Source organism: Acomys russatus, chromosome 30 (genome assembly GCF_903995435.1).
Source record: "Acomys russatus chromosome 30, mAcoRus1.1, whole genome shotgun sequence".
Taxonomy (NCBI): Eukaryota; Metazoa; Chordata; class Mammalia; order Rodentia; family Muridae; genus Acomys; species Acomys russatus.
In genome coordinates, this window is record NC_067166.1 from 8250901 (window position 1) to 8322989 (window position 72089).

Here is a 72089-nt window from a genome sequence, read left to right on the forward strand (position 1 = left end):
GTAGCAGAATGGCAGTCAGAAGGGGTCACAATTCAAATCTTTCCCACATTTTAAGGGTAAATACGTGTCTCTCTGTCTCTGCCCCCATCTTCACCTGTATGTGTATGTGTGTCTTCCTCAATCTCTCTCTCTGTCTCCCTCCCTTCCTCTCTTCTCTGTCTCTCTGTCTCTGTCTCTCCCCCTTTCTCTCTCTCTGTCTCTTTGTCTCTCTGTCTCTGTCTCTGTCTCTCTCTCTCTCAACTCCTGTCTTCTTCTTGACCCAACTTTCTGGGTATTACTTAATATTGGCTTAGTCTAACAGCCCTCCATTAATTTAGTTCATTTAATCTTTGCAATACCACTCTTGAAGGGGTGAATCTAAATTTTCTCTTTTTTTTTTCTCAAATATTGACATTGAAGCAGATAGACACAAGAAAGTTGTAAAACACTGTACAGTGGTAGGTAGTAATGCTGCACCCAGGCAGGCAGATCCCAGAAACCACACTTAACCAGACTCCAGAGGATCTGGGAAACACAAACCGTTGTCCAGGTATGTGGCTTACAAATGCAGTTACCTAACATATAGACTGGAGGTTTTTTTTTTTTAATTCCTCCTATTAAAATCTTTCAAATACTACCTCCCCCCTATTTTTATGAAACTCTGCTTAGAAATGTCTGATTTTTATGGAATGTGTCGTCAGTGTCATTTCTACGATTTTTATTTGATGCATCACCAGTTTTAGTTGCATACTCAGGGCTGCGATCCATATTGAGTTGATTGTCTATACGGAAAGAAGTTTTCACTTTGTTGCACATGGACATCAGTTGCCTAAATATCGATCATTGAACAGGCTAATCATTCTCTACCAAATCGCCTTCCGTGTACACGACTATACCCATCTCCATATGGAGTACCCCAGCTCCCTCCACAAATTATGCGAGGTGTCATGTTTTTATTTTTACATTCTGTTTATCAGGTTGAGGAAGTTAGTGTCCATTTCAGCTAAAACATTGAACCCCCGATATAAAATCATTTTTTTTTAAACATTTTCCTATTATATTTCTGAGGAATCCTTTTAATATAATTTAATTTTAATGGTATTTGTGTGTGCCTGTGTGGATGTATGTGGACCGTGTGCCTTCAGGACCCTAGGGTGCTGAGAAGAAAGAGTCAGATCTCCTAGAACTGGAGTTCTAGGCAGCAGTGAGCTGCCGTGTGGGTGTTGGTGACTCTGAGTTCTTTGCAAAAACAGTAAACACTCTTTCCCTTTGGACCATCTCGCCAGCCCCACTGTACCGATTCTTAGTGAGTCTGCCTTTCTTATTTCTCACATTGGAAGCCTGTATTTTCTTTTCATTTGTAGTTATTCTGGCAAGGGATTTATACAATTCATTAGTATTCATAAAGGGCTAGACATTTTTCTACTTTACTGATTTATTCCTAAGTCTCTTTATTTTTTAATAATTGCTTTAGGGGTTTTTCCCAGTTGTTTAAAGGTAAAAACTGCAATTTTTGATTTGAGACTTATTTTTTTGAATATAGATCCTTATCTCTATAAGATTTGCCTGCATGTACTTGTCTAGCAATGTCCAGCAATACTGATACATTCTGCTTACATTTTTATTCAACTGACAGTATTTTTTCAAAATTTTGATTTATTCTCTGGCAAAAGGGCTATTTAGAACCTCTATTTAGTGCCTGCATATTTGGGGATTATATGGAAGTCTTTGTTTATTGATTTCTAAGTGAATTCTCTTATAGTCAGACATCAGGTTTTATACGGCTGGAGATGTTTGTATTCATTGTCTCTTCGTTGGTAAATGTTCCATGTGCACTGAGGATGTGTTCCAACCTAGTCTGGGTTTCAGCGCCACAAAATAAGTTAGATCGAGTTGATTATTAGTGCTGTTCGCTGTTCAGGTTTTCTAGATATTTATCACTTTACCACTTGTTCTGTCAGTTAGCAAAAGGTGAATATTGCCATCTCCAACTGTAGTTGTGGACTTATACAATTATTTTTCCTGGCTTCATTTATTTTGGAGTTCTGTTATTAGGTCCATACATGGTCAGTGCGCTTGTGTCCTCTCGATGGCTTGTCCTCATGTTGTGAAGGAATTGTTATTCATAATAAAAGTTGTTGCTCTCAAATCTCCTTTGTCTGTTAGTGACATCCCAGTGGCTATGGTTTTTGTACTGTCATGAATACACACACACACACACACACACACACACACACACACACACACACATATATAATGTATGTGTACATATTTCCACTCTAGCATTCTAGTATAATTAACTTGAGTTTTTACATTTATATTATATTTTATTATTGATTGATTTATTGACTTTTCTGGTATGGGGATTGAACCCAGGGTAAATGCATGCGATGTAAGTGTTCTACCATTGAGATACACCCCTAGCCCTTAATATATATACATTATATACACACATACATATATATATATACACATATATGCAATCAGACAGGGTGTTGCTGCATATCCCAGTTGGTCTTGAATTTGTGATCTTCCTGCTTAAGCCCCTTGAATAGCTGAGATTAGAGTCTGGATTTGTTTTACATGCTTAAAGTTGGATTCCGCTATTCAGCTTAGAATTGATAGTCTGTAATATATTTGCAAGGAACTGCCATGATTAATGCTGAATTAATGTGTTAGCCTACCTTGGTTTCACTATGTTCTCTGGTATGACACGTCTCTTTTCATCTCTTTCTGTAACTTCTGATATGACAGTGCACTCAACATTCCATTACCTTTACCACTCTCTTCTCTAAAAGGGTCTAATTTGTCTATGGGCTCCTCAGCTGTGGCTTCTAGAACCAAATGCCGTGGCCCAGAAGGCACCTGAGCATCTGTACTTTCCGATTACATAAGCTTTTCCCGATGCCAAGTCAGACCTTTGGCTTCAGCTGGAACGTTCTCTAACTGGGCTTCCGTGAATCCGCACTCAGACAATAGAGTTCCTGTAGCATGGACGCAGGAAATTTCCATCCGCGTCTGCTACACCTCGCCAATGGCATCGCTGTAACAATCAGGAGTGTGCTACCATTTACAAGCAGTTTCAGAGACACTGTCTCATTGAACTCTCCCAGCATGCTGGGTTTTGGCCCACAGCTGCCGCCGCCTTGTAAAATCACTCCCAGTTGCCAGCCTTTCCTACACTCACCGTCAACTGCGGAGTCCTCAGTATATCTTAATACCCGAAACAAAGCGGATCACATTTCCATTTTTCAGCATTAGGAAACAAACTATGCAGAGCAATGTACCAGGCATAGTGCTGTATAACAGGGTCAGTGTGTGGACTGAAACTATTGTTCAGCCAATAGAACACAGAAGAGGAGTCGCTGGGAGATGATGCAATGCATCGCTCAGCCACCTATCCCAACAGAACGCCATTTTCTCCCAAACAAACACGCACGTTCTTGGCGGCTTGTGCACACGCTCTAGTTGTCAGGTGTAAGGACGAGCCTTTCCTCAGGGTGGCGTCAGCTACTGGGCCAAGCATAACAGCTGCATTGGATGAAACTCTTACTTTCCTTACCTGTGCACTAGTCTTTTCAAGTCCCATCTTTACACGTTGGTGCTCTCACCATGGAAATATGAACACCTTGTGGTCCAAGGTGTTGTCATCTAATCGCTGGGCTGCGTGAGTAGGCAGAGAGTCATGCAGTCACCGCACTGTTCCCTGTTCTAGCCGTCTCCACCTCATTCCATTGCTTCTATTCCCTATATAAGGAGAGCACCCCATCTTGTCTGCTTCCTTAACATATTTCCACCGTCTTACGTCATAGTTGACACGGCAGATGTTAAGCTTCCTTTTAACAATACTCTAAATACTGCCCAGCTGTGGAATATAGAGATATTGTTACTTTATATTTTAATTTTTACTGTGATTTTATTAAAATGAGTTGCCAAGTATCCAGTTTCAAACAGCACATCCTCATGCCAAATGTTCCCATATCTAAAGACATATTCGCCAATTTTCAGCATAGTGAGTTATGGGATATCTATAATAAATCTGTTTATATAAGCAGCATAATCTAACATAAAATACAAGCAAAAGCATGGCTTGTCTTCAAAATCACTATAAGTAAATAAATGATTAGAATGTGATCTATAAATTTTATATAAAGCTGGTGATATTATAGAAATCTCTTAAATGCCTCTGTAACACCTAATAATTTAAGTGAGATTAGGCAGTCAGTGGTGTGTGTGTGTGTGTGTGTGTGTGTGTGTGTGTGTGTGTGTGTAGACAGATCCATGCTCCTGTGAACTTTAGCCCTTCTCTTTGGTGTCAGTTCAACACTGATAAATATACATAAATTAAGAGAACATATATAATTTTTTATTGATCATTAAGAAACCTACCTGGATGAAGATAAAAGCCTATAATAAAAAATTTCCTTCATCTGAAACTCTCAACACTACAGTTGCTAGGGTGTATAACTTGTAACACTTGTCACAGACTTTATGAGTATAAAACAATTGTGTGTGTTTTTTAAACCTGAAAACTAATTGCAAATAAGTTTTCTAAAGTGACTGACTTTAATCATGATGTCTGCTAAGGAACAGATGTAGAGATTCAGCTCAGCCACTGCACATCGACTTGCTTTCTTAATCATCAACATTCCTTTCTGCATAAGTAGGCTTCTATTCTGCATGCCAATCAGCAAGCGTAACATATTTCTTTTATCTCCCATCACCACTTGTGGTAGGTATTTTTTTTTTTTTTAACCGCCATTGACAGATGTAGAAGGGACTTTTGAGTTACTTCAGTTAAGCAATTTGCTGCAGGCCACTCAGAAAAGAAGTGGTAGAACTTGGGTCTAGATCCATTCGACTGCCTGAGCCGTGTGCTTTCCACTCCCACACTCCTCCCCTAGTCCCCAGTAGATTGTCTCCTTACTCTCTGTTTATTCTCTAACTCATGAACCTAATGAACTGAGCTAGCTGTCACTTTCCGATTGCTACCTTAACGTTATGGACTGTTTCATGGATAAGATTTCCAGTAAGATAAATCACTGGTGAACTTGGAATTCCAGCCCTTTCTTCTGAGCTCAGAGGAAACTGAGTGAAGCCTGTCTCCACTTTGGAGGACTCTCTCTCACTCTCTCGACAAACAACTTAGGCAATTGCTTCATTTTTATATCAAGTTTATAATTTCCATGCCAGTCTGGAGTCTGATGTTGCTTCAGTAATTTTATTATATCTTCATATGGTCAAGTAGAGGGAAGACCATGCCCTGGGTCAGAATTAAGAGAGAAAACACCAAACCACAGGCTTCTGCCTGTGAAGGATTGAGAAGTGGTGGCCCTGTTTGGGTCAGCATAGACGCAGTTACTCAAGGCTTCTATCTAAAAAGGATCCAACATCAGGCATGGTTCATTTACACTACTCATGTACTGTAATTCCTAAGGCAGAAAATTTTAATTTGGCACCATTATTCTGTGTTGTTGATTAAAAAGAACCATAAGCAACATTTAGCACCCTGCACAGCAGACAGTTCACTGTGGTTTTTTTTTTTTTTTTTTTCTTAGACAAAATTAGGGGCTGTTGAACACCCATCTGAGCTCATTTCACCACTTACAAGTATTTACATCACCTAAGAGAGCAAGTGTGGTGGTTTGGTGAGAAGTGTCCCCTCCAGGCTCATGTATCTGGACACTTTGATGAGGCTGTGGAGACTTTATGAGGCTGAGCCTTTTGGAAGCACGTCCCTGGGTATGGGCTTTGAGAGTTCATAGTCTCACCTCATTTCTAGTGTGTGCGTTCTCCACTTCATATCTGACATTCGAGATGTTTCCTGGTGCAGCTATGTGCCATCGTGCCCCTCCTGCCATGATGAACTCTCCCTCTGGAACCACACACCCAAATGAACACTTTATTCCAGTAGCTGCCTTGGTCATGTACTTCATCACAGCAGCAAAGGGCACCTAATGCCGAATGGTTCTCACTTGGTTCAATCAGCAACTCTCCAGATCTATCTCTGCACCGCGAGGTAAGTCTAAAAGCACAAATTTTTCCACTGCCCAACCCAATAACTTGATGTGTTCAATCAAAAAGAAAAGTCAGGATATTTAAAATAAAAAGACCTCCATTCTTTGAAAATATTTATCAAGCAGTGTTACTATGACACCTGCTAAAAGTTTTTAATCTTTTTAGATGCTCTTATAAGTTTGCTTCTGTTTTTTCTTTGAGTCAAACAATCCTTAAGAAATACTAATGAAACTGTCTGTAAGGAACGATGCTGGCAGGCTACAAAGAATTCTGTATCAATAGGAACCAATAGAATTCCAGTCTTTTTTTCTCATTAATTTATTTATTTGACCACTTTACAGCTTAATCGCAGCTCCTATCCCTCTTCCTCTCCTAGTCCAAGCCTAACACTACCTCCCTCCAGTCCCCTTCTCCTCAGAGAAGCGGAGGTCCCACATGGGTACCAATCAACCCTGGCACATCAAGTTGCAGCAGGGCTAAGCGCATCTTCTCCTATTGAAGTCAAACATCCAGTCTTTATCTGGTTGCTTTGTAGACGAAAGACAGATTTTTAAAAGAAATCTCATGGCAGGCTTTTTTATTTCTTTTTTCTTTTCTTTTGCCTTTACTTCAATTTATACTGGATAATTCCATCTTTGTCTTATTTAATGAAAGCCTTTAAATATTTTTGTAATTAAAACCTTGTAAGAGGACAATAGGATCAAAGAATTGTATCTTTCTGTAAACATCTGTGATACTACTGGAATTTATTAAAAATGTATATAAACCAGATGGGTTATATTAGTTATAAGAAAATACGTGTGAAAAAAAGAGACAAAGCAATGATATTTCTCTTAAAATATGGATAATTACTTAAAGACTTGTATATGAAAAAACAGCCAAACCCCCGAATTTTCTGCAAGTCAGGCCATTTGAAAGAAACCATGACACATCTCTGGAATATGAGATAAAATAAGTACCCAATGCCATTAGAAGAGTGGAAATATTGTATTAGAATGGACATTTTTCACTTATTTTCTGGTTCATTTAGTTACTAAGCACACAGAAACCACACTACCGCATATGCCACGACTACAGTGAGCAAAAAAATGCAATTTAAATGAGTAGTTTAGAAAATACTGGAGAATAGATTTTTATCGTTATGTACAGTGTCTATTGTCTTTATTGCTCTTAGCTGAAATGACGTGTGTCAGCAAGTCCAACTTCGTCAGTGATTTATCTTAGATTTTGTTTTGGTTCGGGTCAGTTCTCTGAGCCACCCAGAAAGCAATCGAAAGCAATCAAAGATAGGGTCTTGCTGAGCACAAGGGCTTCCTGAAGCAAACCCAAAGTCTGTGGAAGTATCGTATGAGTCCGAGATGTCCTTTTAATAAATGTTTCTCTTCCTCCACCCAGACTTATGGCAAAAACCCTCCTGTTCGCCATCCTTAAAAAGGTGTGGCAAAGAGATTGCACAGACTCAGACATATCTTCCAAGAAATCATCCCAGGGCATCGAAGCTGTGAGAAACCTTGCTTTAAAGTCCTCTACCCAAAGAATCTCAGCCCCTCAGCCTGATTTTATGTTCTAACCACACGCATACTGTGCAGATGACATCCGGAAGAGCTTGTTTTCAGTCTCTGCTGGCATCTTTGTCATTTTGTAACTTATAAGAGGAAAAACTGGATATTAGCGACACACTTATGCCTTGCCATTTACAACACTTAACAGTAGACTTTATCTTATGAAATTAGCACATATCTTAAAATATCAGAAAATGTTTATGCTGTTGGAGAAAATTTTTTAATTACTACTAATCACTATTAAAACAAAGGGTAACAACTTATTTTGTGGCTTTATCTGTTTTCTGGCTTTTAATATTAGGCTAAAGTTTTACTTATGCTTGTAAATCCTCATCTGTTAATCATTGTTTTCCCCAAGAGGCCAGTTAATTAATATACCAAATATGAAAAACCGGGTTCGCTAGGAGCCCATCTCTGATTGCTATTCGGGTCACCCAGAGCGGAAATCAATCAGTTTCAAGCTGAATTGGCTAACCTTTACTTGACCAGTAGGCAAAGTCAACTTTGCCCAATGGAAATAGAAGCAAACAGCTTTCTTACTTAGTTTTCTTCAGATGTTTGCAGGCCGAAGGGTTTACTGAATAAAGGTCAGATTAAGCAACTCAAAACCTGTGAAGAAGCTGTGTCAGTGGTGACCTGAATTCTGACACGGACAGTTGCGCAGACCTGAATTCTGACACGGACAGTTGCGCAGTCTATAAATGTTACATTGCTCAGTGGGAGGAATCATTAATTAGGGCAGTAGAAAGAGGGCCTGGGAAGGTGGCAAAGAGGAGGAACAAAACTTTTCTGGTGTAGTTAGAGGCGCGGAGACATCTTGCTGGATGCAGAAAACCAGGAACCGGAAATGAAAGGTCGCTTTGGTCCCCACAGTGCTTGGAAGGTTAGAACTGTGCTTTCAAGGAGATATTATATACCCAAAGAATTCATGAAAGAGAAAAAATAATGAGGGTTGGGAACGCTGAAAAGGCTTCAGAGAAGAGAGGCAAAGGGAGGAACGTGTTTGTTAGGAAAAGGCACTGATCCTGGAAAGCTAGTATTTAGCTCTCTGTTTCTCCTTGGATACTTCAGTTCCCCCCAGGATTGAGTTGATATGCCTACTCATTGTATATTTCTGTGTTGTTGTCCCATTTGAGGCTCCTGGTCTAACCACAGAGGCTGCGTCTTAAGGTCTTCTAGTGCCCGTCTTTCTCTTTAGACATGAAGGAAGCTCAGAAGCTCTATCTCCAACACGCAGAGGAGCAGCTAAGCACTGTATGCTGTGCATCTCGAAGGCGGTATATCCCAGGCTCTGGGGTTCAGCACAAAGGGATTCGATGAACGAGATCCATAAACGGGAGTCCAGAACAGAGCTGGGGAGAGGAACCCAGCTGCAGACTCAGTCTTTTTTTTTTTGAAAAAAAAAATCATTGTTTTATCTTTATTTAGCTTATTAATTTCTGGTTTGTCAGCTCCTGCTCCCAGAGTAATTTTTATTTTATTTTATTTTTTATTTAATTAATTTATTCAGATTACAACTAAATTGTTATCCCATCACTTGTATCCTCTCATTCCTCCCTCCTTCCTGCTTTTACCCTGTTCCCCTCCCCTAGGTCTCATCTTGGTATCTTGCTTATTCTTTCTCTGAGTGCCATCAGGCCTCCCCACCAAGGGGAAGTGGTCAAATATGGGGCACCAGAGTTCATGTCAGAGTCAGTTCCTGCTCTGCTTCTATCTCCAGGATCTCAATAAATATTTTTAACTCAACTTAAGCTTTTATTAATTCCATAGCTAAATTCCTGTGTGTGCAGTTCAGATGTGTTGTCTCAGGCAAGTGCAACTTGTGAGGGAGGGGCATCGTTACAGGTTTCCTGGGATGTAGAAAGCACCACTCAGAGATTTATTTATTTATTTACTTACTGTGAGCATGATCAGAATATGGCCTGGATTATTTAGCTTTGTTCTGTTTTAGTTTAGTGTTAAATTAGTAATTTAAAAGGCTCCCCGAAATTTTGATGGGATGGGTTTCCGTTTGGGCATTAAAAGGGCTCTGTTTTATTGAAGAATGGTGATCCATTGTTGTGGGTTTGAAATATGTTTTCTCATCTTTAACGTCATGCTTGCCAGAAATAATTTTTTATTTTTTCTTTTCTTTTTTTGTTAATCTCTGAACTTTGGGAATCTGGAAACTACAGTTGTTACAAAGACTTGCAAATGATTCCCCCAAGATCTGAAGTCAGAGCTGTGTTAAGCTATCACGATCACACGTCATCTTGAGAGTTGCTGTCTGGGGACTTGAGGCTAAGGAAGCCTCTCTCTTCTATCTTGCATGCATGACTAACTACCTAGATGAATAAAACCCAGTGGAAAATGCTGACGTATCCTTCTGGTAGGAGTTAGAACCCATCCAGTGGATAGCTTTATCAGAAGAGATGCTGAGGCAGGTGTCCACCCTTTTTGGAGGGATCAATGTACTAAGCTCTCTAGGGACTGGTCAACATCAGTAGCTCTGCCAGTAAACACATCATCTTTCACTGTCTGACGCTGAGGCAGAGGTGAAGTGTCCAGCAGGTTGATGCCTGCACCATAGGGGCAGTCACTGCTCTAGCCTTGTCTGAACTGACATGGCGGGGTCCTGGGTACTTACTGTCATTAAATCAGAGACAGAGGGTGTGTTTTGTGTCTATGTTGGTAACACAAATTTTTTAAAGACTGGTTAGAAATAATCTGCAATCTTGACAGGAATTAGAAGATAAAGTTACATTCGTAGGATTTGAAGCACAAGTCAAGGTTAGCTCTGTCATTATTGCTAAAATGGAAAGAATTAGATGGCTATCACTAAGGATTATACTGGTGTTCCTCCAAATAAAGAGGATAATGAAACTAGATACTAGCAGAGCTATGGAGATGAGCTGAGCGTTAACTGCTGGCTGGGAGATGGGGAAATGAATAAAAATGGGCCCCTTTGATTACTATCTGTATGCAGCACATCCTCTGGTTTTTACATTTCTCTCAATATTATTTTATCATACCGTCAACAATTGATGGCTTAATTCATCTATATACTTTCTGTAGAATCCTGCACATGTGCCACTCTGTCAAGCTACGCCACAGAGAAGCCTTGCTATATTTCTGCAATGGGCCTGTGTCTCTTCCTGCTGCTCTTTGCAACCCACCATTTATTTTGCTCTCCCAAACTACCCAAGCCCTTGTGCGTGCTCAGCCATAGATGCATTCTTGTTCTTGCCAACTAGTTTTATGGACTAAAACGTGATTAGCTTCTGGCTTAATCCATTACTTTTCAAAGACCCTCTTTCCTGAAGAGATACAAAGCCAGCCCATGGGATACTCCATAGGTTCACAGATATTTAGGCACCACCAACTAATTCGTTAGCAGTGACCTCACTCTCTGTAGTAAACATTGTCTTTACTTAGCGTTAGCTGTGGACTCTACCGAGCACTGAGGCTGTCGTTAAGTGTGCTCACGAGCTGGCAAGTGGTACACACTTAAAACGTGATATACCCTTAATGCAGTATGCTCAGGAAGACATCAGCCACACAGGATAAAGGCAGTATACCAGACACAGCGGACTTGAATAGGAATCACTTCATTGTGAGCTTGGCCAATTGCTTCTCTCCTAGTCCTAATTTCTTTTTTCTTCACACTAGAGATGATACTCCCTGTTCTAGAGAGTTGCGGTGGTAATCTGAGAGCATTCATGCAGTTTTCTCACAGGGTAAGACCTGGAAATTTCTATTGCTATTACAGGGGAGACCAGGAGATGCAGTATAGGAGAAGTTCACTGAATGGAGGAAGAAAGGAAAATAATAGAATTGGGACAAGAAAGCTTTTGAGTGAAGAGCTATATTTTCCCCTATTTGACTACTAACCAGGTCTAACCCTGTGCAGCTTCTGAAGTCAGAAGGGATTGTGTGCATCCAAGATGCTGTGACCATGGGCATGGAGGACTGTGCTGCCATGACAGAAGAGGTGGGGTGGCACAGTGAACACATTATGTGCAGGATTGGAGAGAGAGAGAGAGAGAGAGAGAGAGAGAGAGAGAGAGAGAGAGAGAGAGAGAGAGAGAGTAAAATATTGCTGCACACTAAGTATGAGTTAGACCAGAGTGATATATATATATATATATATATATATATATATATACTTAATTGATTTTCAACACACATAAATAACAATGGAATTAACAGCATCATTCTCTCTGGGTGAAATTGAAGAACTTTACACATTTCCTAAGACCACACAGAACAGGAACAATGTGAACCATCTCTTCAGGCCAGGTGGTGAGATGGAGGTGGGATGGAGGTGTACATGCAGGCAGAGCACTGTATACCTAATAATAAATAAAGAAGTCTGGAGAGATGGCTCAGTGGTTAAGAGCACTGCCTGCTCTTCCAGAGGTCCTGAGTTCAATTCCCAGCAGCCACATAGTGGCTCACAACCATCTATACTGTGATCTGGTGTCATCTTCTGGCCTGCAGATGTACACACAGACAGGCAGAACACTGTATACATAATAATGAATAAATTAATCTTAAAAATAAAAGAAAACTGAGACTTAAAGACACTCATGGCAGAAGACGCTACACATCTGCCTGCAGCATTGGGATGCGAGATTTCACTCACACATTCTCACTGACCCCTCTGAGAGCTTGTGGGTAGCATACTGTCATCAGTGTTGCCCAGACACCACGTGGAGAACCTCGGATCATATCGGTGAACAGCTTTGGTGCTGAAACTTACATTGAAATGATTAAAATGCAGGATTCAACAGACACAGAGGAAACAGGTACCAGTAAAATGTGCTGAGAAACTGTGCTGAGAAACTGCAAATGATCAGGACAAATTATGATAAATTGTGTTCCCTGTTTCCTAGCCACAAAATGCTGGTCTTTCATTTTCTTTTGGGTGTTTTAAAAAAAGTATTATTGTATATAGAAAAATATATTACAAAGGGGTTTTTCAAGTACTTACCATTTTATCTCAAAAATCAAAATGTTTGGTCAAGATCACTGGTGCATTTATATAGGAGTTGGCATTCCTTTGAGGGCACAGATAGACTGCCAACCTGTACCCGGGAATGAACTATGGTCTGTAAAGATTCCAACATCTGGGAAGAGAAGAAGGATCCACTCAGCTTTCCATTGTTGGCAGGCTCAGGGCACAACGGCTGTGTGTGTGTGTGTGTGTGTGTGTGTGTTTGTGTGTGTTTGTGTGTGTGTGTGTGTGAGACCCGTGTGCTTGCTTTCTCTGCAAATATCTTAAAGAAAATGTCTTTTATGATCCCCATGTGGGGAGATGCTATGCATGTTGTTGAGTTGTCTATGATTTGCTTTGAAATATTTCAGCACTAGCTGTGTAGATGTGTCTGTGTAGTGCATACACACTGCACGTCAGGATTGGTTTAGGTCTATCTTATGTAGTGGTTGGCACCTTAGCTGGAATACAAATTTCATGCCACTTTAGTTTCCCAGGCGAGCTGTAAACAAATTATTGCAGGCTACGTGAATGAAAGCAACAAGAAGGTTATTCTCTCATGGTTCTGCAGGCTGTAAATAAAAAAATGAGTCCAGGGTGGACTCATTCTGAGGTATCTCGGGGAATATGTGCTTCCGACCTCTGTCTGGCTCTGGTAGATGCTAGCAGCCCTCGATTCATGGCGGCCTCCTCAGTCTGTAGCCTCCTAACATGTTCTCCTCTTTGTCTGTTCTGCAGCTGAGGCTTGAAATGCTCTCGAAGTCTGTTAACATTTAGTTGTTGGCCCATGGATCTGTTGGGAAATGGTAGAGTCCTTCAGGGCTTGGGCTCAGTGGAAAGCATTTAAACTCTTAGGGGTATGCTTGAAGGGAGGGTTGGTAACCACAGACTCTTCCTACCTGCTTGTCTCCCTACTGTCGTGAGGCCATCTCTGCCATACGCCTTCCCTATGAAGCACCGTGGTCCTGCTATCATATGTCCCAAGCAACTATGACTGAAACTCTATAATTCCTCCTTGAGGCTGATTTAGGGTGGGGCTTTAAACGCAATATCTATCTTCATCCAGTCTTTTGAAAGATCCTATTTCTAAGGTAAGGTCACCTTCCTGTGTTCTTGGTGAGTGACTTTTTCAGAAAGTCAACTCATAACCCGGTCATAAATAATATCTAACTAAAGGTTCTATCAAAGAACTAACCATTGAATGAAAATTATATGACACATGAGGTTCAGAGCTGTGGAGTGTTAGAAACAGATTGTGTCATCAGCTGGTGTTGTGCAAAGCTCTAATATTGGCCCACAGGAGGCTGAGGCAGGAGGATCATGGGTCCCAGGCCCTATATAAATATATATATATTGCATTTGCTAATTAATACATTAGAATGATTTGAAATATTAAATACATAATTTGTATCCCTACAGAAATGAGGCATCCAAGGAGGAGAAGGTCTTTAGCCTGTATTCTTCAGTAAGCTTCTGAGACCTGTCTCGAGTCAATTGATTTATCTGCCTGAATTTACCTACATGTTGCCTCTAAAATACTTTTGCTGGCCATTGAGGGAAGTTTCCATAGATGTTGACTAAGCAGCCCTCATCTTCAGATAATTGGAATCATTAACGTATAAAGTCTACAGTGTTATATTTTTGGTTACTGCTTAATAATAAATGTATATGTATTCCAATTACTTCCAAACGTGGTAGGACACTGTTCTGGGACCTATCAACTACAAAGAACATAAGAGGTTTTTGTTTTTTGTTTTTTGTTTTTTTTTCAAAGCCAACTTGGCTGAAGCTAATTCATAGCACATGTCAGCTGACACCTTTTCAACATTACCGATCACTGGGCCAGTGAGATGGCAGGTAAAGATGTCGGCTCTCTCGAGCCAAACGACCTGAATTCGGTCCCCCAGGACTCGCACAATGTAAAGGGAGAACTGACTTCATCCAACTGCGCTGCTCTTCTGTGGGGCAGCCGCTACTTTTATCCTCTTTTGATCCCCTTAACTATTACGAGATAACACAACGCAGCATTTAGACAGCTATTCTATGCTGAACAACCTTGCATCAGTGAAGGCCTTAAAAAAATGTATTTGGCTTCATTTAAACTCTTTACCTGGGGCTTTCCATATGAGTCTCGCCCCATACTCGGCAGTGCAGAGACGGCTCCGTGGCTGACTTGGCGTGTCTGGAATCTCCTCCCTCGTGCATTCCACAGGAGCCTCCGTTTGCTGGCATTTAGTTCCTGGTGCCAGGCATCTGTCGCTTTGGCTTGCGTTTCATATGAACCTTTATTATTTGGCTGGGATTTGCGCTTCAGAGAGGGTTACTCATTGCAAGTCACCAGTTTCGCTGCACAGCGTGTGTGAATGTTGCAGGGCGAGTACGCCGTTCATAGTTATTACCGAAGATGAAATTTTAAAAGAATTCTTCAAAGGGACACGCTATCTGGGTCGTTCAAAAGCACTTCTTTCATGGAAAAAAAAAAAAAAAAAAAAAAAGAGGTTTACTCTTTGGTCCACTTATGCTGTTTCCCCGCCCCCATACATTTCAACAAATAGGAAATACATAGGCCCATGGTGCTGGTCATCTGTTTAATGTTTTGTTTGTGCATCCCTGAAAAAACTGTGGTGATGGCAAGTGGGGGTCATTGGAACATCAGAGTGGATGTGAAGAGAAAGAATCTGTGTAGGTCTCTTTCTACCTTAATCTAATTAGCCTCATTTGTCTCGATGAAAGCATGGTGAAGGGGAGAGATGCAGGATAGAAAACCCAGGAAGAAGAACCCAGAAGACAGAATAATAACAAAACTGAAAGGAGGTAACTTCTCTCCAGGGAGATAGTTCTGCTGTGGCACTCTGAGTGTGCATGTGGTCAGGTGTGTCACACTTCCCAAGACAAAACATGCACGGGTCACACTGCTTAAACAATAGTACAGTGAGTCAGCAATATGGCTGTGGAGCAGACAAGGGAGTGTAAAGACATGTGAGCCTGTGGGATAGTGACAGCAAAGACTATTTTAGGAGTTGATTCTATCCATCCCATTTGCCTGTCACGTATAGGTAGCTAATAGTATTTTAAGGGAGATTTTCAAGTTGAAACATAATTTCATAAGCTTTAACATTGGAGCAGGTACCCGACTTCCTATTGATAGCAGCTTGGCTCAGCATCACTGTCGCCATATAAAATGCCAAACGTGGGCCATGAATTCTTAAAAAGTGCTGCTAATGGATAATGGGCCATCCCTTCCAATCCTTGTTAAAGTCTAAGGCAACAAATTGATCCTTCTTTTTTTCCCCCCCCTTCTGAAGATTATGTTGGTGACTCAGTGTGTGAACTTCATGACTCATTCTTTTGTCATTTAGGAAACATTTAACGAGAACTTCGAGGCCAGTACTGTGAAATCAGTAAATAAGTGGAAAAACAAAATTAAACTAAATGAACAGAGCGCTAAGGGAACTGCTTGTACTTAATGACTGTAGCCTAGCACTCCTTGTAAAAAATAGGGTTTTGGTGATTGAAAATGTGCATGCAAATACACTGTAAAACAGCATTTCCCACTTCTCAAAGACCCCTTCAATTCTCTTACCACAGGAAACCACTTTTAATTCTTCAAGCCACTTGTGTACACGTTATTTCCTTCCAGTTTTTGCATAATATCCTATTTGCCTATTTATTAATTTGTCGACTTTACATATTTTCTATGGCCATCCTAAAATGGAAGACAACAACTATTTTTGTTTGCCTACTTGCAGTATTTCTGCTTTGCTTTTTGTTTTGAGACAATGTTTCACTAGGTAGCCCTGGGTGGCCTGGAACTCACTACATCACTGTGTAGAACAGGCTGCCCTCAAACTCGAGATCTTCCTAACTCTGTCTTCCGATTAAAGATGTGCAGTACCACATCTGGCCATTTTTCTTGTTTTTTTTTTTCTTTTTTAATACAATGAAACTTATATTGTGTAGGCTAACCCCATGTCAGTCAACACATTGCTATGCATGAGTCAGCACTGTCCACAGGTTAGTGAGCAGACACCTGCTCCTGTGGGGAGAGGGATGGATTCAAACTGATCCTTATATGGCCTTTCAATCTCCTTCCTGGTATCCCCTTCAGCACCCTCACTTTCAAGGTGCTTTCTCTCAACCCACTCCAAGACTTCTTCATGACCTCACTCCCTTGGTTCCTTTGCAGAATTTCATGGTTGCCAGGTCACTACGGGTCTGCCCATTGCTTTCCAGTTAGGCAGGCAACATATGTCTGTGCATTTCTATCTGGTCACCCAGACTTTGCTCTTTGAGCCATTTCGGGCTTGAGAATTTTTTACTTAGTCGCTGAAATTTTAATGTGCTTCTGGAGTGAAGCCCATACATTTCTATACTCTATGTTGAATCAAAACCAAAGTCCTTAAAGAATTCTAGCTGACAAAGCCATGCTCAGTTATTATTCTCTTTCAAAAGGGAAACTCGGCCATGGAAAAGGTTACACACGTTGCCCAAGAGTCTACAGTGAATACATATTTTCATACTAACATACCCTGCCTGCTGCTTTTTGGTGCATGCCCTTTAGCTGCAAGACCAGCTCTGGCTCTAAAGACTTAGAACCCATGCTTACAGGCAAAAGGATAGACTTCACTAATTGCAAAGAACAAGAAAATTGGTCTACTGTGCACTGGGAATTCAGAACAGGGGCCAAGCCTTTTCTGCCCATGTGTGTCTGAAAGGCCATCTGGAATTCAGGTCCATGTCTTCCAGTGCTATTGGAACATCGCTTCTCACATAAATCACATTTTCTGGGGCATTAACCTTTATATTCTTCTCCCACTGGAGATTTGATGGAATTCCATGAAGGCTTTGAAATGGCCTAGGCAGCTAGTTTGTATTTTCACAGGGTACCTGTCCTTAGGTGACACTCTAGATAAATGAGAGGAATTTTAATCCAATACATATTTATGATCGCACCCACATCAAAGACATTTAAACGGGGCGGGCGGGGGTGGGAGGAGGGCAGCAGCTTTACTTACTTTGCTTTTGCTAGTGATGGTACAATCTTCTACTGTGTTAAGTCTGAAGTGGCTGTTTATAAGCAGGGATTTATTAATACCAACAGCAGTTTATTAATTTATCCACATTTGTCTAGACTTGCTCTTTGATTCATTGATTTGACCAGTGAGGATGTTATAACTGTGGCAGTCATGCAGTGTGGCCCAAAAGGCTGCAGCATCACAGGTGGCAGGTAGTCACAGTGGGTCAAGGCCTATCCAGAGCTGCCTACTTCATTCCCACCTCTGCTGCTTTCTGTAACCGAGCCATCGCCACACCCCTCTCCTAGTCCGGTTCATGCTTTTAGCAATAACAACACCAGCAAAAGCTTGAAGATAAGTAACTTAGAAAGAAAAGAGATTTACCAACTCGCAGTCTTGGAGACGGTGTGTGTGTGTGTGTGTGTGTGTGTGTGTGTGTGTGTGTGTGTGTGTGTGTGTGTGTGTAAGTCCAAGGTTCACGCAAGGAACTCACCAGAGTGGTACGATATGACAGCTCACAAGAGAGTGGTCAGCAGATGTAAGTAAAAAGGCATTTAAGTGCAAGAGGTCATTTGAACAGAGGAAGCCAATTTTGCTTTACAAAAAAACCTGCTGTCCTAGTAGCAGATTCAATCCCAGGACGACCAATTGCTCCTGCAGGAAAGGAGTCCATCCCATCAACCCATTCTGAGGTCCCCACCTGAACTAACTGCCTCTCCCTGAGCCTTACTTTTTAAATATGGGTTTTACCGGGGACCAAATCTCCAGATAGTGCACTTTGGTGAGATCGATCATGTCCAGAGCATACAAAGCTTTCTGTGTCTCAGATTCCAATCTGTAAAGTGGAGAAATGGCAGACTAACAGACTAACTCCCTGTGCTGTTGTGAGCGTCCCTTTAGTTAGTTAGTAGCTGCGACATATGATTTAGCTATGAGACTAGCGCCCGGCCCAAAGAAATCAGTACCCTGTGACCAGTGCCTCTTCTAGAAGCCTCACACAGACGCAGCACCCAAAGATCATGACATACCTCAGATGCTGTTTTTTTTTTTTTTTCTTGTCTTTATCTCTTGCCACAGGGAAAAAAAATAATTCAATATGTGTTCGTTATTTTATTTTGCATCCACTTACTGAGGGCCTAGCCTGTGCCAACCATGCTGCTTGGTGCTCGTGATGCAACAGAGAGCAGAATCAGACTTATCACTGCCTCCTTAGAATCCTCATCATATAGGCCATCGTCAATCGAGTAGTTATACACATCAATGCGAAACTGCAGCGGCGGAAGGAAGTAGAAAGAGAGAGGCGTTGTGACTCTGCGCTGCATGCCAATACATGGGATTTTGGTGCCAAGCAGAGCAAGACTTTGTGCTTCCTAAAGAATGCAAAAAGGTGCTCCTCATGCCACAGGAGGGAGGGGCTGCCCTGTGCAGAAACCAGGAACATCCTGAGAAGTTAATTAAAACCTTCCCTCCTGATTACACCCTGGAGGATGGGACTCGCTTCCTCTCTCTGCCCTTCTTTGACACAACTTGCTCAGGAGGAATGTGAAGGATGGGTGGGGTCTTCCCCCTGCAGAGTGAAAGGAAGGGACACACCACAGGGCTGACTGCCCAGCCTGGGGTGCAGCTGCTGGCTCCACCTCGCCCTCCCTCCTCCCCCCCCCCCCCCCCCGCGCCCCAGTGGGGATAACTGCTGCGCAATATTTCAAAAGCTAAGGCGGCTTACAGGAAAGGAGAGAAAAAAAAAGTGTGTTTAACAACTTCCTTGACTGGAGGACTGGATAAGAGGTGGGGTTCATTTAAGTTGCTTTTATGGCAGAAATATTGGTGGCTTTACAGACATCTGCGCCTAGAATTCACCGAGCCCAAGAGAGAACATTTACACAGAGCACACTCGGTCTCTCAAGGCATTTGGCAAGAAACGAGAACACCGGTGCCATTTGAATATAATATTTGCCTATGTCCTGTGCATCACTAATGCCAGTTTACGAGAAAGGCGTAGTTGGGAATTGTATATAAATCTCCCTCTGTGGTTGTTTCCTACCAGAGCCTGACAGGGCAACGTCTTTTTATTTAAATTTTCTTGGTTACTAGCTTCAGAAAAATACGTTTTTTTCCCCCCAGCACGATGAAGCACGTGAGTGGGAATTGGATTTGCTGATGTACACGCTTTTAAAAGTGACATTCTGTTACTAGTTAACCCTGGGCTGCCTTAGAATTTGTGATCCTCCTGCCTCAGCTCCCACCTGGGAGGATAGGCATAGGCCACCACACTCAGTGTGACAGCGAACAGGGATGGAGTGTCACAGGACAAGGGCTAGGAAACAACAGTAAGTAAAGTGGAATGCACCTAGGAGCCCTGTCACGTGACACAGTAACAGTAGTTCATGCCAATGGGCTGCACTTTTGAATATTGCTGAGTAGATTTTCTACGTCCTCACCTCTAAAGAGGTATGAAGTATGTAAGTCAGCGGACATGTTAAGTAGCTTAGTCACAGCATGCCTCAACCTGTTACACTTTGTATACACAAGAATGTACGATCTTTATTTATTTAGTTTTTTTAAAGAAATGTTATCTCATCTGCATGTCTTTTTTAAAGATTTATTTATTTGTTATTATATATACAGTGTTCTGCCTGCATATACACCTGCAGGCCGGAAGAGGGCATCAGATCACATTACAGATGGTTGTGAACCACCATGTGGTTGCTGGGAATTGAACTCAGGACCTTTGGAAGAGCAGGCAGCACTCTTAACCACTGAGCCATCTCTCCAGCCCATAGAATGTACAATTTTTAAATTGTCAAGTAAATGTAATACAATATTTTGTTTCTGTTTGACTTTTAAATCCACTCTTTTCTCCACTTTTTTCACTCTATCTGATGTTCATCTAGATCCCATTTACTATCTTTTCTTTCAGGATTTTACATTTAGTGCGTGTGTGCATGCGTGTGTGCATGCGTGTGTGTACGAGTGTGTACGCGTGTGTACGCGTGTGTCTGTGTATGTGTGTTTTAAAGACTTTGTGTCTGGTACACAAAACAACTAAGGTCTTATTTCCTGAGGAGCTGCTATGAATAGGAATAGCCTTGAACTCATGAGGACTGTGGTCTAGAAGTGAAGACAGATACGGAACATAGAATTAAAACTCTGATGTGTGTCCAAGAGAGAAAACCCTTAGGATATTCTAGAACCTGGTAGCAGTGCTGATGGCAACTGATGAGCACAGTTCCAGATGATTTACATGTGTTCTTTAGTAGTAGTTCTTTTAGACAGTATTAGAAACAATAGGCTTCATCGCTGCCTTTCCCTGCATGCTCTTCTTGATGCCCAACTCTCACTTGGCCTCTCGTTTCCTTCTTTCTTTTTGCTTTCCAGACAGGGTTTCTCTGAGTAGCCTTGGCTGTCCAGGACTTGCTTTGTAGACCAGGATGGCCTTGAACTCACAATGATCTGCCTGCCTCTGCCTCCCGAGTGCTGAGATACTTTGCTTAATATAATAATTTCCAGTTTCATCCATTTTCCTGCAAATATCACGGTCTTATTTTTCTTTGTGGCTGAATGAAATTCCGTTGTGCAGCACTTAACTGCATTTTAAAATTTTGTTTTCTTTTTTGTAAAATTATTTCTTTTATTTTGAGATTATAATTATATCATTTCCTCATTCCCTCCTCCCCATCTTCAGGCGCTCCCATGCATCCCTCCCTGCTTTTTTTCAAATTCAAAATCCATTTATTTACAGATAGACATCTGGATCCATCCCTTTTCTTAACTATTGTGAATAGTGAAACACTAATACGTGATGTGGGTTCTTGGGTTCTTGGGTTTATATGCCCAGGAGTGGCATAGCTGGGTCATACAGCTCTCCTGTATTTAGATTGTGTTTGTTTGGTTTTGTTTTAATCACTGTGGTAGTTTGCACAGTGGTTGTACTGGTTTACATTCCTACCAGTCACGAATAAAGGTTCACCTATTCTCATATCAACACAAATGACCAATAAACACGTTAAAAGGCATTTAGCATCTTTAGCAAATAGAAAATGCAAAGCAAAACCATTTTGAGACTTATTTGTAATTTGTCACCTTTCATTTCAGAGATGAGATAGCTAAAGCCCAGAGGAATTAGACATCAAGTATTTTTTCCAAGCTGCACAGATAAAAATCACAGGCTTTGGTTGCAATCCTGTGACTTTTAATCCTTGGTTCCTTTGTCACGCTCTGTTGTTTCCTGAGGAATACCACTGAGGTCTGGGATACTAGTCATCATTCTGGAAGAGTTATTTGGGTGCTCCTTTGATAAGGTAAATGAGAACAGAAATTATTCTTTACCAATTAGTATAGATTGTATTAAATGTGTGCCACAAAACATATATAAGATTTATTGTGGAAGTGTGGAGAGAGAAGGAAGGGGGAGGAGAGGGAGAGAGAGAGAGAGAGAGAGAGAGAGAGGTTGGCCTCTTTATAGTCTGGTACACCCCTGGCAGTGGCATTCCATGACATCATAGGTTGCTAAGCAACCTCGAGGCAGCTGCCTATATGCTAAAGGATTACAAATAAAAATAAAGCATTTCTATATGTTAAGGTGATGATGGTTAGATCAGGATTGACGTAGGTGACATGGAACGAAAAAAAAATGGGACACCAAGTACCACAGAAACAGACTTGTCCTTTAATCTGAACAGTTGAAGGGCAGAGGTCTGTCTGAGAGTGTGGAGACTGCATGCACTAGCACAATGGGCCTGGGGATTTTACAGTGCAGGGGAGAGAACTTTGCTGGTGGAAGATTCCATTGGAGGTCAGTTTCCCTGCAGTTTTCAAGTGGTAAACACCGAAGGAGGCTGGTGTGTTATTTTCTTATCAGAAGCTTCCTGCATCTTAGCCACCACAGGTGTTACTGTCAGTCAAGTTTCCAGTCCTGACTTTCTCAGCCTACCTGAGGCTCTTTAACCCTTCAGTGGTATCCTAGGAGTGAAAACATCAAGTGATACCAGTGAGTTTCCTATGGAGCAGGGAGTTTATTTAACAGTAAAGTATTGACATTTTGATTTGTTTAGCTGTGGTAAGATGTTAACCAGAAGTAGAGTGAAGGAGGGAACTAAAGATATCTTCTATCTATACCAGTGGCTTCCAACCTCCCTAATGCTGAGACCCTTTAAATATAGTTCTCATGTTGTGGTGACTCCATTTTGTTGTTACTTAGTAACTGTGATTTTTCTACTGTTATGAATGTAATATAAATGTCTAATATCTAGGATATCTGACTTGCAGCTCGCAGGATGAGAAGAGCTGCAGTCCATACCATCTTTGCAGCTTTTCTGCCAATCTAAAACTGTGTGGAAGTCAAGTTTATGAATGATAATACAGTGACAGCGTAAGATCACAAAAACACCCGTGAACAGAGTGAACAGCTTAAACGCCATTGTGTTTCTACTCTCCAGAGAGAAGCAGCTAATTTTCTGCGAGCTCTCTCTGCTCTGGAGCCCCAACAACGCAGCCACACCTTCAGCATCCCACAGGGCATCCTTCCAGTTTGCTTCTAAGCCTCTGAAGCCACGGGGCTCACTGCGCATGCGTGCTGCTTTCTGTTCTTGCGCGGTGCTGGTTTCTTGTTGCCCAGGTAGTCATGAGCTCAACATTTATCTCCTTTCACTGTCACTCAAAACTGGCCTTCCTTTGTCTTGATTCTATAAGACCAAAATAAGTGTTTTAAAGCTTCGTTCTGTTAGGTTACCAGGCGTGATGATCCTAATCCAGTCCCAATGTCTGAGACACTTGGATCTGGCCTTGTGTGACAGGTTCTTGTTCCGGAAGTCTGAGGCCCGGGACGTCCAGATCATGAATGGCTTCTTATGGCATGCAATCCTGCAGAGACTTGTCTGACTCTTACACCCGCATCCTATTGCTTTCGATCTTTTATTTCTAGTACTGCAACCAGCTTCCCATGCAAGATGGTAATGAGGGTACAGCCAAGAGACTGAGGACTCAACACAGCCATACATCTGTTAAGAGCCAAGGGAGACCAACTTGAAGCTAAGCAGTAAGGGTTATATTCATAAAGTTCCCAAAGTTCTGATTCCTAAAGTATTTCTGAAATGTGTCCCTTCTTGTACCACTCAGGGGCCATCCAATAAACAAAGACCTTTTTAATCTCTCGTAAGAAAGAAATGATTGTTCCTCAGAGGATTGTTTGTTCGGATGATGGAAAAGGTGAGATGCCAAACAGAAGAGGAGGCCACGTTAGCTACAGCAGGAAGCTATAATCAGCGCTGGGCTGCAGGGACAAAGAGAGGAAGTAGTGTTTCCATAGCCAGGGGTGGGATCCCTGGGCAGAAGCCAGGACTGGGCCATATGCGCAGCGAGGCAGCTGAAGCCAGGAAGTACAACTGCTGCTGTGAGTGTCATCTGAGGCCCAGAGACTGCAGTTTTCTTTCTGTTTTTCAGTTTCTTGACAGTAAATATTACTGGCCAAAGCTAAGCAGAAACCAGCTAACACAGAAGCTCTTTAAACACAGCCCAGGGTAGCGGGTTCTCTTTCCAGGTACACGGGACCACTGCTCCAGCTGAGCCCCCACTTCTCCTTCTTCTACTATTACAGGGTCCTTCTGGACACAATGCTGACAGTCGCGTCCCTTTTCTTCTTTTATACGTTAGCTAGAATGATAGTGCTAAAACACATATACGTTTGGCTCTTGTTTGAACCAAAAATGACTCCCTGTCACTATGTGTCAGGTCCCAGAATTTCACTACAGAAGATAAGTTCTTTTTCTGGTTCCTCACTTCTTTAGCTTTTTCTGCTATAATTCATGCAAAGTGCCTGCTTGCTTAGAAGGTACAAGGCCTTAGCTTGATCCTCAGGACTGAAAATATATGAAAATAATGTTTTTTTTCCTACACCTGTTGTATGGTTCATCTTGAGTACAATGAAAGCAGTATAAAACACAGAGCCAGCTAAGACTTTGTTGCTTTGTGAGAAAGGAAAGCGGGTTCACAGCCTAGGTGTCAGAATGTTGGGATATATTCCAAAGAGAGATAACAGTCAAATATCCATCCTCAGGTAACTTTTCAATACTCTGGAAGAACAAGATTGGAAGGACTTCACTTACTCCTGCGAGATAAACAGGAAGAGAAATGCAGGGGCATTGAAACAATGCCGACCAATGGGAGCACAAGTCAGTGAGACTTGAGTGGTTCTTAGTAAAATCCATCAGGTTGGTTAAGTCTGAATATCTAGTGTGACATTTAATTGAGAATAGAATTTAGTGGTTCTTACTACTGCTCCTAACATTAACCCACCGCTTAGCAGATCTGTGGCAGAAGGAAGGAGTGTGGAAAGCTAACTCTTCTTAGGAGCTAGACACCAATTGTCATCACTCTACCTTGTCTTACCTGCCTTCCCAACCCACAACCTTTCCTCATAGACAGAACGTCCCCATCCCACTTGCATGGCTTATTGCTTTGGTTTTGGTTGGCTTTGGCTCATGGTTCACTGGATTTAACCAGGATTGCTTTCGTGGCAATCAGTCTGACATTACCTACTGGAATGTGAATACCTCATTAAGTGGCTACTTTAGTGAAGACAAGAACTTCCTCTGCCCTAGCAACCTACAACTGCCCTTAGTCTGCAACTAAGGTATGTGCCGTCTTCTTCACACATATAAATATACACACATATGGACACACCTATGCATACACACACCTGCACAGAACATAATACACACACATACACACACATACATATATACACACACATACATACACATACATACATACACACACATACATATATACACATACAAACACATATACATACATATGTGCATACAAACACAGATATGCATCTATGTAAACAAATGAACACACTTACATGTATGCACACAAATATACACACAGACACATATATACAGGCACACACACAGCACACACACAGCACACACATACACACACGCACACACACACACATACACACACATACACACACGCACACATACACACACGCACACACACACACACACACACACATACACACACACACACACATACACACACACACACATACACACACACACACATACACAGAAGAGAGTTGATATATTTCTAAGTTGAATCATCATCCCACTCTCCTTATATCTAAGTTTCTGAAAATATAGAGTTCACCTTGAAAGCTAATTTTCTATTGAATCATAAAAATAATTTACCTTATGTCTCTCAGACTCTAGATATAGGCAAGACACCCTTATCTGTACTTTTAAAAAATCTGATTTTGAGCCTTCAGCAGGGAACACTAGCTAATGTGGTTGGTTATACAGAAGGAGCTGCCCACAGGAAGGAGATTCTGAAAAGGAAATAGACGTGTAAATTAAGGAATATTCTAAGAAGTGATCTACGTAGAAGAATTGCTATAGCTGGGAAGATAAGATGTTGAGCTAGGCTGTGAAATCAAGAGACTAGCCAGAGTAGCCACTGGGGAGTGCAGTGTAGATAGCCTTTCTGATTTGCACTGAGTTAGAGAAGGGTCATTTGTTTATATAGAGAAATCAGTAAGTGCCAGGGCCGTTATAGATGAGGAATATTTATCCAGAGAAATGAGTTCTAAGCAGGAGTGCCAGTGAGGACCATTTCTCATAGCCTTCTCAGAGCAGGGACAATAATCCCTCTGTTCTTACTTTGTGGGGATGTGGGTGGTGAACATATGCACTGCCTCAAGTGTGCTTCCTATGAACTTCAGCATATGTAACAGACAAAGGCACTGAATGAACATCAAGACAGCCATGTAAACAGTTATTCACATAACTGTAAACTACATAGTTATTATGTAGACAGATGGCAAAAGCACAAACTGCCTGGCTCAGGATGAAAGCTGGGCTTGAATAAAAGTAAAGTTAAAAAGTTATCCAACACACTGCATCACACATTGATATACTCTGTACCTGTCTCTGATTCATGAAGTCAAAGCCTGGGTCTTCAAGGGACTTGCAGGCCTCATGCTCCAGTAGAGCAAATCCCTTCCCATGGTGCCCACACTCAGATCTGGCATGCCACTCTTGTCCTTGTACTGTGCACACAGGGTAATGTTTTGTTTTTAATCTGTTTTCTGGGTTCAAAAACAAGCACTAAGTAAAAATTTTAAAAAAAATTATAAAACCGCTTTGTGGTAGAACTGCATGTCCTAAAACCAAACCAAACCAAACCAAACCAAACCAACCCCCCCCACACACACACACAAGCAAACAAACAAACAAACAAAAACACCAAAAAACAGAAAAACTAGCTAACCAACCAACTAAACAAGAAACATGTCTCTCCTCAGATATTATACTGTCCTTCTTACATGCTTGGTCACTCTCTTTCAGTTTTTGGCATTCTTCTGAAGTAAAGGTTATACCTCGGCGGACCAAAAAGCAAGATATCTCACTAAATTTCCCCAATCAATAGTCACTCCTATTTCCTGGACTTACTGCAGATGCTATGACATTCCTTTCCTCTGTCCCCTGTCTCTGACCTCTAACTCAGCAGGGGAAATGAAAAGTGCTCAGGACCCCTGAGCCTCCATGAGGCACAGTCCCTAGAGCCTGGTGCCCAAAAGGCAGGTGTAATGTGCACACAATGACTGAAGGTGGAAGTGGCCTCAGTTGCTTCAGGTGGAGCTGAGGTGCATGCCTGGAGTGAGGTGAGCTGTGCAAGGAATTAAGAACTGAGGTTTCCCGAGGCCACCTGGCGATACTCTGACTTTGCATGGTGAAAATCACCATGATCGCTCACATTTTTTCTTCCCTTACTGCTTTCCTGTTCTTCTGGAAAAAGAGTTAGATCTCAGCTGGATATCATTCATAAGGGAAATTCATAAAGAAGAAGATGAACTAAATATGCTTCCTTCCTTTTTGAAAAAAAAAATTTATTTTATTTCGTCAGCTAGTCATGTGCTCATTCTGTTGTTAAAGAGCGACTGTGCTTTGTTTTGGTTTCTGCAGCCAGATAGTGTGGGCACTTGATCTAAAACTGACAGACAACTTCTGCTATGTTTATTGAGTGTTGTTTAAAAACTTAGACCCGGGGCTGAAGGGCCAGCTCAGTGGTGGAAGGTGAGGTTAACCTGTGTAAGGCCCTCAGTGCGAGGCTTGAAAAACAGCAACAAAAGTGAGTAAGAACCTAAATATTTAAGAGGACAGAACTGCAGTTAGTTTGATACTATTGGAACAAAACAGCAGATAATAGTGTTCAGCCTGCATGCATGCATATGTATCTCATGTATTTCCGGTGCCCTCAGAGGCCGGAAGGGGCCACTGAATGCCTTGGAACTGCAGTTTCAGATGGTTGAAGTCACCACATTTATTCCAGGAAAGGAACTCTGGGTCCTCTGCAAGATCAGTCAGCATTCTTAGATGCTGATCTATTTCTCTAGGTCCCTGAAGTAGTATTTTAAAATAATTTCACTTTAATTCAGGATTTTGAATCTTGTTTTTTGTTATTTTATGCAAAACCATCCTTGGTGAGACGATATTAATATATTTTCTCTCAAAGTGTTACAGAGTTTGTTAAGGATCGTATCATTCATGCTTAATTTTCTTATTTAATATTGTGGTTTTATTTTCTTTTTCCTGTTTATATCATCGCTACATAGCAGAATTTTAGCACCCAGAATTCTGCTGGGGTTAATATCTTCTACAATATGTTTTCAGAGTGTCAATAGATGTAATGCTTTGCTGACTTGTAGTCAAGCCAAACTTGGCGGACCTCAACTTCAACACTTGCAAAATGAGGTAATATAGTCACCTCCTACGGACTGTGGGTGTGGTAAGAGGTAAAAAGATAATGGCTGCAAAGGGCTTTGTGAAAACACAAAGTCTTTCATCTGAGGAAGGTGCAGGAGACGCTATCATTTGTGTTGTTGTCGATGGCTGTGATCCCACATGGCTTTCTCTCTGTGCCCTTGACTGGAGTAGAATAGAGCTGAATAATACAAATGAAATATGCTAAGGTTATTTCTTTGAGCAGGTCTTCTGGTTCAGATTCATTGCAGAATTCTTCAATAGTGACAAGCTCTCTACTTCTTTCTGTTCTTAACCATAAAAATCATCAAACCTGCTAAGGTCCATTTCTCCCTGCTCCACAGAAGTGCTCTTCCACACAATTCTGATGGTGGCTTTTAATGTGAGCAGTTTAAAAAAAAAATTTATTTACTTATTCACTTTACATACCAGTTGTCTTTCCCTCCCTCCTATCCTTCCAGTCCCCACGCTCCCTTTCCCATCTCTATCCCCTATTCCTCAGAAAATGGGAGCCCTCTACCCACCCACCCCAGCTCATCAAGTTGCAACAGGACTGAGTGCGTCCTCTTCCCCTGTGGCCTAACAAGGAAGTGGCATCAGGGGGATGTGATCTAAAAACAAGCAACAGAGTCCATGTCAGAGACAGCCCCCCACCCAGATCCCCTTACCAGATCCCCTTACTATTGGACCAACAAGAAGCCTGAGCTGCCCATCAGCTACATCTATGTAGAGGACATAGGTCCAGTCCATGCATGGTCTTTGGTTGGTGCTTCAGACTCCACAGCCTCCCACCCCCACCTGGAGCCCTGGTTTGTTGGCTCTGTTGGTCTTCTTGTTGAGGTTTTGTTATCTCCAGGTCCTTTTATTCTTTCTCCATTTTTATCCTTCTCCCCGCTTTTCTACTAGAATCCCTGTGTTTGGCTGGGTCTCAGCATCTGCTGGACGGAGCCTCTCAGAGGACAATTTAAGTTGACAGTAACAAAGAAACCCGAGATATCTTGTACAAGAGGACAAATTTTAATCATTTCCTGAGCTTTCCCGTGGTGTCCTCTGATGCACGTAAAATTATCTAATCCTGTGTAGCATTGTTTACTTAATGTAAAGGTATTTTTTTTGTTTCCCTTTTTGTTTCTTTACAAATTGACACATAAAGTTGCCCATATTTCTTGGTTTTGCTTTCCATCAACTTCTGAAATCCCCAAATCCAAGGATTTTGAACAATAATTAGACTTTAAAAAAAAAAAAAAAAAAAAAAAAAAAGAATGGATGGGGAAGATCATACAAAACACCAAATGGTCAATACTAAAATCCTGTGCATACAAGTAACATATGGACTGAACAGGTTGTGTTTATATAATCATGTATGTACACACACAAACACATACAAACACACACACACACACACACACGTGCACACAGCAACAATTTAAAAAGAGGCCATGGATTTGGAAGAGAAGACAGAAGGAAGCATGGAGCAGTTTGAAAGAGGAATAGGAAAAGAGAAATGCTGAGGTTATATTATAATCTCAAAAAAAAAAAAAAAAAAAAAAAAAACCACTTCAAAAATGAAGAGAAGCTCATGACTCGTAAGAGAGAATTCTATTCTGATCAAAGTCAGTCAAAGCATTAAACCAAATGACTAAAATCTCCATCTAAACAATGAAGTTCAAGGCCAACAAGATGGTTCAGTGGGTCAAGATACCTTGGCCAAACATGACCTGCGTTCAACTCCTGTGGCCCACTTTCTGAGTTGTTTCTGTACTGACACTTGCCTGCCATTACATGTGCCTTTCCTCAAACACAATGATAAATAAAAAAGATCCAAAAGGGCCTCTTCCTTAGGAGGAATATGAAAATAAAAGAGAACGGAACTTCGCTGAAATTGTTCAAATTACTTTCCACTGAAATTGGATCACAAAGCTATTGGCATTAAAAGGTCCTCAACCTACTGGACACATTGTTTTAAAAATTCCTTTTTGCTTCTGGCTTAGTGGATGAGTAAAGAGAAAGGTGGTGGCAGTGAGCTCCGGAGTCAGTGGGACGGAGCTATGTGACACTGAACAATTATTTCTTTGATGTGTGGTATGGTTAACATGCTTGGGGTACTTAAGAGCCAAGACTGGGCCCTCCCTTCCTTCCTTCCTTCCTTCCTCCCTTCCTTCCTTCCTTCCTTCCTTCCTTCCTTCCTTCCTTCCTTTCTTCCTTCTCTCCTTCCTTCCTTCCTTCCTTCAGCTTCTGCCACTTACTTTAAGCACTTAATTCAGGAAATGCCCAACCTAGGCATATACCAATTATAATCTATAATCTATAATCTAAAGTCTATAATCACTTTACCTATTCAGATGTTTTGTTCCAGATAGATGAGGAACAAATGTGCAAGCAAAAATATAAAAGTACAATAATATTTCCACTTTGAAGGGGGAATATATATATATATATGTGTGTGTGTGTCTGTGTGATTGTGTGTGTGTGCCCTTGGGCCTCTAACACTAATCTATCAGTGTTTAATGGATTTAATTCCATGCCTACCAAACATTCTGTGCTATTAGTTTTATTTTCATGAGAGAGGTTCATGTCAGGCCAAGGCCTAGGGGTTGCCAAGGAAGAAGGCAGAATCTGGAGTTGAAAGTCATTAATTTTGCTCCTCTCTATAATTGCCAATTTATTCCAGCAAACTTCCAGGCAATGGAAAATTATTACCTCTTTATAGAGCTTAGCAGTTTAAAGTGGGAATTTTGTTTGAGCCCATGAGGGTTTATGCCTGTGCACACTTCCTGTTCTTAGCTGCCTTTTTCCAGGCTTTGCAGTCTCCAAGGCCCACGAGAAGAGTAGGAAGCTGGGCTAGGAGAAGTCAGAGGGCCCTTGTGTTCTGAATCTCATTTGCAGCCCTGGCAGCCAATTAGTAAGAGGAGACAGGAAGTGCAGTTAGAGGAAGTGGCAAAGAGCAGCTCATAGGTGAACATACATACAAAAGATGGATGAGACCTCTGGAAAATGTCAGTTATATAGGTTTGGTTTTTTTTTTTTTTTTTCTTTTTTTTAATACAGCGTGTTTCTTATGCAAAAGCGTCTTTGGTTACATTGCGATTTTGTTAAGTACTTACTCATGAGCAGTAAGTACTTTACCATTTGGCAATGTAAATATTAATTTAAAAACATACAGTGTATTTTGCTCATTTCCACCCCTCACTCCCTCCTTTAAACCCCCTCCCACAGCTCCCTTCCAACTTTATGAACTCTGTGTTCTTTTAAATACTCCACTGAGTCCAATTAGCACACCTCATATTTTCAGAAAAATGGCCAATAGCATTTATATATCTCCATATTCTTCTTAGTGACCTCTGCATGGCATCTCCTTGTCCTTTACTGGAACTTGGCAAGGGCTGGAGGCAGTTGATGAGTGCGAAGGGAGAATTTTTTTCCACTTCCGTGTTGAGGTTGAATTCAGCTGGTGGACCAGTGAACAGTAGCAGCCTTTGTCTCCTGCAGGTAGATCTCATGCCTGTGACTTCACTTACATCTATCGCCCAGTCTTCGCTCCACCTCTCCCTCCTCTCTCACAGCTTTGTTTGTCTTCTTTTTTTTTTTTTTCCCACAACCTGGATGCTTTCACCTACAACTCAGCTTCCTCGGAATTTTTCTTGGCTCTCCTTAAGCGTTTTCATGTCCGCGATTGTGGCATTTCATAACCAGACTGCTTTCCTGCTTCCCTGCTGTCCCTAGGATGCTCTTTCCTTATTAGTGTACACCCACACAGCTGTGCAAGACTTCTCTGCTAATCACCTGGCTTATCTGCTTTACACTTTCCCAACGAAGTGTACAGCTCGTCCCCATTTGATTTATGGCCTAGGCAGCAACAACCTCATACCTTTGTGTTTTCTTCTGTGAGTGGGGATAACCTTCAAGAAACACTGGTTTGTTTTGGTCTTGTTTGACTTTAGGTTACTAAGAATCAGAAAAAGACATGAGAAGATTTTTTTTTTTTAAAGAGGACCTTAGAATGCCTCGTAAGCATCACTTCCTTCGTCTTTCATGTTACCCTTATTTTAAAAACACATGTAGAAAATAACAAAAAGAGTAATTACTTACACCCAGTAGATAGGAATTCTGAAGCCTAGCTCAAGTCTTACCTTGAAAAGTAGTACTTTTTCTTTTTCTTTTGTCTTTTGGAAGAACTATTCTTTTCGAGACAAGGTTTCCCTGTCTTGGCTATCTGGACTCACTTTGTAGACCAGGTTGGCCTTGAACACACAAAGATCCACCTGCCTCTGCCTCCTCAAGTGGCAGGATTACAGGTATGTGCCACCATGCCTGGTGAAAGGACTATTCTTATAGCTTATTGTTTTGATTTATTTTAATAATACACAACATTTAATATATGCAAAATGCTCTACTTGTGTGCGATAGAGAAGACATGGCCCTTGCCTTTGAGAATGCAAAAGTACAGTTATGCAAGGCAGCACATGGTAAGTGTTACAGTGGAATTGAAAAGAAGGGTCGCTGACTTAGGTGTGTGAGGACTTCAGTCTGCATTGATATGGGGCGGGAGCGCATCACCACGGAAGCAGCAGAGGCTCAGAATGCAAATACACACACCTGGGGTCACTGCTCCAGAGAAACTAGCCTGGGCTTTTCCCCCCAGTCCTTTCCTATCATTTTAAACTCTATTTTCATCTCTACTCTAGTTGCTACCCAGTGAGTCAGTCTAGATTCTGCCTTTCCTAGACGATGAGCATCTCCCTATTTTATAGTTTACGAAGAAGAAATGCGATTTCAGCCCTTGAAGAAGTGAGCTTAAGGGAAACTCACAAGTTAATAGAAATTCTTCTGCCTAGAAGTTGGGATGGAAATAATAAATGAAAATAAAAATAATTTAGGAAGTTATTTTGTGGGATTTCAAGGGGTGTGTGTGTGTGTGTGTGTGTGTGTGTGTGTGTGTGTGTGAAACTGAGATGTGTATCACAAAAATGCTGCCCAATCTTGCTTCCCAATCTTGTGCTTATCCTTCTGAGACTGTCACAAGGATCCAACTTCCTCTAAATCAGGGCTTGGAAGGATGCTCAGGCAGACCACCCTGAGGTGATGATTGCTTTCCTTAGGAGATGGCCACATGCTCCAAGTCCTGCGGGAGGAAATGAATGAATTGCCTATTGTGCTCTGAGACTCAAACAAGGTTTAAAGGTGAATTTCCAACGCCTAGGGGGTAATCATCCCAGGGTGGTAGCCAGGCCCCGGTGGTCCCGCCCTTCCTAGAATCAGTAACGTCTTCCCCTCTTGAAATTATATAAACATTTGAAGCTTGTCTTCTGTCCTCAGAAGAAGTCTGCCTGCCAAGATTATGGTTATTTGGGATGAAGACTTGGCTACTTGGAACTGCTATTAAGGAATTGCTGGCCATAACTTTTCTTCTGTTGCCTCATTTGTAATCTTGTAACTTGCTGTCCTCTTTTAGGACCTCCTGATGTCAAACACTGCCTCCAGTAGCTGTCTGTTTACTGTACTAAATAGTTATCCTAACTGTGAACATTTCACGGGGTCACCTTCCTTGTCACTTTTCCAGGGTAAGTCAAAGGCTCTGATAAAAATCTGAGCTGAGCAGAAGCCCCCTCTTCTCAAGGACAGCAGATGGATGTGGACAGTATGCGTGGCCGGACTGAAAAGCAACTTTTTTCCTTCCTATTGATCAAGGACCTTCCTCATCCTCTGCCTCTTAGACAGAATTTCTAGTAAAGAGGGACACAAACCTGGAGCAGTGTCACTTTCGGGAAATGACTTGACCTTCGGCCCCCGAAGCCACGCTACCATATTGCTTCTGGAAATCAAAAGCGTCATTTTTCTCTAATACATAAGTGGCTTCGAGTTCGTCGTTTTTCTCTGGAGACACTCTTGCCGGTTGCAGATTGAGCGACACCAAGAAGCTCTGAGGAGTTGAGGTTAAGACGCTGCTTCTTGCATGGCACTCTCAGGATCAACAAAACCTCTGAGGGGGTAGACAAGGAAAATCAATCAGGCAGAAGGGGTTGATGGAGACCAAGGTAGAGAATCTTTTCTGGCCACATTTGACAGAGACTTCTGGAAGTGAAGTGGGCCCTCAGAGTTGTCGTGAGTAGGACCAAGATGGTTTGGCCTTTATAGGCCTGCAACTGCCAGTCATAGGCCTTGGGCATCCACAGAGTGCACACGACCTTGGCTACAGGGCTCTTCTTAGTTTGAATACTCTTAGAAGGGACTGCCAGATGGTGAGTTCTGACAGCATTTAAGGAGCAGAAACAACCTTTCCCTGAGGAGCAAGCTGAATGCAGTATTGTAAGACCTAGCACAGTGGACTGCTGAGCCACTTGGATTTGCCCGTTTTAGATTTGACGTAGCTCCTGAACACTCTTCTGGACTTCTTTTCATCAGGTGCACTGAGAATCGGAGGTCAGTGGAGTGAGCTCTGAATTCCTCTCTCAAAAATCACCGCGTACTTGAGTAATCATCGTCTCCGATTTCTGTGTCTTTATCGAAAGAGGGCTCCTGCACTCTTTACCTTCGTGCTTCGTAAATGGTCACAGGAACACCTGGAAGCGGGCTAGCTGGTGCCACACGTACTCTGCCATGCCTTATTATATAACAATGGCCTTCTTGTCCGCGCTCATTGGTATTGCCTTGCCAAACAATAACTCCGCCTCTTGCCTTCTGGTTCTTTGTCACAAAGTGATATTATGTACATATATATAGATACATACATACATACGTTACACACACACACACACACACACACACACACACACACACACTCAGAGGTGCTCCCTCTTTTGGAGCCAGGATCATAAAACATGTGGATGGTATCTGTATTTGTGCAGAAAGGATGTACAAATTATTCTAGCAGGTTACTAGGAGGGATGAAAAGTAGGAACACATTTGCTTCCACCCCTTAATCACCCGATACATTAATTTTTGGAGGAAGGGAGGCACGGCACCATATCCAACTACTCACGGGTCCTGGAAGATGGCATTCCACCCTGGCTGGGATTTCCATTGTGCTGCCACAGAGCGATTTCAATGAACCACTAGAGCACTGGTTTCTGTTTAGTAACTCTTTCTGTGTTGGGTGCTATCTGGTGGGCTCATCTTGTGATATAAATACTTTTATGATTTGAACCTACTCATGTGTTTGTCTACAGTCCTTGATCCAGGCAGCCCTGATCTTCCTGCTTTTCTTCCTTTAGGTTGTCAATCAGACAGCAAACACAACCTGCAGCCACTGATGATGGGTCTAAACAAGAGTGGTGGTCACGTGCAGACAAGCTGCATTTGTGTGATCTCCTGGGGTCTTTGGCAGTCAGTATTCTAGGTCCTGCATATCGAGTAAGTGCTTTCAATATTACGCAGTCTAATATCAAGCCCCATGTCACATGTGGTTTCCTTCATCAAACATTGTTAACATCCAATCTCATGCACATCTCTCACGTCCTACTGGTGCGTGGTTGCCAGGGTTTGCAGCTCCTTTGAGACGTAGTGTCTTCCTTCCTTTCTTAGAGACTCTAGTATGTCCTTGACTTAATTACGCTGGAAGCTAGCCTTAGCTATCTGCCAAGCAGCCACAAAGGGAAATCGGAACACATCCTGAGGAAGACACGCATTTCTCGCAGGGGGAAGGAGGGGAGGCCCTGCTTCTCTTCCTGTGAGAGTGGGAGGGTTGTGAGCTCTCGGTGGGGGTAGGGCTGTTCTGTGGTTTTACAGGAGTTTAGGGACTCCTGGACGTCAAGACTTCTGTGAGCTTACGCCTAGATACTTAACAAATATGCCAAGGTCCTATTATTTTTCAGCAAGGGCCCTAATCTTGCCTTAGACATTCTTTCTTGATTAGAAATTTAGCCTTCTCTTCAGTTTGGATACTTTGATAAATAAATTTTAGTTCTGTTGGTCAGAGTTTTATGCCCTCCTACTAGAGAAAATGGAACATTTTTTGTGTGTGCCTGTTATCTTAAATGTTCTATACTTTCACTGATCTACTTGCCATAAGTGCTTGGAAATTTTCTGCCAGATTTCCAGTCTTTTTTCTAGAGAAAAAAAAAGTTTCTTCGAGAAACTTAAGAAAAAAAAATGATCCCAACATCTTATTGTTTTGCAGCATCATGTCCACTTTAGTTTTTAAAATGTCTCTATACAGAACTGACTAGTGCATTCCATCGACCTGTGCACCATCTCACCTCACCAGTGAGAAGTGAAGCTTTCAGTTTGTGCCTGAGCTATCAGGGAAGCCGCAACTCACCCCATCCAAACCCGTTTACTTTGTACCTTCTCTGTTGGGGGATGGTCTGATGTACTTCGATGCTAATGAACAAGAAGCCATCCCACCTGGGCAGGGCAGATGAGATAGGTGTGGCTAAGGGTCCCGAGAAGGAGAGAGAGAGGAATTCTGGGAAGAGGAATACAAAGAAAAAGAGATCAGATGAGAGGGTCCCGAGAGGAGAAAGAAAAAGACCACCAGGAGGAGGAAAGAAAAAGACTCCAGGAGGAGAGGAAGGCCGCCATTGGTTAGATGGAGGAGACGCACATGGCCGGCATGGATGGAGATTCGGCCCAGATGAAGAACATTAGCAAGTATTTAGGATTATGGATGGGAGGTAGCTTGATAGAAGTCATTAGAAACAGATGGCATGGGATTGAGGCAGGGATTCCATACCTGCCCGCCACCTATGGGAAGTAGTTTAGAGGATTAATGTCTGCCCTGCACCAGGTTAATTAAGGCTATTTTAAAATTTAACAAGTGTCTGTGTCTTGATTGATTGATAGCCGGACGTACTGATAGTACAGATAATTTAAAAACAACACTCCTCAGGGAACTATGTCTCCCTGGGTTTACAGGAATCAGATGCTGAGGATTAGTTTGCTCTGTACTTACTAAAACAGGCTTCGTGGACCTTTACTTGTGGAAGGGAGAGGGTGAACACAGAATTGGGGATGAAGGAAAAGTTGACTTGAAACAGGTTTGGTCAAGACTACAGAGACTCCTGAAAGCTCAAGTTTTTCTGAAGTTTTCTGGAAGTGATCAGGAACAGCCAGCTCCTGTGTTGGCTGGTCTTTGGGCTTGGCTCTCTCTGTAGAGCCCTCTCAGGTTAAGAAGGCCCTGGGAGGGGATGATAGTTACCGGGTGCTGTCATCTCTCCAAACTGGTGGGACAACAGGACTTTCATTGAAGAGTAATCGGGGCACCAGAGCCAATCCTGTCCGGGCCCAAGGTGTGCTAAGAGCTTTGAAAGCACACTTCCGAAGGACTGTGCCATCTTTCTGCATAACTCTGTCCCTTTGCACATTCTGCCATTTTTACTCCAGTGACCCTTTCTCTCATCTTAACTCTTTTACTAACTGGCGTGTGTGCTACGGGCACTGCCTTCCAGCTTCCTTTCCCCACCCCTACTGTCCAATAAACCCTGGCTAGGTAAATGCTACCATCAGTCCCTGTGTTTTCAGTAAGTCTTGTCTTAACGCTTGTCACGGTGGCTTTAGTTTTCATTGCCCTCTGACTTGAGAGTGACAACTTTCTCATTTACTCGTATGTGTCTAACAATTAGCTGGCTTGATGCATTTCATGTGTCACATGTATCAAGTACATTAACTGATCAAAACTGTTATCACCGATCACATCGTATAAGACACGGAGCTAGGGTCAAGCACTCCAATTTGAGACCTTTCTGGGAGAAGGAGACCAACATGAGGCATCACAAAAGGACCATAACGGAGGGAAGGTGTGACGCTGCACAGGTGTGGGCGATGGCGGGAGAAAAGTGGTAACGACCAGGATTCAATGAGAAGATGAAGCTTTCGAAGGCTGGAGAAAAGGAGGTCGTGTTATGCAGCAGCCTGAAGAATGCCGCCCAGGATGAGTGGAGACAAAATGGAATGAAGCAAGGACCCCAAGCAGCCTTGTGTAGCCCAGATGGTGGAAACAGGGAAAGGGGCACAGGAAAGAAGGCAGCTACATGACTCCCTCGCCTTACCACCATGTGGTATGTTAGATATGCTATCTGGGACTCTAATCCCATCCTAGACCCTGCATACACCTCCTCATTTGGGAAGCTACTAACCTGCACTCCCGGCACACTCAGGTAATCAAGTTTATTCCGTCTCAAGTCTCTGATGGAGTTGAAGACCAGGTAGCTTAGTTTTACAATGAAGCTTAGTTGTTTAGGGTTTAAGATGTTTTTAGGTCTAGATAGATGTTTTAAGTTGATAATGACAAGATGTGATGGAGATTGATTTACATTCAGAATTTTAGACGCACCAAGATAGGAAAGACGTTTTCTTCAAGGCTGTCAAACACAAATAGCCAAAACACTAAGAATGTAACATTCATATAATTCCTGATTGTGTCACGGTTATTCTTGCTATAAGCAGTTTATCGTATGATGTGTAATAATATAAATATGTGTAAAATATAAAAAATGTTTTAAAAAAGAGTTCTTGCTGTCAGGGGCTGGAGAGATAGCTAAGAGGTTAAACGTGCTTGTTCTTCTGACAGAAGATCAAGGTTCTGTCCCCCAGGACCCACATAACAACTCACAGCCATCTGTAACCCCACTTGCAGGGGATCCAACAGTTTGCTCCTATGCTCAGGCAGACAAAATACTCACACACATGAAATAAAAATAGAAAAATGTTGTCTATTAAAAATATTTTCTGCTGTCCATTTGCTGAGCTATTAGAGCTCTGTAGGATTTACTAACTCAGCACCAGTCTTGTCTGTTCTAGCCTGGACATTGGACCTTCAGAGACAAGACACAGCTCCATTAAGTCTTAGAGTGATGCCTGGTCACAGTAAATACAAATTGAATGGTGAATAGAAAGGTTTATTACCAAAAATTTTAAGTACCCGATCACATAATCGATTCATCAGGAACTCAAGAGAGTGAGTAAGCCTTAGAGATTTTTTAAAATTTATGTAAAGAACTTTTATATGGTATGTTCTTATATTCTTTCCTCTCCTCTAGCTTCTCCCAGATCCTCTCCACCTCCCTCCCCACCTCCCTCCCCACCTGCCTCCCCACCTCCCTCCCCACCTTCCTCCCCACCTCTCTCCCCACCTGCCTCCCCACCTCCCTCCCCACCTGCCTCCCCACCTCCCTCCCCACCTCCCTCCCCACCTGCCTCCCCACCTCCCTCCCCACCTTACTGCATTTTCGCTCTCAAAAGAAGAAAGAAAAACAACAACACAACAAGAACAAAAATCAAAGCAGACAAATCAAGACAGGAACTACTAAAACAAAAAGCGCGCATGTGCACACACACACACACACACACACACACACACACACACACCGCACACACACACACACACACACACACACACCATGGAGTCATTTTGTGTTGGCTAGCTACTTCAGGCCTGCCCTGGAGTATGGCTGATATACCCTGATACTCTATGGGAGAGAGTTGATTTCTTCTTTCCCAGAAAGTATTAATTGCAACCAGCTCTTTGATTAGGAGTGGGACCTGTGTCCATTTCTACTCCTCAGTGCTGAAATTTTGTCTGCTTTGAACCTGTGCTGGTCTTGAGCATACTATCCCAGGCTCTGAGTTCATGGGCACATAAGTCCTATTGTGTCTGGAAGATTCTGTTTCCTTGGTGTCATCCATGGCCCTCTGGGTCTTAGAATCTTTCGGCCCGCATTTCTGCATAGATCCCTGAGGCTTGAGGGGAGAGATTTGATGAAAACATTCCATTTAGGATGGAATGCTTGCTTCACGTCTCTCACTTTCAGCATTTTGTCCAGTTGTCAACCTCTTTGTTAATTACTTGCTTAGATCTTAAAGGTTGAAATCTAGGATGAGAAAATGAACAGAATTAGAATTAAGTGTTCTGTGTGACGTGGTCCTGCAATGAGCCTTTCTGGCCTCCAGGAAATTGCGTATACTTGCCCCTCAGTGCTGCAAGAAGCAACTTTTATTAACGAAGGGCACTGTTTTCTGTTGTTTTTCTCTAGAGCGATCTCTCATAGTTATGGTTCAGGTTTAAATGTATTCTTCACGAAACATGTCGAAACTTCTTGAATGGATTAGTACAGACTATAACAGATATCCGGGTCATCAATCCAATCTCTGGCTCTCTTGCCCTTTCCACCATGGTGCCATAGACAGCACAGAGGTCCTGGCCAGAGGCTAGCCCTTTGCTTTTTCACTTACTATCTCTTGCAACTATAAACTAATCAGTTTCTCTTTGTGAAACTTACTAAGTCTCAGATACCTGTGGTAATGCCACAAAACAGACCAACAGCTGCACAGAGGCGATGCTTTGGTTGTCATGGTAAGGAGCATGAAGTCCATGGGCCCTGCTGGGAAAGTGTAGAGAGCTTGTAGGGTGATGAACAAGCTGTGGGTACCAACCAATCCCATCAGCATCTGAGTCCCACTTCTGCCGCTTACTGGGCATATGACTTTATACATGGTATTTAATCTCTCTCTGCCAGCATTTCTCACCAGAAGAATCAAGATCTTTACGTGTAATCACTGTTTTGACATCAGGGATTGCAAAGGAGAACAAAATACACAGACTCACTGATTTTATATAATGGTCTAATGATAAAATTAGTACCTATGGTGTGTAGTTATGAGGACAAAATGTGTACAATAGTGCATATAAGAAGCATATAAGTACATTTAAATATTCATTATCACATAAAACATATATAGCATATTCATATCTATCTCTCAAGAGACATAAAGAAATGAAAGCTGTATCAGGGTACTCAATTATCATTCAACATGGCATGTTTAAAGTACTAGCTCTAAAATATTCATGCTTCACAGGGGTTAGAGTTTAGGCAACTAAAATGGTTTCTCCTTACTCTCCTTGGTGCCCAACCTTGGTCCTACCATCTCTGTCTTATGAAGTGACAATTTAACCCTCTTTGGGATGGTTCTGGGCTCCTTCTACCTGCCCACTTGACACTCTATTCACTACGAGTTGTATCAGCTTCTCTGTGCAACTCCCGTATGATTCTGACCACCCAGTCCTTAATTACTTGCCACACAGAGACATTGCCCCGCGTTTTTGTGCAATGTGACATTTTGGACAAAGACTTAATCCAAAAATACATTGGTGCTCTTAGCCTACAGAATTCCTCATGCTTCATGACTTAGAGTCTGAATGTTAAACATTATTTACTCATCCAAGCCACTTATCTTCAGCCTGCTGACCCACCTCAACGTTTGCACTTCTGCAAGAGGCATGGGACTTGGGGTACCAAGTTTTCTACTGGGAAAATGTCTATGGGTGTTATGAGTACAAAGAGGTGTCTTCCCAGGCTCCCCTAAACTGAGAATGTCACCATCTGTGTGAACAAATGTCCTTCTCGTCGACACTGGGTGTAAACCACTTGAGATGTTGGAGGAGGGCCAACATTTCATCACCTTGGCCCATGTCTTCACACACAGTGTCAGGTCTCCCGTGCTGGTCCTAGGTAATGAAATGCCAAAGGCCTTGTCCAAAATGTCACGATGATGATACATCTCTTTACCGGGAGCACGGCTTCTGTGGTCCATACAGCTACTTTCCCAGCTGAAAAATGCTGGCAAACCAGCATGACAGGGCCATCATGAGTACCTGCTTACGGTTACTGGCAAACAGCAAGCATCATTAAATTTCAGCATTGAGTCACTTGTCAACTGATCAAACTGACTTTAGCTCCTGCCACTGAGTTTTAGGCTGCGTAGGATGGTGCCGTGTTGAGCTCAGCTGGCACTAATTGATGTGCGCTGTTAAATTCTGGAGAAGCCACATTCTTTTAGTAGAGGACATATGCCTGTGTTTTAGAACATGTGTGATGCTCACCTTTTTAGTTCCTTAGATTCCAGAGAGATGGGGTACAGGCATTGACCCGATGTGAACAGACAAAATGTCTTGCCTTTTTTTTTTTTTTTTTTTTGCTTGTTAAAGAACCTACACAAATACCAAAATGAGTCTCCTCCACGCATGAGTCTTTTCTGTCCCTTCTGTAGGAGTTTTATGTGGGAATAAAGAAGAGGAAAAAAAAATGTCACGCAGAGTGTGTCTGATCATGATTTAATATCTAAGCCAAGAAATCTTGAAGTACATGCAATTCCCCCACCCACATACCACTAAATCACTGACTCATGCAGGCAACAGGCCTCCAAAAAAACCTTTGCAGAACTCAGGGTGGAGCAAGCTAGAACTGAGTTAATTGGATAACTCCAAAATGACCTTCACAGGAAATCCTCTGATTATGATATCTAATTGAAGTATAAATGATAGAATGATCAGTGTTTAATTTCAATCTCCCATCGTAGGAGGGTCATAAAAGTTACAGCCAGAGTGGAGAGAGAGAGAGAGAGAGAGAGAGAGAGAGAGAGAGAGAGAGAGAGAGAGAGAGAGAGAACGAGAACTTAAAAATATTTCCATAGGTAAAACAGAAGTAAACAGGAGCAGGAGGAAAATGGGAAGATAAATGGGGCAGATTATGAGAATCAAACATTTTCTTGCAGCTTTCTGTAGATTAACATACATTTGTTGACAATTAGAGTCTATATAACTTAAGTCACTATAAAAGCAGATATATACAACAAACAATCACATTACATTTTATTAAAATAAATAATGACGCTTATGGGATCAGTCCGCAGCATTTAAAAGCAGTCCTAGCCCTGTGTTTCTCATGGGAGTAATTACATGACTCAGTCACTGGACACCAACTAAGCTAGAGCATAATTATTAGAAGTGAGAAGGGAATATCCTAGGATCCCTTCTGGCTAGCTTTTAAGTCGGTGCACTCGTACAGAACTGAATGTGATCTCTAGGCTGCAGCGTTAAGCAGTAGGGTGCATCCCTAAAGGGAGAAGTACACTGTGGTTACTACCCTGCTTATGTCCAGCAACTAAAGAGAACCACTTAGAATGTACTTTACATCTCTTCAACCGTTCTGCAATCTTGTCTTTGTTTCATTAACTAAACATATTCCGATTCTATCTCTGGTGCTACACACCCAGCAGCATGCTACATTTTCATTACTTCCAAGGAGAGGAATCTTTACTGTCTTTTTCATAGCTCTAAAAGCAGCCCGTGCTGTGTTCTGTAGGTAGAGCAGACGTTTAGAACCTTGGATGGAGACCTCTACAATTACGTTAGAGCATCTCCATCCCGTACCCAGACTAAGTACAAATAACCTTTCTAAACCAGTAAATGCAACAGAGCATTGTATTTCAGGCAGGGCTTTTAATAATACCTTAATTACGGAATTATTTTATACTCATGCTGATTATATCTAGAATGATACTTTCAGGTTTGTTGTGATCATGATGGGCACTCAATTCTGGCCTTTATAGGTTGCTCTGAACTAGCACACTTGCCAACTCAATTAAACTTGCCAAGTAAATCGTGTCTCTCCACCGATGTTATTTCCTTCTTTGCATATACAAGCAGGGTTATTTCTACCACCCCACCTGCAGAATTGCGAACGAAGAGGAAGTCTTGCTAGTATAGATGCTATTGAAGCCAATATATATCAATGAGAACATTCTGCTTTCTTTTTCTTTTTTCTTTTTTCTTTTTTTTACTTTACTATAATTGAAGTTGATGGCCAAGAAACTGTGCCTACAGAAATAAAATTTAAAAGCCTATTATGTAATACCAGTTCTGGACATGGAGAAAATCCACTTCTGATGCTTTTGTCTCATCTGCAGAGACGTCAAGCTACTGGCATCATAACCTGGGCTTTATCCTCCTTCATCTTTTTGAGGATCTGTCTGGGCATTTGAAGACCAACCACTGCAGACTAGTGTGGGCGTTGGTAATACGGAAGGTAGCGCTATTTGAAAAGTAGTTTTTACAAGTTTTTGGCCCCAGGAATTGATAGAAGTCCCAAAGTGCATATCATGTGATAAATCACACAAGGTAGAAACTTGCCCACCGATTAATCACCATCCTGTGAACTTGAAAGGAGTGAGTCACAGCCAGCCAGCCAGCCAGGCAGGTAGAAGTGGTAGGTTTGACTGATCTAGATGAAAGATAGCCACCATTTTGGATCTACAGGCTAGAAAAAGTAAGTGGAAAACTAACTCAGAAGTTTAGAACCTGCTTCTGATTTAAGAACTGAGCACGCAACACAGATTCATTTATAGATTAACTTCCTAATTAATGCTCTCTAAATTATAAACAAACAGAGGGAAATCTAAGAGTTAATGTGTGTATGAACTGGCAAGTGGCTAAACAGGTCTTTATGTGACTATTTGATAGGCTTTATCAAATCCTTCACCAGTTCCTGATGGGTCTTAACCATATAAAAGACTTCTCTATTCATATTACCTGTCAAATATAAAATAAAATAAAATTCAGGAACAGGCTTTTGAGTCATTTTTGGTAATTAGGTACTCTCCTATATCATAACACACCTCAAATCAAATACTAATAGGTTTCTCCAGTATTTCCTATCTTGGGGGTTTGGGTGAGACTTATGTTAAGAATGTTTATAAAGCCAAAAAAGAATATATATACAAAGAGATTTCTGATGTCTGGTTTATCTGAAATGAATACATGTTACTAATTCCTGAGAGTTAGGCTACAATAAAAATCAATGTTAATTTCCTGCTATGAAATAAATGATACACTGATAGGTTTTTTTTTTTTTTTTTTTTTTTTTTTTTTTTTTTTTCGGTTTTTCAAGACAGAGTTTCTCTGTGTAGCCTTGGCTGTCCTGGACTCACTTTGTAGAGCAGGCTGGCCTCAAACTTACAGAGATCTGCATGCCTCTGCCTCCTGAGTGCTGGGATTAAAGGCGTGCGCCACCACCACCTGGTTTAACTGATATGTTCTTAATTCCCTCTGCAGGAGTCCACTCTACCCTAGTACTGTAGAATGCTCCTTCAACATGCAACTGCTTTGTGAAAACTTCTAAGTTTGCATAATCATAGATGGAAGTAGAAACTGAGGCAACCACTTACTGAAGTGGCAGTATGCATTGCCACCCTAGAAGGGCCCTGTAAACCTGCATTATCCTCACTCTGAATCTATTCATCCAAAGACAGGGTGTAGCATCCAGTACTGAGATGCAAAGTTCTTGGTTTTCAGCTGGTCCCCACCTCTGGCAAACTTTTTGACCTCATGCAGAAAAAGGAGCAACCTAAACTTTGTTATTAGCAACGGACTCTCTGACCTCAGCAAACTACTTAGTCACCAAGTCTACATTTACCTGCCTTTAAAATGATATTCTATTTGCTTTCTTTCTTGTGAGGGTGTTATGAAAATTAACGAGATAATATTGGTAATTTGCTCCAAGCCTCTAAGAAGAAAAGCACGCTTCAAGTAGCAACACCATTATATTGTTTTGCAATGAGGCTATATCTTCTTCTCCTTCAATTATCCCCTCAACTGTTGTGTTTACTTCAACAGTTAGGTGTGTCTAACTGGTCAAAGTAAGACTTGCTTGCATTGCCTTTCCCTATTGGTGTCAACTATTCTGTCTTGCACCCATTCCCAAGTTGGTTTCTTTGGGTGTGGTTTATGCATGAGTTGATGATATTGGCTGTAAGAGCATGCTCTTCATAAGGAGTCTTGTATACTCTTACATGTGTGTTGTGTGATGACATACAACAGCTTCCAGTATTTTAAATGATTACATACAATAAAAATAATAATTAATGCTATAAATTTAAAGAGCACCTTTCATCTGACCATCTCAAAGTGCTTTAGAAAGGCTAATTAAACTTCACAACACCTCCTTACCATACCCATCATTATTTCCTTTTTGCAGGCAAGAGACTGAGGTTCAACAAGGTAGGTGAGTAGCACAAGGGCCTAACGTGAGTCAGTGCCCAGAAGGGCACTTAGTTGCTAAGCCCTAGTTAAACATGGTGCCCTGGCTAAAGAGAGATTTACAGTTCTAGAGGTGGACAGTGTGGGCAGCCAGGAGAGGATCCCGGTAGTCAAGTTGACACTGCAGTTCTTAGATGAGAAAGTGTCTCTCTCTCTTCTCAGCGTCTCCATTTTCTTGACTTGGAAGGTTTTCTGGCTTCTCACACTCCGCTTGTTGCATTGGAGTGGGCTGGTAGATCCTGGTCTATACAAGACAGCAGCCTCAGATCAGTTAGTGTTACATTAACTCAGAGGCCTAATGAAAACACTGGGTGAGAATGGATGTGATGAGTCAGCACTAACCTGATGCCGATGACCAACCTGCAGGTCTCGTATATGGCTTTGCCCCGTGTGGTGCTGTAGCGGGAGGTTTTTGAGAGGTCAAATAGAGCTTCATCACTATAAAGATAAGCCTACCATGTTGGTGTAATTTGCTCTGAATAATAGGATGAATCAGAAAGTGACTTGCCACCACTGATAATCTGGGTCACATGACACTGCCTGAGAGGGATGGCACTGAGTACAATGCACAGTCTCAGGTAGGCTACATCCCTTTCTTGGTGGCCAAGCCCCCATGGTATGTGTGGCACTATGTTAATTTGGGAAATCTCAAAGATTCTACCTACAATGGCTTTCCCATTCCATTGTAGCACTTTTCATCTTATAAATGAGTTTCTAAAACTTTGTTTTTTCACTCAGTCCTAGGAACCGTTTTATATGACGCTTGTGGGGAACAAAAAAACGTGTCAACCTAGTGGTGAGAATCGGTGACTGTGGTCAGTGCTGTAAGCAAGAGATTTTAATGATTTGACTTAGGCATGGAAGGCAAAACAAGTCAATAGTTAGCAATGGTAGTTCACTGTGAGAATGGCTCTGGATCTCTTGCTTAGCTGTAAGACACCGAATATATCATACAATCTCTAAGTCTGCTTTCGTCAACCATCAGCTGGAAAGTGCATCTCTGTATCCCCCGCTCGTCCCACAGATCAATGACAATATTGAGGAACATTCCAAATGCAATATCTGAGGCGTGGCAGCCATTGAACGATGCTAGTTATTATAGTTAGCATTAATCCTGGCTGTTAAGGTTAGTATTAATATCTGCGTTATTCCTTGAATTCACTGATAAAAGATCAGAACAAAAACGGGAAATGGGCATGCTAGAAAATTGTAAAGAGACAGAATATCTGTTTGTTTCTTTGTCTTGTTTTTGTTTGTTCTGTTTATTTTAAAGAGACTTGTTTGAATTATTTGCTGTGACCAGAGAAACAAGGTGAAAAGGGCTAAGTCCATTGTGAACAGATGGCTTTTCAAGATGGAGTTGGGAGTGGATGGCAAATTAATTATAGGAAAATGCAGGATACAATAATTGGCATAGAAAACTACCATTCTATTCCTCTAGGGGAAAAAATATGTTTGCTGCTTTTATGTATTACAATGGAAACTTGTTCTCAATAAGCCAGGCTTCTCTTTTGAAGGGCCCCAGGGAGTGGCATTTGACTAATGCCCTAAAGCATTTAATGCATGTTCAAAGAAGTTTTAAAAATGTTTTTGAAAATAATAAGACTAAAGTTAAAGTTAATGTAAAATAAAAGAAACCATTCCAGATGGGGCTGGGAAAAATGCAAATAGCCTTTTTCTTAAAAGCAGGGTGTGTATGCTGATTCACAAAAAACCACATTTTTGTCTAGATGCAAAACGCTGTTGGTTGGGAGAGAGAGAGGGGAGACAATGGATGCCTTTTGTTTTGAGGAGAGCACAGATTTTATGAGTCAGGAAATCATTTTCCTCTTTCCTAACCTTGAAGGAAGACCCAGGCAATTTGTATTAAACCCATGAGACAGAAATTTCCCATTGAATCTCATAGGCCAGGATGACAGGATTACACATTGGAGTAGAAAGGACGTAGGTGGGACACGCAGGACATCATGCACCAGAGCACACACAGTCTGTATGTGCGTCTTGACTGATGTATTACCATGTTGGCTCCATGCTGGACGTCCGCTGCTGATTAGCATTTGGCCGACTCTTAATTCTTCCATTTTCTCTTTCTAACTCAATATATTCTCGACAGTGATTCCAAAGTGCTCAAAAATTTAAACGTACTAAATGTGACTGTGTTGCCTCTCTCCTTCAAACCCCTCAGCATCCTCTATACCCATCAACAAAGGAGGAAAAGAAAACACATTTGAAACTGTTTGAATAAGACTTTGATCCCTGCAACCTAAGGACCAGATCTGGTTTTTAGATTTCATCATAGCTCACTCCCTCGCCTAAAAACGTTTTCTGCTTCATGCCATCCAAATCAATCAACATTAACTTCATAAGGAATAACCAGATTGATCTGAGAGGTGATGAGAGAAGAGACCATGTGGCATGCCAGATCTTGGACCTGAATGAGAAGGATGAGGTTGGAAGTGAGACTTGTAGCCCAACCTGGATGAGGATGGTGAGTGGCAAAAGCACGATGGAGCCTGGATGAAGCTGGCAGACAGAAGAGAGAGCCTATGGGTAGGAAACACCCTGCCGCCCAGAAGAGGGCAGAGGGATTTGTCTGTGTGGTTCTCAGCATGGGTTTGCTATGGCTTCAATTGGGATGACTTCTACAGGCTCATCTTTGAGGACTGTTTTCTAGCTGGTGGTACCCAGTGGGGGCACAGCTGGTGACGATGGCTGGCTGTGGCCTAAGCTCCTGCTTCCTGGTATGCTATGAAATGAGTAGTTTCTGCTGAACTCTCTTTCTTCCATGAGCTGTGCCATGCCTTCTCCTCCATGACAGATCCAAACCCTCTAGAACCAAGAGCCAAGCTGTATCATTCATTTTTTGGTTGACTTTTAATTAGTTTTTTTTGTTTGTTTGTTTTTTGGTACTTTTTTGTTTTGTTTTATTTTTAAACAGCAATGCAGAATGAATGGATACAGATCTCCAGTTAAAAAAAAAAAAAGAAAAAGAAAAAGAAAAAAGAAAATACCTCTGATTCAAAGCAACACAGTAGAGGAGCATGAAGGACTACACTGAATCTCTCTAGTGAAGTGGCCCTTGAGACGCCAATTAGCTGACCTAATGAAACTCAGTCCTCAAGAATTAGTTCACTGTAGTCTGAAATCTGCATCCAATAAATAAATAAATAAAATAGCAGCCCCCAAGAGATGAACTCTGGAGGAAATGCTCCTTCTCAGGGCAGGACCAGGATGGCAACTGGCTTAGCTCCTCTCCTTACCTAAGCTGCTGTCCATACTGTCTGGCCTCTCCCTTTAAAATCAGACTGACCTTTTTATTTTTGACGGTAACTGGAGCCAGAGGTGGTGGCGCACACCTTTAGTCCCAGCACTTCAGAGGCAGAGGCAGGTGAATCCCTGTGGGTTCTGGGTCAGCCTGGTGTACATGGTGAGTCTGAGGACAGCTAGACCCTACCTCAAAAAAACCCATACAGGGCTGGAGAGATGCCTCAGAGATTAAGAACACTGGTTGCTCTTCCAAAGGTTCAGAGTTTGAGTCCCAGCAACCACATGGCAGCTCATAACCATCTATAATGAGATCTAATGCCTTCTTCTGGCCTGCTGGCTCACATGCAGGTAGAATACTGTATAAATAATAAATAAATAAATAAATGTTAGAAGAAGAAGAAGAAGAAGAAGAAGAAGAAGAAGAAGAAGAAGAAGAAGAAGAAGAAGAAGAAGAAGAAGAAGAAGAAGAAGAAGAAAATAAAACAAAATACCCTAGTAGAAAGTAACTGGAGTATTTTTGTTTTTATTAATTTAGAGTGGCTGGAAAGCTCTTCCACACAGGAACTAGGAAGATGGTTTTCCATAGTCCACATAAGGGGCGGCAGGAAGCCTGCAGCAGCTTCCGTGACTATCCTACTGAAAGCAGCTGATAGAACAAAAGCATAGTGGTGATAATTAGTTCTCACAGTCTCCCAGCCTCCCTATGAAGCAATTTTAATTACCTCTTATTGACAGATGAGGAAACTGAGGTTCAGAGACGTGATGTAACTTGTCCAGAGTTCTCACGGTGAACAAGGGGAAAGAGCTGGAAACGAAAATACGCATCTGTCTGCTGCCACAGCTCCTGCCAGTAACAACCGTGCCACACTGTTCAGAGGGAACAGTTTTAAAGTCCATGGGCTCACAATCCAGTTTTTATTCAGTAGTGTCACCTACTTCACTGCCTGTGTAGACAATACTTCTGCACAACTGTAGCTCCCATTTGATTCTGTAAACATCCCTTGCTATAAAATGCCGCTCAAAATTCTCCCAAGTACCTTCTGAGTATAGGATGGAAAAAATCTTTGTCAGTCTTATTGGTTTTAGGCCCAGAGTTCCTTAAAGGGCATTTTCATTTCCTGTCTTCCATGAAGCCTTCACAGTAGCCACTAAGTAAGCTTGCAGTGCCTAAGATTAAAGCATGAACTGTCTGAACTCAGCAATGCTTTTGCTGCTCTGTTGTGTCATGCTTACTCAAGAGGGATGGCAGTCTTCCCAGGAAACCTGAAATGCAAACTGTTATTAATCTGCCTAGTGTCCCAGTTTTGTCACTAACAGAGCCTCTCTGTCCAGCTGTGAATGACAATACATTTTCAAGTGCGAATGCTGCATTAGAATACATGAGGTGTGTTGCACAAAACGTCCCCATGCCCCCATTCTGGAGATGGCACAGACTTGCTATCTGTTTACTGCTTACCAAGGCCCTAATCTTGTCAGCGCTCTGAGTGATGGAACACGTAAAGCACAATGTCCTTAGTCAGGGCATCTGGCCCTTCGCATACCTGTGGGGCAGACAGGTGATCCTTTTCTCTAACCGCACCGTTGCTCTCTACCAGCCTGACGTGGCCCTCAAATCCTAAAAGTTCAATTTCATTACAGATCGATGAAAAGCGAGAACACCTTTCCTCTCACGATGTGAATCAAGTTAGGTAATTAGAGAAATGACAAAGAATTCATTGGAGTACTCAGCAAGATCTCCAGCAGTGTGCCGTCTGTTTTCAAAACAAACCTGGCTAGTTGGCAACTCATAGACACACAGATCTGAAGCCATGACCGCTTTATTTCCTGCCAATAATTTGTTCATACTATTTCTGTTACTGTGGGTCCTACTCATTATTTTTGTCTCCTCAGGGTGGAGTAGAGCAAAAATGAGGGATAATTATGAGCTTTGGAGTGCATTAGCATAGGTATATCTATAATTGAAATGGAGATAGATTGACCTTGTCCAGAATGATTGGATATGCATGCCTGCATAGGTATTTCACTTGATAGCAAATGTCCTATACATTATGAATCATTTTTATTTACATATAATGTCAAATTTTCTATCCACTACCAGGCAATCTTATTTATTTCTCTCCTCCTCCTTTCTCCTCTCTTTATTACTGTAAACACGTAATGCCTACATATCCATAAATGAATATATATACCCATATAAGCAAAATGAGATATGTAATACATATATGAAATAGGTGCCAGATACATATATATATACACACACATATATATGGAGAGAGAATGAGAGATTCACACATACACATGATTATAGTGAAGAAAGAATACATATTTATATAAAAAATAAGTACCATACACACAAGCATGCATGTGTGTGCAAGACTCAACGCATTTGTCTCCTTGTTCTTATTCATGCTTCGTGAAAGGTACCAGTGAACAGTAACTCTTTTGTATAGCTTCCTCCACCCTCCCAGGCACACTTGTTCATTTCCTGCTTCCTGCTTCATGGTGCTCTGTATAGACAGGTGGCTCTTCAGCTTGTAACACAGTAATTACCTGTTTACTGCTCTGTGTCCTCACCTGACCTAAGGAGACCTAAGTCTCCTCAAAGTTATGGCCTTTCCCTCACATGGTAGGTGCTCATTATCTCATTAATATAGTCCTTCATGAAATAATTTGCAATTTATAGTGACATCATTTTAGCATCAGGCTGCATTCATTAGAGGACTATTACATAGCTCAGTGTCCAATATTATGTAAATACACAATCACAGAACTGACCCGAATAGAGATGTATACCTTGAATATTTATATATTAAGGGCTAAATATATATGTATATATGTGTGTGATTTATGTGTATATACATATACATGTGTATATGTGTGTGTGTGTGTGCGTGTGTGTGTGTGTTAGAAAGTTAGCCCAGCATGAATGAGGCCTTAGCCTCAATTCCCAGCACCAAAAAAGAAAAGAAAAGAAAAGAAAAACTTGTATGCTAATTCTTAATTCCTAATGAGGTAGTATCTAGAGGTGGGCCTGTGAAGGTGAGTAGGTCACCATGATGGAGCTCTCATAAATGGTATTAGTGCCATCATAAAAGAGATGCAGAGAAGCTTTCTTATTCTTTCTGTCATGTGTTGACTTGGGAAAATGACCTCCATCTGGGAGCCAGTTGGAGATCGGTTGGAAGATGAGACAGTCGATCTTCAGGCACATGAATCTTGAGCTTCCCGGTCTCAGAACCATTAGTACTAAAGCACTCTTGTCACAAACCACTCCAGTTACGGCGAGTTGTCATCCAGCCCAACCAGAGTAAATGCATGGACACACATGTGGACAAGCAAACCTAACATATAAACGAACTCATACATACCCATCTGCAGCCCCACAGATGTCTTGCCTCAACCTCAAGACTTCTCCTCTTTCTTCTGCAGGGTCTCTCAGGTAGTAATGCCTTCTATAGGAACCTAGGAAAGCTTGGGTGTTATTCCCACTCCCATTTTTAGTGGAGCGTAATTCCAAGCAAGGGTCTGCCAGGAAAGCCCTTCCTCTCTCGTCCCATGTTCAAGACTGATGTGTCTCCTGCCACCCAGGAATTGAAGATCTAAAAGGCCCAAGCCTATTCATCATAGCCCTCTGAATGAAGCTGCTAGCACTAGATTTAAAGCCCTCTTGTCACTGGCAGAATATGAGCTTTTTATTTGTTGCTGATCTCTTTGCCCAGCTAAATGGAAAAGGCCTTAGGCTGCAACTTAAATGGCTTGAACTTGGTACAAATGCCCTCTTTATTCATAGAGAAAGATGCTAACAGTGAAAGCTGCCTTCTGAAAGACATTGTTGAATCTTTCTATGAAAGCATTTGAAAATAGGGCATCATTCTATTTATCTTGGGTAGTGTGTCTGAGTGGATGAATGACCCAGATAACCATTTATGTTCTTATAAGCCCTGATAGTGTAAAACTTCCTTGGAAATCTTCCTTTAACACTAAGCATGATACTTTATGATTTCCAACACCAACCAATGAAAACAAGAGCCAAGGTTTAAAGTTTTTTTTTTTTTTTTTTTTAATTCTTTTTTATTTTGCTGTGTTGGCTGCTTTGATTGTTTTCCTCGCTGGCACAGTGCCCAGATCACACAGGGATTTCAAAGATATTCTAAGAGAGCGTCACACAATTGGTTTGCAAGGAGAAGCCATTTGAAGCTTAGCTTTTAATGACAGGGGCACTATTGATTTCTTTTGAGAATTCTCTCTCTCCCCCCCTTTCTTTGCTCTCTTTGCTTTTGTTTGTCAAAGGAGAAACCTAATGTCTTAAAGGCAATCTTTGAAAAATTCATTAAGGCCTTTTTGTAGAGAGCCTCACAGCGTGTTACACTTTTTTGAGAATAAAGTTAGAGAACGCTTTTGAGGCTTTGAGTGACGGCCCTGTCAGTGGAAAAGGACCCTCTGCGTAGTACTCAGGGCTTAGCATTGTGGCCACTCACTATTATTTTTAATTCAATCTTTCCCGAAAATGTCTGGAGCTTGGTATCTCCCATTCCCTTTACCTAGAATATTTTCCCCATGCTTCTCTTAGAGTAGAGCACTGGCTCATCTTTTTTTTTTTTTTCCTCTCATCTTTTAAGTTGAGCAACATATGTCATTTTTTTGGGGGACCCTTGACAGATCCCTCCATCCAGCATTTCTTAGTGCCCTGCTTGCCCTTCTACACCATGACCCCAGCTCATAAATCCTTTTTGGTAATTTCTTGAGTAACTGCCTAACCCTGCTCTACATCCAGCCTCTGAGTTGGGAGCTTTGAGAAGAACATGGGATGAGGACTGGCTGGCTGTGTTTGTCCTGGTCCTTTGTGGACTTGGTACTTGGCATCTAACAGGCCCTTAAGTGCTGAGTGAGCAAGTAAACGTACTAAGCATTTTGTGTGTGCTCGCTATCACACTAAGTGCGGGTGGGAGAAGAGGGTAAAAGACACCCAGTAGTTCATAAACAATATCCAATAGACTAGCCAACCCAGACACACGCTTTAGAAGCCTACACTTATAGGGGACACAGGGAAAGGAATAATTAAAATGTCTTCCATTGCAACGTAGTTCCGAGGACAGCCTTTAATGTGCTCTGGGCACCAGGGCACGTTTTAAAAAGGACTTGATGCCTAGGAGATAGTCCGTCACTGCCAGGAGCACAAAAGTGTAAAAAGTTGGAAAGTGCCTTGCCCTTTGTAACATGCTATTACGTATGCAAAACCATACATTCATTTTTATTTGAGACTAGAGCGTGAGATCCATGGAGATACGATCTAATGGAGTCAGTGGGAAGGGGTCTCACAACCACCCTTGGGTTCTCCACCTTCCTCTGAAAGGAAGGCTCTTGCATTTCAGTTTAATTAAACGGAAGCTGTTACCAAGAAATGGATCGATAAGAAATGGCTACCGATTACTTTCAATGTTTTACCACACGGCTGTCAGAAGACCCCAAGGAATGGCGCTAGTTACGCAGCTTGATGGGAGGAAGCAGGCGTGCTTTCAAAGGTCTGTGTAGGTGATTGATTACCTCTGTGACTTATTCCAGAAAGAGGGCGGGGCTCAGCTTTCATCAGTTTTGATGCAGTCTGTCTCAGTGTCTATGCCAGGAGAGGAGCTTTACGTCCGGAGCTGCCTCGACAAACTGACTCTTCGCTGCTCTGAGGAGCTTAAGGCATCACGAACGCGTTCTGGCTCTCGTCACATGCTCCATGATGTCACTTCCGGATGCAGGTAGGGCTAGGTCAGAACCAGCTTTCTTCTGTCAAATGTAGAGTCTGGATGTATAAACCTCAGCAGAACGAACGATCAAATTCCTCCTGTCCTCCAGGAGAGCCCGAGTCTGTGTGGAGGAAACAAATTTCCCAGGGAACCTTCTGCAAAGAGCATAGCCTCCCTGCTGCTGCCTCATCTGCACTCCGAAGGTCTGCCTTGTCCTTCAAAGCTCCGGCCAGATCCTGGAAAGGTTTCCCTTGCCTGCTACAACCTCCGGAGGCACAAGGAGGGAGCTCGGCATCTGTGTCTGCTCCCCAGCTCAGAAACCGAAGACAAACTCTTCCACTTACCCGACTACTCAAAAGGTTTCTGAGAACTTCTTGCATGCTAGGAGCCGTTTGAGACATGTCTTCCCTTGTGTAGAGTTATTTTTCCATAAAGAAGAAGCAGTGATCGAAACAAATGCCTTGCTGGGTAGTGATAAGAGCTGGAGAGAGAATAGTAAGGTAGAAGGGTAGGGGATGGGAGGCTGTGTGAGAGGCAGGAGGTAAAGGTGAGATTTTCAGCTGAGTAAGGAAGTCACATTTGGGATGGCAGGTTAGCCAGGGTGACCATATATAATATATGGAGAAAGATTGGTGAGAGTGGCAAGGCCTGTGGTTTGGAGCACAGAGTGGAGGAGAGTTAAAAGACAGCAAAAGGGATGGGCGTGGTGGCGCATGCCTTTAATCCCAGCACTCCAGAGGCAGAGGCAGGCAGATTGATGGGAGTTCAAGGCCAGCCTGGTCTACAAAGTGAGTCCAGGACAGCCAAGGGTACACAGAGAAACCCTGTCTCGAAAAACCAAAAACCAGAGAGAGAGAGAGAGAGAGAGAGAGAGAGAGAGAGAGAGAGAGAGAGAGAGAGAGAGAGAGAGAAAGGGCACTAAACCTAGGTACTAAACCCAGAGAGGATCTTGATGAGAGAAGCAGGACTTTCTGCTCCTGGACAGCTGTGAACTCTGAGCACAAAATGGCCGGGTCTGGAGTCACCTATGGAAGTGTCTTTCCTAAAGGGACAGGTCTACCTTTACATAGCACCAAGACACACATTTGTACTTGTGTAAGAACAGAGCCTTTTTTGTTTGGAAACTACGACTGATGGTCACTGAGACTCAGAAAAAGAATCAACTGTGAGTCTCTAAGTGATGACGCAGCTTCCTGCTGCTTTCCAAGGTAGAGCAACTCCTGTACTGAAATCAGAACCCCAGACAGCTGCCTGCTCCACAGTGCACCCCAAACTTTTCTTTGCTCCCCATTTTAGTCCATCTGTAGCCTCTTTATTTCATTCAACCTTACACCACTACACTTCATTGCAAACTATTCTTCTTTGTAAGAGCACATTCCATCCAATCCGGGCGACCTGCTTGTTGCTAGGGCTACGTGGATTAGAAGCTCATCGTTGCCTCCTAAAACATCTTAACCTTTCCTCATCTGTATAACAAGTGCAGTAGAGAGTTGTTGACGAAGAGATGGAATTCAATTGGGGGGGGGGGGAGCAGTCTTCCTGTAACTTTTGTTTTCAATTATCCTCTGACTTCATTAAATATTCCAATTTATTCTCTTTTGGTTTCTAGCTTCATGGTCTGTCAATGCATGATCAATTTCAAACCTAATATTAAAAAAAAAAAAAATCAGTGAAGTTCCTTTGGAGGCTACTGTTGGCGTTATTTTTAAACTCTATTTTATTGTGCTTCCTTATTTTCCTCTCCACCCCAAGCCCTTTTAATATCTTCCAACACCCCAATGCGAGCTAGAAGAGAAAGACGTTAGTGGGGAGACGAAGAATGGGACATAGACCTCTTTACTTCTTCCAGTTAGTTAGAATTGTTGGTTCTTTGGGAAATACTAATCTCAGTTTTCAGGATATCTAGCAGCCAAGCAAACCAGCCACAGTAAACACAGCAGCCTTATCTCTTTCTGGGCTCTGAAGTTTACACCCTCTCAAGAGTCCTCAGAATTCAGCTAACTACAGCTCGCAAAAACCACACCCTTCTCTGAGCCACAGGAGGGAATTATCAGCCGTGGATAGACTGAGGCAGCCCTGTATTCCACACTTGGGATTAAAACAAAAACATGTCTATATAACATAACTGAGTTTTTAAAGAAACCAAAACTTCTACTATAGACAACCTATTAACATGATTAGAATTGTTTTTGAAAACGCACCCCTGGATTTCACTCATAATATGCTTATTATGAATATAGCTCCAAATGTTTTCTAAGAGTTGTGCTGAGCCAGGCACCTCAGGCACATAGGTAAAGAGACTTCTATTGCTGCCCTTGTGGAGTAGGTGTTACCACAGGGAGCATCAACAAGAGTCATGCAGAGCCCCACCCACTAAGGAGACTGAGGGGAAGGAGCCTAAGAGAGCCTCCACGTCTCCAGGCCTAGAAGCAGCAGGGAGATCACTGCAGGCGCTATTTGTGAAAATCCCCTCATTTCATTCACATTGTACTATTTTAGGGGATAGTTTGACACCCTGAGTGAAGCCTTAAAATATGGTGGCTTTGAGATGATCATTTCTGTGAACTTCAGTATTACCAGCAAGGCTGTCCAAATGCGCTCTCTGTCCTTTCAGAAACCTGCCACAACCCTGGTGTTGGGGGGGGGGGGTAGGGCATGCTCCAGGAACAAGTGTGGGAATGCAATGACAGCTAGTAAGGCCAAACCACCCTTTTTTTTTTTTTCAAATTAGCTAAGCTCCCCAACTGCAATTTTACCAGCAACTTGTGGGGGCAACTGCTTCCAACGTTCCTGTGCTTCAGAAAAATCACATTCTGTCCTCAAGGACAGAAAACAGAAAGATGCTTAAATTATTCATCAGAACAGACTTACTTCCCAAACAGCCAGCTTGGGTTTAAAGGCTGCCATTGACTATGTATTAGGACCAGTCCTCACTGAAAACAAAACACGTTGGCCTTGCAACCAAATGAAAGCCCGTAAATGGGTTTCTCTGTTCTAGACAGGCTTAAACGATGCACTGTTTTCTTACATGAGAAAAGAAAAAGGAAAGCCAAAGACATCGAGATCTTCAGTGTCTGGAGGAAGAGGCTGCACCACGGCCATGTTCCGTATAAGGAAAGAGTCTGATGCTTGTTCTGTTATCATGGAGCGGACATATTTACAAATCTACTGCTTGCTCTCAACAGGCTCATGGTAATTTATACCGTCTTACATCACACTGTCAACTACGGAGGATTGTCTTGCATTATTAACGTGCTCCGATCTCCTTGAAACTCTAATCTTTCCAGCTAGCAGTGGTTTTAGGCAGATAAAAGGAGGAAGTGGCAAGAGCTGAATACAACACAATAGTTTTTTTTGACAGCTCTCTTTTAAATCCCAAGGAGCTCTCCAAATTCCCAAGCATCCTCTAAGCCCTGGACATGTGGCCAGCAGGATTTGAGCAATTGTACAGATTTCTATATTTGCCAAGTGGCCAAGTTGTTCGCACTTTATAGCCATGTGCCATGTCAGGGCCTCCCAGTGGCCACCCCTGAGAGAACTTGTGATTGCTCTGCTTTTCCACTAGAGATCTCTGTCTGCTCACAGGAAGGCTCTTAGCACTTCCTGCCCCAGGGCAGTGTCCTGGAAGGTTCTCTAGTAGCACTGGATAAAAGTTTGCCTGAATTCCTTCTGGGGGAAGTTGGAGTTTACTATCAAAGAAAAATAACCATGTAATCTCTCTCTCTCTCTCTCTCTCTGTCTCTCTCTCTCTGTCTCTCTCTCTCATCATTTCTTCCATTTAAGTGCACTGAAGCTTACTCAAGCAGGTGTGTTTTGAAAGACAGAAGAGATTCTCTGAGTCTTAAAGCAATGCCGCAGAAGGAGAAATAAGCAGAAAGGATCTTTTTCTTAGGCGCACCCTGCTGAGATTCACAGAGGGCCTCTGATCAGGCAGGCAGGAGGGAGAGTCAGTTTGGTCACATGCCAGAAGTTTCTGGCTGTTACTCCTTGTTCTCTAACCCCCACCAGGTCCCAGGTGTCCCTGTGACCCCTTGGGTAGCCTTCTTGACACTCAGTACCTCCAATCCGAGGCATAGAGTTATGCATCACTAACAGCAACAGATGGGACCCATCTGTGAGGGGAAACTAAGAGATAAAGTTTCACCATTTTTCCAACAAGTCAAGATGCACGCACCTCCCTTTGTCTTTGAATAGTGTGTGAGAGATGCAGAGGACTGAAAGTGGAAAGAATCTTCCCTCACTTAACCTACGCCCCTGTGAAAAATTAACCCAGCTTGTGTTTCAGAGTTTGGGGGGTAGCTAATTATGTCCACTTTTCATGGTCTCTACTATAGCAGTGTTGGAAAGAGTCAAGACAGAAGGAAGCCAAAGAGTCTATGCAACCTATTTGGGAATTTACCACCAGCCAGGAGCTTGTAGAAAATTCTTGAGACTCTCTAGTATCTAATTTTTCTCTGAAACAATTAGGGATTATTTGAATGTGTGTCTTAGAAAAAAAAATGGAACCATTTGTGTAGGCAGACTGTCATTATTTTAGAATTCACTTATCTAGTCAGTATCAAATACGTCAATGCGACAATCATTGTAATTGGCAAAGAAAAGATAAAGGGCAAGGCACAATGGCTTGATTCAGGGTTTCTAACACAAGATCCCTAATGACGGTCAGGATATCTGTAGAGTGTGTGTGTGTGTGTGTGTGTGTGTGTGTGTGTGTGTGTGTGTGTGCGTGTGTGTGTTTAACCTGGTAAGAAAACACAGATTTGAAGCAGCCATTAAAGGGTTGATATAAGTAACTACCTAAAATCTAAGCTGTTAGAAGAAGTCACTAGATTGGTGCTAGAGAGATGGCTTAGCGGGTCATAAAAGCATGTACCGTTCTTGCAAGGGATTTGAGTTCTGCTCCTGGATCCTATGTTGGCATTTTACAATTGCCTGTGGCTCCTGATCTAGAAAGATCCAGGGCTTATGGCCTCTGTGGGCACCTGTACTCACGTCCACGCACTTCCACACAGCCACACATATGTGTGCACAAATAAAAATAATAAAAACTAACTTTAAAAAACAGTGTCTTAGAATGACCACAGAACAGAAATAGGTACAGTGCAAAATAAACTCAGGGTTGGGAGTTCTCACATCCGTCCCTGACACGAAATTTGCAAAAAGGCTACTGAAAAGATGGCATGGATGTTACCTGTGGAAGGTGAGTAGGAACCCACAGATGTCTGTAGGGAGGCTAGACGGAAGACGTTGTGTCCTGACAGGCGGATCACTTCCACAACCTGAGGCCGTCCCACAAGCTGAACCATGATGGGTATTTTCTCTACTGCAACTTGACATACCAAGACCGTGTTTGGTCCTTTAATCAGCTATTACAGGCAGAGGAATTCCACAAGCCTGCCCTCGCTGACCACAAAACAGCTGAGAACAAGTAGGTGGAAAGAACATGCTCAAGGCTTGCTGTGGGATGATCAAGAAAATCATAAATGTGCGTTGCTGGACCACGTTGCCGGAATGCCCAGCTCCGAGCTCAGGGTTCTGCCTCCATTGTAGCCAGAATTGGAGAGGGTTGCTCAAGGACATGGAGGTCCGTGTAGTGTGCGGGAGAGCTGGCCTTGATTATGCGGCTGACCTCGAGGTATGCCTGCTTTCCTAAGTTCCCACCAGCCCTCTTTACGTCTTCTGTAGGTAAAACTGATTCACTGAGACTCTCAGGAGGAAAAAGGACTGTGCTTGACAAATCAGCCCTTGGGATCTTGGTTTGCCTGACACGGGCTCGGTGCTGGTACTCTAATTTAAATCCTCTACAAGAGCCATATGCACTTTTGATTGCTGAGCATCCATTCTCCGTGATGCTTTCTCAGGGCAAGGAAATTAAGATGTTTTTGCCACTAGGTCTCCCCCTCCAGGGAACATGGTCAAATATGAGGCACCAGAGTTCGTGTGAAAGTCATACCCCACTCTCCACTTAACTGTGGAGAATGTCCTGTCCATTGGCTAGATCTGGGTAGGGGTTTAATGTTTACCGCCTGTATCGTCCTTGGCTGGTGCCTTAGTTTGAGCGGGACCCCTGGGCCCAAATCTGCCTACCATAATGTTCTACTTGTAGGTTTCTAGGGTTATCAAGAAGAGACTTGATACCCTATGAGCATATACAGGGGGAGGTAATCCCCCTCAGTCACAGTCATAGGGGAGTAAGGGGAAAATGGGAGGGAGGGAAGAAGGGGAGGATACAAGGGATGGGATAACCATTGAGATGTAACAAGAATAAATTAATAAAAATTTTTTTAAAAAGATGTTTTTTGCTTAATATATTGGCCAGTCTCCCTAATTTATAGCAATAAGGCAAGTAGATGGGCGTAAGTCTGTTTCCCCCCATAGTCTTATTAAAAACCAGTGTCAATTGGCAAGCTAAGGGGTCAGTTTGCCTGGTGCTGTGAACTCGAGGCATTTGGAGACTTTCAGTTACGGTTGCAGTTTAAATGATAAGAGAACCACGTTGGAGATTTCTTAGAAGTTACCTCTGAGATGAAGTTCGCTGTGCATGGAGTTTGCTGTGGCCTGCTGCTGGGATCAAGCTAGAGGAAGGAAAAAAGAAAAGATCTGGGTATAAAAGAAGAGGGCATGTGTCGGTTGCCATGGAGGTCCTTACCCACAATGCACTTGGAAGGGAAGAGATAGTTTAGAGCTAACCTGAGTTAAGACAGGGTGATTAGGTCTTTAAAACCCACAGAGATCAGTGGTTGGGTGTAAGTCACGTGGGGAGTCACTGACCTTGGCAAGGGAGCTCTCTGCCAAGAGAATTCCAGAACTGGCTGCAATATGAGGCTGCCTTCACGTCTGTTCATCTGCCCTTCAAAGGGAACTGATGGCCTCACCAGCAGCCACCCAAATTGCTGTGCTCTTTAATGCTTTCCACTCAGGCAGATATGCCCCCACCGGATAGTCAATTGTCTCTAAGTTTTGAAATTGTAATAGCTTTAGTCTTCCTGTAGTTTCTCAATAAGGCTTGCAAGAACAAAGGGGCAATCATTAGGATGCTGGCGCTGGATCATCTCAATGAGTTCAGAAAGAGTGCCATATGAACCCTTCGTCCGGTGTAAAAAATTGGAACATGGGTCCTTTTTTTTTTGGAAAATTTCAGGTCTGCATTTATGGCTTTTATAGGTTTGTTATTGTAGGAAACTTTGGGCTTTCTTTTGGCTTTCAACAACCTATATGAAATCCAGGCTGTCACTGATTAATGTTTTTCTTTCTTTGTTCTAACTGAAATACCAGCATAATAATTTTTTTATCATTTACCTCACTCTTTAAAAAGTTCTTAGAGGATATCAGAATACATTAACTTTACAAAGAAAAATATTATTATAGCTAACTTCTACCAGCAATGCATCACGTGCCAGACAGCGAGTGATTTAGAGAGTGATCGACATTGTAACCCATTTTGGAAGACGAGATGGGGGCCTTTGAAAAGTTAGGCAACCTTTTCACTGAAAACATGTTAGTGACCGGCATGGAGTTCCGTTCTGAGACGCAAACTCGCATATCTGTTTGGCTGTACAAAAGCAGTGAAGTAGAGGACCTTGCAGTTGCTTCCCCGAGGCATCCTTCTGTGCTTTCTGCTGTTAGGTGGTGATGGATAATAATGTGGAAGAGAATATGATGTGGGTTAGCATGTTTGTCATGTTCATGGATGCCCGGAAGAATGCTTCTCTTCTTTCAAGCTTATATAGTCCATTAGTTATCGATCCATTTTCTCAGTGACTCGGGCAGTAAATACTTCCTAGGTCTTTTATATGTGTCAAGTTTTGCCCTACGTGCTTACATTCATCCAGGAATGACCACAACAGTTCTGGTTGGGTTATACTTTAGTGAAGGGGGAGAGATGACAGTGAACAAGAAAAGTAAGTTGCCAAATATTTGAAGAAATAATGAGACCCAAGATGAGAGGACTCAACAGTGGAAGCAACTGGTATTCTGTTCTATGCGGTTCTTTCTATTTTATTCTATTTATTTTATTTTATTTTTGAAGCAGACATGTCCCATGGGGGCCTCTAACTATGTAGCTGAAGAGGACCTTGAACGTTGATCTTTCTGCCCCCACATTCCCACGTCCTGAAAGCAATGCCCAGTCATGCCATTCTTGAGATTGCACCTTGGGCATGCTAGGCGCACATCTAGCAACTGACCTGCATCCCCCCCCCAGTCCAGCAGCCACTGTTTTACATATGAAAGTAAGCACGTGCTGAGTGCTCATTAAATGCAGAAAGGAATCACAGGAGTTCTCTGTGCAGGTATGTAGAGGAAGAGCATTCTGGAAGCCAGAAGACCAGGTGCGTGGCTTAAATACAGGAACATGTCTCTCTGTGGGGAGGGACTAGTGACACTAGGGTAGTGTAACAAAAAAAACAAAACAAAAACAAAAACAAAAATCCAAGTTTTCTTTAAAAGTAAAAAAAGAATTGAGGGAAAACCCTGCTCAACATCTTTTCCCTTTCAGCCTCTTCTGAGAGACGCTAGCTATAATAATATTTGTATTTGTGAAGTTAATGTATTTCAAATATGCACTAAGTACTTTTTTAAAAAGTGAAGTAATGATCAAAAATAATTGTGCTGGTATTTAAATTAGAACAAAGAAAGAAAAACATTAACCAGTGACAGCCTGGATTTCACATAGGTTGTTGGGAGCCAAAAGAAAGCCAACTATTTCTACAATAACGAATCTATCAAAGCCAGAAATGTGGATCTGAAAAATTCCAAAAGGAAACAATGTTGCAGTTTTTCACCCAGGACAAAGAATACCTGCGTCACTCATTGAGATGATCCAACGCCAGCATCCTAAAGATTGCCCCTTTGTTCTTGGGAGCATTACTGAAAAACTCCAGGAAGACTATAAAGACTTGGGCAAAAGATTGACACAACTTTACAGTTAAAAGCAGAGTCAGGATGGGCCCAAGAAGCATATCCCGAAAGCAGTGAATACACGCTCCTGTTTGCACCTGAAATCCTGTTTTTCTCAGAAGGGTGTATTCCATCTTATCCTTCAGGATAGAATGCAGGCATGATCACAAACCTGGTTCAGTGCTGACCCACATGCCTTAAGGACTGTAGTGGCCACCAGTGCACCCAGAAAAGGTACCCAGAACCTTCCTGTATAATGCTGTGATGTGGGATTAAGTTCCCCAAGTACACACTGACAAAGAGAGGAAGACTTCCGCCTCCCACCTTCAGGTATAGCTCTGTGTCCTGGGAGACTGTCTTGTCTGTGATGGAGAAGGAAGGGGTCCACTTAGGAGAAGCACTTACCCTTACTGACGCCTTCTCATTGGAGCACACCGGCAAGACTGGACAGCCAGGAAAGGAAGCAGGGAACTAGGTATAATTAGTAAGGGTCAGATTTTGTTTATCACTATTCATATTAAATATAGTTTGAATTTTGGTTGCTATTAGTTAAATATTACTGTGTGTGCATTTCTTTATTTATAGGAGAAATTACATAAAGATACCAGATATGCTACAGAGTAAGATTAGATTATGCCTCCTAATACTTGCGCAAGAGAGAAATGGTTCTTACTGATGTTCATGGGTATTCCCAACTCCGACTACTGTATCTTTAAAGCTTTAATTCAGTCTGGTATACAGATTTGGAGTGTGTTTATTTATAAAGAGAAGATGAACATGGAATGTTGAGAATAAAACCAAAGTTCTGGCTTTCAACTATATAAAGTCACTACCTAATCCAATACAGAAATTGATGTGAAAAGTGCAGATAAATTCTATTAACATATGCTCAGAAATAATTTTTGGCACTGTATTGTACTATCTTCATTTTTCAATATGCACATAAATATTATTTGGCCTTTGGGAGTTGTGTATGTTTTTTATATTGAACCAAAACTAAAAATCATTTAAATAATTTCCCCCAATTAGCTAGTTTTTAATAACATTAAATTTGTGATAAAAATTTAAATCATTGTCAGATGATGCCAAGATAATCTTTTTCTCATTTCAACTTGATTGCTTTTTCTTAAGACAGTCACTGTCAATGCATGATGCATGATATAAATGACAAGGATGTGACAGCAGCCTCATCCCACAGAGGGCAAACCACTGTACACCATCCCACAGAGGACAAACCACTGTACACCATCAGCTCTTCTAAGTATGGAGAATCTTAACACCAAATAAATTCATGAAGTTTATACCATGTGGTCTAGTGCAATGTATCCCTCACTGTTTTGTAAGATTTTCTTGATGGGTAACTTCTAAGTTAAGGTATTAAAGCAGTGACAGCAATCTGACACACTTTCAAGTCCATACACTGGGGCTTTTCCTGTAAGTTGTTAACTCTCTGCTTGCCAAGTTGAAGCAGTCTTCTGCAAGCTAACTTCCTTTTAAAAATAATGATTAATTTCATGGTTTATGTACAAAATAATGGATTTCATCAAGATACCATCAATCATATTTGCCTTTATATTTTGTTCTCATTTGGTGTCCCCTCACTGTCTATGCCACCATCTCCTGCTGGGTCCCTTTTCTCACTGAGAGTCTCCTCCTTTCCTTTCCAGTTATATATAACCAATTACTCTATTTCTTCCCTTCATTAAGATCTCTTCCTCTTCTCACATGATACTCTTCTTTTATCACACACACACACACACACACACACACACACACACAAAACTTTTAAATCCCACATATACTAGATTGCACATATACAAGAAAATGAGATATTTCTGAGTCTGTGTCATTTCTTTTTACACAATGATTCCAATTGCATCATCTGGTTGTACCCTCTTTCACACAGCACTACTCCATTGAAGTCCATCGCTCCAGACAAAACTCATCAAAAGAAACGCAAGAGAAGGAGAGTCCAACTTAGGAGGCTTCCTGGAAAACAAAGACAAAGCCATGGTTGGCCTGAGTTCATGCTAAGCAGAAACAGCACAGTGTACTCATACCCCCGCCCCGCCCCTGATACAGGCCATGCTGATTGAAGAAGGTGGCTATACACTTTTCAATGTTCATGTGGTGGGTCTGTCTGCTCCTAACCCTACTGGCATAAGGACCCTTCTCTGCTTAAATCAAGCCAGTTGTTTTCCCTTTTCTTTCCCATCCACCACAAGACTCCATCACTAAAGGGAATGTCTTCAAATCGAGTACATGCCACTGAGGCCTTGCCTCCAAAAACTGCAAAGCACATAGGTGTGAGTCATAGAGCTACGTAAGGTTATTTTTTACTTAATAACCTGTTTCTTTCAGGTTTGTAAGATGAAACAAAGGCTACCTCATGAATATACAATCATGAGCTTATGAAGTTGTTTTCATATTGGAACCCTTTGGCATCACTTCTCCGTTGTAGCTTCCTTCTTAATCCTTCTGCCTTCCCTTCAAACTGACAACTTCAAACCAACCCAGCTCTGACAGAAGGATAGCCAGTCCCTATCACTCTGTGGAAAGACTGGAGACAGGGTCAAGTATTGTCTGTTCTGGGGGCATTTGTACTGAATCACTCTGTGTCACTTGGGAGTTCATGCTATTTCAAATCTACCTCATTCTAGATATTCTAGCGAGAATGCCTCATGGTACAGGGTTCTAGTAATTTCCTTATTAGAATAGTACACTGTGCTCCATGCTGGGACTAGCATCTGCGAGAGCCTGAGTTTTAGTGTGCCTGAGTACTAGCAACCCTTCTGCCAGTACACAGGCTTTTTATAAGCACTGGATGCTTGAATCTGGGTGAACCAACTTTACACAATAGAATTTCTGTGGGTAAAGGTTAGGGGAAAAGGATCCACCAGACTAATGCATTGCGTTTCATAGCATTGTTGCAAGTGTAGCTTCATGAAGGTCCAGGTATAATTGCCGGTCACTAAGGTATGACCCAAAAACTCTGTCACACTGTGTGATGTGAGGGTTTTGCTTGAAGGAACGTTTCAGTTTTGTTTTTTGTTTTTGTTTTTGTTTTTTTGAGACAGGGTTTCTCTGTGTTATCTGTCCTGGACTCCCTTTGTAGACCAGGCTGGCCTCGAATTCACAAGGATCCACCTGCCTCTTCCTCCCAAGTGCTGGGATTAAACATGGATCTACAGCTGTGCCTTGTGTGTGTACAGGAGGTGTGCTGTTCCTCTTAGTGTGCAAAGCTGCCTTCCAGCTTTGTGTCCCTTCTTCCTCTTCCTTTCTCAGCGCTGTTTCTGTCTCTGTTTGTACTATTTCTTAGTTTTACAAATCCTCACCCCTGTTCTCTCAAGGAAACAATGAATAGATTAGTGCTGTTTTCTAAGTTTTGAGTTAGTTTTTGTAAGGCTAGCATACCCACTGCTAGCACAGTAGTTTCACATTGGCACCTTGATTCATGGCAGTCTTTGTCCTTCTCATTCCTTCTCTGTCCCCACTGCCCTCCGCCCCCTTCCACTTGAATTCTGCTCTTATCTCACTTGGCCCCCTTCTGTCTCATTATGCAAGCATTTCTTTGCCCTCTCTAGTTCCTATTCTTTAATATCTGTCACTCTCCTCTCCTGATCTCCTGTGCATGTGTTGACCTCTGAACATACATATAAAGACCCATACAAAGGTATCATTTTTAAATGTTAGGTATAGCAGGCAAGAGAAAGTGTGATGACTTTTCTTTCTGAGTTTGGCTTATCTCACTCACCATAATGATTTCTAGTTGTGTGCATTTTCCCATGAATGTCATAATTTCTTTGTTTCTTTATGGCTGCATAACATTCCATTGCGCATGTATAATACATTTTTTTAAAAAATTGGGGCGTGGATGAACATGTAGACCAGTTTCAGTTCCTGGATAAGTTGTGTCTGTGTAAGTATCTCTGTGGCATGGTGCCTCTGTATCTTTGGGGGAATATATTCAGAAATTATGTAGCTGGGTCCATATGGTGTTTCCATTCTCAGTCTTTTAATGAGCCTCTATATAGTAGATATAGACTTGAGCATCCATAGTGGATGCACAGAATTACATCCCCATCAACAGAGAATAATGGGTCTTTTTTTCCCCACATTCCAGCAAGACGGTAGCCATTCTAGCTGCTGTGAGATGGGATCTCTCAGTCGGTTTATATTTTCCTGGTTGCTGAGTAACATCCCTCTAACTCTTACTGGAGAAAAAAAGTATGGTAATTGTACTTTTAAGCATATGTATTATGTTGTAAATGTTTGTACACTTTTATTCCCTTGTAGGTCATACTTTGAGCTTACATTTGCAGTGTGATGGCATTTAGAGGATAATTGGGGAGCTGCTGGGAGGTTAACTAGATTCAGATTAGGTTATGGGGGGAGGAAATGCAACTCTCAAGATGGAAGCAGTGTCCTTAGGGAAAAAACTAAGACTTAAGCTCATTTTCTTCCATCTGACTCTCTCCCATGTTAGAATAGCCAGGCACAGCTGATGTAATTAGCAGGATGTCCATCTCCAGGGATGGACTCTGATGCACCGGGAGTTGCACTTGCTTGACTTTCTCTAGATTGGTGAGAACTGCATGGGTTTAAGCCATATGTATACATACATACTCCAGCATGCTGTCAGAGTAGCCGGAGCAGTGTGACACAGGACTCCACAGTTTGCTCTGAGTCACAGGACTCCACAGTTTGCTCTGAGCCACCGTGCCATGTGTCCTGCACCTTTGAGAAACAGAAACAATTTCCATTAACTAAAACATGACTTATTAGTTATTGCTCTAGTGATTGACTACATTATGAAATAATCATTAAGTAGTTACTATATTGCCTGATGCAGTATAGTAACTATATTAAATATCCAATACACATCATTTTGTTTAAATACTTATGCTAATCCCTTATTTTGTAGATAATAAAACATGTTTGGAAAGACACATTCTATGTCTGTGTTTCATGTTGATGTGGTAGATGCTGGATTTGAAATCCAGCATTCTGACTCCATTGTGAAAATTAATATAAGTTCACTATGAGCAAACTCAGAGGTATGAGACAGAGTAAATTATACAGAGGAAAGAATTTTACCCTTAATGGTCAATCTATCAACTTTAAAAAAATCATATTGTTTAGACAGAAACTATTACAGAAAATGATTATAACTAATCAAAATGCAGTTGTGGAACCCAGTCCCAGGTGTTAAATCTACAGCACTACTCGGGAACCTAAGGCTCAGGGAGAGTGAAAAGACGCTAAGTTCTAGAGCAGTGGTTCTTAACCTGTGGGGCATAACCCTTTAGGGGGTTAAATGACACTTTCACAGAGGTCACATATCAGGTATCTTGCATATTGGATATTTAAATAGTGATTCATAACAGTAGCAAAATTACAGTTGTGAAGCAGCAAAGAAATAATTTTATGGTTGGTGGTTCACCACAACGCGAGGAACTGTATGAAAGGGTCGCAACATTAGGAAGATTGAGAACCACTCTTTAGAGAGTCAGCAAGTTTGCTGTCATGAAGTCTCACCAACATGGCTGTCTAAACATGACCCAAACAGGATGGAGTAAGCAAGTGATATTTATTTAAGGAATATACACACATGTTAATTGTTCTTACACACATATACATGTGTGTATAAGAATAATTAAAGAAAAAGAGCCCATGAATTTGAAAGAGAGCAGGGGAGGGTGCTACATGGGAGGCTTTGGAAGAAGAAAGAGGAGAGAAATGATAAAATTACATTATAATCTCATATAATTATTTTTAAAATCCTACTGTTCACTGAGAGTAAAACGCTTTTTAAAAGCGTGTCTCATTTTTGCACCTGCACTTTATTTTACTTATGTCTTCAATTTTTTTTTTTTTTTTTTTTTTTTTTTTTTTTTTTTTTTGTCAGCATGATTTATGTAGTTACGTGTTGTCCATTTGGGCCCTGAACCTGAGAGGGAGCCTGGCCACACCTGCGGTGGTAATCCTAAGCAAAGGGATGAATGCGGTAGAAAATCCAGCTCTCCTCTGGGCCCAGGACGCATGTTAGCCAGCCTCCATGTAGTTCTCCAGGACAAAAGGAATCCGCACCTGCTCAGGCTGTTTGGCAGGAAGCCCAATGAAACTACCTCTGCTTTGGTGAGACCAACTGACCTATGAGGAATGCTGGAATACAGAGGAAGTAAATTGGAGATTTCCTAAGGCCTGTGGAAGGGTAGGAGCCTGTGGTGACACTGGGAAAGGAGCTTGCAGTTGGACATCTGAGTCTTGTACATATAAATTTAAATTTATAGGCTCCTGTCCAGTCTCTACTGTTCAGTATTATTTATTTCAAGGTTGGAGTCATGCAATCCAACTCCTTTGCCCTAAACATTGCCTACCAGTCTTCTACTTCTGTGCGTTGCCTCATGCTATAAGATTAAGACAAAACAGTGTGAAGGATAATTTAAGGCATTAGTGTTTTATTTAATTGGCTTTTTCTGGAATGCCACAATTTCTTATGCTGAAAGATAGAGTAGAGATTGAGGGGATTCCAACCAATGCCTGGCCCAACCCCATACCCACCCCATCGGAGAGAGCCAACCCCTGATGCTATTAATGATACTCTGCTATGCTTGCAGACAGGAACCTAGGAGAGTTGTCCTCTGAGAGGCTACACCCAGCAGTGGTTTGAAATAGATGCTGGGACTCACAGCCAAACACTGGGACATATGTAGGGAGTCTTCTGGAAAAGTGGGGGGAAGGAGAAAAGGACCCGGAGGTGATAGAAGCTTCACAAAAAGACCAACGGAGCCAACAATTTGGATCCAGAGGGGCCTGCTGAGACTGAAGCACCAACCAAGGACCATGTATGGACTGGACCTAGGACCCCAACACAGAAGTAGCCGACAGGCACCTCACACTTCATGTGGGTCCTCTAATAATGGGAACAGGCACTGTCTCTGATGTGGATTCTTTTGCCAGCTTTTTAATCGGTTCCCCCTGTGGCACTGCCTTGCCAGGCCTCAGGGGAAGAAGACATGCTCAGTCCTGATGTGACTTCATGAGCTGGGGTGGATGAAAGGGGAGAAGGGGGGAGAGGGAGGGAGGGCGGGACTGGGAGGTGAAGAGGGATGGGATTATGACTAGGATGTAAAGCGAATTAATTAATTAATTAATAAAAATGAAATTAAAAGTAAATTTTCAACACAACAACAACAACAACAACAAAAGCATGAGGGTAGATTTAAGAATAAGCTCTGAGGTTTGGATGGTTCTAGAATAGACTTAGGTTTTGACGTTAAATTTCTTTATTTTAAAGCAGAATAGAGCAGCACCCTGGTGTTACTTTGGATAAATCTCAACCTCTGTGGTTATACAACTTTCTCAATAAACCAGCCAGCATCTTGTCATTGGAACGGCTTTATGATATGCTTTAGAACCTAAGAATAAACAGCAGAGTTTTAAAATGCAAATATGTTGTCTTATCTCCATCCTTATTGCCACTCTAGGATGGCTCACACTGGTCCGGACTAGACCAGGTTATAGTCATCCTAGCTGCAAGGTAGAATTTATGAGCAGTGCCATTCATAATGTCTGCTCAAGTGCAAGTATACAACAAGCAGCTTTGTAACTTTGTTTATAGTCTATGTTTTAGGCTAGGCTCTCTATATATACTATATGGAATATAATTTGGTAGGGCATGTCAAAGAACTAGCTCTATGCCAAACGTCCTTTCATCCAAGGACTCTTTAAGACATGCGGCTAAAAATTGCTCTATTTTAAGTTTTAATATCCAGTTTCATTTCCATATAACTTGACACGACTTCAAACTCAAATAATGACCTATACATTGAAATAAAACCACTGGTATTTATGAAAATTGCATCACTGGATTAGCCTACCGAAAACCCCTCAGCCCCAAAAGATAGAGTTTCAGTTTAAATAGATTAGGCCCACTTGATTTATGAGTCCCAAATCCTACTCTTTGGCAGCATTCCCTGGCATGAGAACCTAATACAGAGCATTGCCCGTAAGCCAGACAAATGAGCCTTCTGTTTGGAATATAGCATACAGCTAAGGCCGTGCT